Source organism: Hyaena hyaena, unplaced genomic scaffold, assembly GCF_003009895.1.
Source record: "Hyaena hyaena isolate Hyena2069 unplaced genomic scaffold, ASM300989v1 scaffold_173, whole genome shotgun sequence".
NCBI classification, from domain to species: Eukaryota; Metazoa; Chordata; class Mammalia; order Carnivora; family Hyaenidae; genus Hyaena; species Hyaena hyaena.
In genome coordinates, this window is record NW_024080805.1 from 1599018 (window position 1) to 1671106 (window position 72089).

Sequence of the window (72089 nt, forward strand, 5' to 3'; positions counted from 1 at the left end):
ATTAAAGAGTTTGTACACGGAGACTTTGGGAGAACCAAGCCGAACATTGGCTCTCTAATGAATATGACCGCAGACATTCTTGAGCTGGATGTTGAGGTAAACCCTTTTATTGTGGAAATGCCTGTTTGTACATTGAATTCAATCAAGGTTATCCTTTTTGGGGGGGGGCATTAAGCCACACAGGTATCTATCACTACTCACCTTAATAGGTATTTGAAAATGGTCAAAATCTCACAGTGGCATTGTATTGCAGGGAGGAACTCTTTGGAATTTTTATCTTTTTAAAAATACAAAGTCTCATTTATGATCCTTGCAATTATATAGCTAATTTACTAACTAAGTTGCTTTACATGCGGCATGAGATCTTAAATGCTTAAAGCAAGGAAATGAAGCTTAAGAGCCCTTCATATGTCCTTTGGACTCGAGAGAGTTCATTTCCATACCTGTTTTGTTTCAAAGAAAATTTAAGGCAGACAGCTCAGAAGCATACATTCAGGACAGGGATAGAAAATGGGATGAGCCCACATTTATTAACAAAAGCAGTTCTGTCAGGGACCCCTATGTTGTGGTACAAAATCTTTGCCCTTATCGTCTGAATTGGAACAAGGTTAAATTCTTAAGTATTTAGAAGAGTGGCATGAATAGGTCTTTCACACAATTCTCCATAAATATTTTTTCTCATTTGAGCATCAGTAGGCAGTCACAAGTTGTGTCCTTGACAAATACCTGATGAGGAAGGGGGTCCCTCTCCCAACACCACTCCCAACAAAAGTAATTTTAGGAGGCTAGCATTTAGCACTTGGGATTAATGTTATCAAAAGAAGTGGCTATAATTGCCTAGGGTGAAAACAGCTATGGTAATCACATGATCACTGGAGCATTATTACCTTACGAGCAGTTTTCTTCAGTGCTTTCAGATTAGATTTTCTACAGCCCTTTCAGTATAGCCAGTGACAGCACCTTCAAGGCTGCAGGGAGCCTTCTTGTGAGACTTATTTTGAGGAAGACAACATTTTGTTAAAGAAAATCTCAACTGCATTCACCTTCTTTGATCTTAATTCTTAGAGCAGTTTAGGAATATCAGGGTCACAGGCCAGTGTCCCTCATCCCTGTTTGTCCATTGAAATCACCTAGAGAGCTTTTTAAACGAACCCTGCTTTTAACACATACAAGATTGTGTCCTGAAATGTTTAGTTTTCAGGAATGAAAAACAACCCATGAAGAACCTATATTTGGGGGTTACGTACATGGCTGTGTTCTGAAAAAGAATCAAAATATCTTGGAATTTCTAAAAAATACACACACATAATTTTCCTAATTCTGGTAGTATCTCATAGATTAATTTTAAAAAATCACTTTTGGTAAATCATATTGGGTTTTAAAATTTAAGTCTCAAAAAAAAAAAACAAGACATGGGTACAGTGGATTTTTTTTTAATTTTCCTCTCAAATTAGGCCCTCTAGGGTAGTTAAGACAAGGTGCAATTTCATACTTGCAAAGCTTAGAATGTGATTGTGTATGTGGAGAAAAAAATAGTGTGCTACTGTAATTTCATTATGATATAAAGATTTTGTTCTAGAAGAACCAAACCAGGTGAGTAGAGATAGATAAATTTGATTTTACAAGAAGCAAAAATTCTGAAATGATACCCAATGATCATTTATTCTTTTCTAGTTCCAGGTGCTCTTTCATGTTCATTTATTTTTCATTTGGTTGCTAGGTTACAAATAACACTATATGTGTATAAACTGCTTGAGAATTTGTTAAATGCAAGATGGGAAGTTGAAAATGATCTGAAGAGTAAAAGTTGCTGAGACTTCTGAGGGAGAGTTGGTCTTGCTCCCTGAATTTGTTTGCTATTTTACCCATAAATAACATTTACAAAATTCAGAGGTACTCTAGTCCCTTATCGTTCAAAGGTACAGTTGATAACTGGCTGAGAACCAAATACTCTATGAATTCAGAAACAGACCTTGGGCCCAAGAATCTCAAGGCCTCATATGGATTTTAGAGTGTGTTGAATTGTGGCATTTAAGGACTGTTCTTCAAATGCAGTTTCTTCTGTTGCGTTATATTAAAACTATTAAGTTTATAAGCATTATCAGCAAATGCTTACTGGAGCAGTAATATGTTTTAATGTCTTGTTTCTTCCTTCTAGTCTGTAGATGTTGACTGGCCCCCTGCTCTGGATGACTAGCTTTCAAACTTGGAAACACAGAGTAGGGTTTTCATGGCACGATGTGGACATCCATTCAGCACTGTATAATGGCTCTTTAATCACCATAACAGTGTCTTGGAAACCATTTGGATCATGTTGATCTATGTATTTTAAAATTTGTTGTAACATCTCAGGATCTATATATGTGTACATTTTGTGTTAAATGTTCTAAGGATGTCTTATGATTTTTCTTGTTCCTTTTCCAACCCCCACAAGCCAAACTATGAATAATGAAATGATTCTCTTAATTACTCCATTTAGAGAAGTACACAAATAGGATACATTCTGATAATCTGAGAAGCCGTAATTTCTTTCAGCACAATTTCCCTGCACAAGACATACCACCTTCAAAATCATGTTCTAAATTTGTTTGAATGAACTTTATAAAAGATGTAGATTTACATAAAGTGCAGTATCCTATAATATCCCAAGATATCAAACATAAATCTGACATCATTAATATTTTTCCCAGTAAACTTCAAGCAAGCTATTACCAACAGAAGTACTCTTTGGTACAATCTGTGACAAATCTTAATGACTTCAAGTTACTATTTTGACAACCTAAAAATATCAATACGTTTCCTGGGGAGGGAAAGTGAAACCTTAGGAACTGAGGTATACCCTGGTAAGAGACTTGCATAAATCTTTTAAATAAGGAGACACAAGTGCCTTCAGTAATTTCAAACCCAGGGATAAGATTTTGAAAAATTAAGATTGGTAAACAATCTGCTATTATTCCAGAGTGCTTCAATCTATTATACAATTTCAAACATGTGCATCGTGTGGATAGGATTTCATCATTTCCATTTTATAAATATGAAGACCAAAGAATGAAAGTTAAAAATGATTTGTCTAAAATTATTTGTTTCTTCCTTATCAGGGGCTAAAACTGAAGTTTACTGGTCTTTAAGGTCCTTTCTTAATACACCTTGTTATTGAACACCCAATGTGTGAAGGAGGCACCTGAGAATGTCATTTAAATGCACTAACCATGAGAAATGACTTTTGGAATTTAGATACCAAATCAAAGAGCTTACCAAAAATATAGCCCAAGCATATTTCATATGATCTCATATGGTGACCATTTGTTAGTAAGTTGGTACTATGAAGAGAGAACAGGAAATAATCCAAACCTAAAGAAAATGGATGGGTCATTAAGGGAACAATTCAGCAATCTCATTAAAATTTGAGATTTAAGTATAATTTATCACCCTGATTCAACTATCTGAGCTTATTTAAAACATATGTGACTTGGATGGTATTGGATTATTGTTTTCCATCTCTTCATTAAACATACTTCATAGATACCAAGATGTATTATTACTCATTTTAGAAATCAGGAAAATTATTTAATTGACATGAAGATTCATATATGAATGAATACTAGCAAAAACTTTTTTCACTATTATTTTCAATGCCAGAAAATGAGAAAGGGATAATGCAAATAAACTTCTGATAAATAGGCAAGAAATTTTGTGTGAGTGTTTCTCCATTTCTGGGGAGGTTTTGCTACAAAAGATTTAAATAATTTGGGATCTTAACAGAATCTCTTAACAGAAGATCTCTATTTCTTAAATATCTATTCCTGACATGCAGAGTTTTAAGCAAAAACATTAGCTGTCTGTACTTTATTTATTCCATATGTTCATATATTGTGAGACACAGGTTGTTAAAAATTAATGTTAGGTATTTGTTTTATGTAGAACCGGGAACATTAAGTAATGAGAGTGCTATAGTTTCACTTTTGCCTCTATAAAATCATTTCTAAATTAGTTTTGTGATCTCCTCTCGTAGCTTTATTTTTTATTTATTTTTTTGTAGCTTTGTTTAAATTAAGTCTTTAATAACGCTTAGAGAAAGGGCCTATTGTACTTCTTAGTATTTCTTTGTTCCAAATATAGTCTGTGATTTAGTTTAGGAAACACAACTCTGAATACCTGGAAAAGTAAAAGAAAAAATTTCCCAAGTAAGATAACTGGTGACATTAACAAGTTACATGAAATAAACTTAGAAGTTAAATTTCCATTTCCAAAGGGAAAAACATTTTACTTAGGCTGATCTTTTCTTTTGGAGCTTTATCCTTGATTATTAAGCCTATGTAAAGAGAATGAGCTTTGATGCCAGCTTTTTTGGATTTTTTGAAATGGTACCCTTTTTTTTTTTTAAGGTTTTTATTTTGAGAGAGAGAAAGTGCACACAGGAGGGGCAGAGAAAGAGGGAGAGAGAATCCCAAGCAGGCTCTGCACTGTTAGCACAGAGCCTGACATGGGGCTCAAAACTCACAAACTGTGATCATGACCTGAACAGAAATCAAGGGTCAAACACGTAACTGACTGAGGCCCCTAGGCACCGCTTTATTATGGAAAAAAATACTGCTTTTATGATATTCATTTAATTTTTTTTCATTTTGAAATAATTTCAAACCTACAGGAAAGTTGCAAGAAAAGTACAAAGAACCTTTACCCCTGAACCATTGAACCAGTGATTCCCCACCACCCTGAATACTTTAGTGTGTAATTTCTACAAACGAAGACATTCTTCTTCGCCACAACAGAACTTTCAACTCAGGATTTAACATGGATATTATGACTACGTAATCCACAGATCCCACTTAAGTCTCACCAGTTGTCCCAACGGTGACTTTCACAGGCAAGGAATCAAGCTTTGCACATAACTGTTGTTTCTTTAGTCTCCACTAATCTGAAATAGTTTGTCTTACCTTGGCTTTCGTTAGTTTAATATTTTTGAACATTTCAGGTCAGTTATTTTGTAGATTGCTCCTCAATTTGGGTTTGCCTGATGTTTCCTTATTATTAGACTCAGGTTGCACCTATCTAGCAGGAACACCATATGAGATAGTATCTTCTTGCATATTATCAGGTATCATACAGTTTTGATTTGTACAGGTACTGATGACTGGATTTTAATCACTTAGTGAAGGTAGCGTCTGCCAGGCTTCCACTTTTATAGTTACTCTTTTTTTCCCCTTTAATTAATGAGTACCTTATACGGAGACTATCAAACTTTCATCTATTAATTTTAGCATTTACTGAAGATTTGTCAAATACTGATTTTCTAATCCCACTATTCCTTTTACATTTATTGGTTAGCATTCCACTGAAAGGTAGAACTTTCCCTTCTTGAGGATTTGTGGCTTCCTGTTTTATTTGATGGGTTATAATTTGTTACTTGCAAATGCAAATGCATATATACACATATACACACACATACACATATTGAAAATTGGGAGTTGTATACCAGTACTTCCCATTCCAACCTTATTCTAGTTTTCTCCCTTATCATATTTGTAATACCTTTAACAGAAATCTGGCTTCCATTAGCCTTATTTATTTACTTGTTAGATCAGTACCCCTCCTAAATAACCAATCTCCTATACCTTATTCCAGACACTGGAGAGTCCCCTCTCTACCACCCTCATCTGTTCTCCTTAGGCTCCACCCAGCAGTCCCAGGCTGGTGCATCACCTCTGCCTGTGGCAAAGTACCTACCAGTACCTTGCTCAGAATAAGCAAATGACTTTTGTCCTGAAATATACAGGAAGGGGGAGAGGCAGGAAATGTCAGGAAGGCAGAAAATGAAAATCTTTTAAAAATGCATTTTAGCACTCTACAAAAATGATCATTTCAAAGAACAGTTACATATGCAGGTATATTCATTATAGCTTTCTATAAAAATGTCTAATGTTTCTAAGCAACCAAACTACCTTTCCCAAGGAGGATGCTATAAATAACAAAATCTCATCAATAGTTTTAGTCAAATCACAACAAAATTTTAAGTCTTTGAGTTTTTTCCATTTATTACCACGAAAAAAAATCACTGTATACAAAGATATTACAAAGGTAATAAAATATTCTGTACAACAAAAACCATTTTGACATTGTACAAATGATTACATCTTGATGTCACATTTAACATAAATAATTGAATACCTGAGAACTTAAGAAAAACCACTTTTACAGTGCCTTCAAATTTATTATCGTCCCTAAGAAGGGTAATTCATTAGTTAACAGCAATTTTAAGTACATTCTTTTAAAGTCATTTTATTATTTTTTTTATTTGAGACAGAAAGAGCACAAGCAGGGGAGGGGCAGAGGGAGAGAGAATCTTAAGCAGGCTCCATGCTCAACATGGAACTTGACGCAGGGCTTGATCCCCTGACCCTGGGATCATTATCAGAACCAGAATGAAGAGTCAGATGCTCAATTGACTGAGCCACTCAGGCACCCCTTTACATAAGACATTCTCAAGGGTTCATCGAGTCTGCACCATGTTCCCGGTGAAGTCTCTGAGACTAAATTCCACAAATAGATCCCCAAATACTCCATCTTCTCTATTACTACAATTTATGCAAAGCCATACTACTTTGATTAGATAATAAAGAAGAAAAACAGGCAAGATGTTTACTTTTGTCAAAAACATACTTTGTTTACTCTGCTGATATCCCTGAAAACTTGATTTATTGAAGCACCATTATTTAGTAATTATTGTATATTACTGTTCACACATAGCTGTTTAAAGAAAATTTTTAAATAATTTGAATTCTTTAAAAATTTAAGATTCTTTAAATTTTTGGAAGTCCAATAGGACACTGAAGTGGAAATGAGTGGTAAGTGACAAATGATAAATTCTGCCCCCTTTAAATAGATAATTACTAGCAAGTGGTATTTTTTCCTAAAGCTATGGATATTTTGAATTGAAAAAATATTTAGAAAATCTTTAGGAGAAATGAATGTTTAAAATTTTTATCTGTGTTTTATTTATTAGTGACAGTAGTGGGGACATAATGTTTTTTTCTTAACTTATACTTCTGTATCATGAAAAAAAATTACAATTACTTTTGAGATTCAATCTTATCCACTGATTTTAAGTCTGTGCTTTAAATTCTGCTAAGATGTATTAGTTAAAATAGTAATTTGACTTAAGTCTTAGAGAAAACCATAAAATCGGACATAGACCATACATTTATCTCTTATTACCTGCCCACTCCTGGGCTTAAAAAGGTTAAATGGCATGAAATTTTTTATTCTATGTGTTACGAAAAGCATCCTAATTTTGCCCTTTTTATACTCAACCCCAGGAAAAAAAAAACCAAACAGATCAGAAATCTTTCATTGGCTATGATGAAGCTCCCTTTTAAGAAGAGAGGGCCACAACTCCCAACTCATAATCAACTTTAGCAAAGAAATTAAGGGGCCTAGGATTTGAGAACTGGAAATGACCTTATGTTTGCTATATAACAGAATATAATAGAAAATGGTTCTGTAAAAAGTAAGGCCAAATGAAGAGCCTCCAGATCTGGGCAAAACAGATAGCCACTCTAAAGAGAACCGCATCTCAGGGTTCCTACTAAGGAATCTCCTCCACAGAGATTTTTCTCACTCTGCCATATATTAGACAGAAGGAGTGTTTGGATTTAGATTACTTAGGTACACAGGGTACACCCAAATGTTGGTTTATTAATATTTCATTAGCACTACTTACATTGTACATTATTTTATTTAAAACAACACATCTTGTGAGGTAGGTAAGCAGGGTATTATCTGCATTTTATATCTGAAGAGAGGCCCACAGAAGGTGTGATTTGTTAAATATTACAGAACATGTAAGTTGCAGAGCTGAAGATTCAAACTTAGATGTTCTGACAAAAAAATCCCTACTCTTTCCATTTCCCCCATGCTATTTAATATCACATGGCAATTTCTTTAATTTCCCAATATATCAACTTATTATATAACAAAGTATTTGGCGCTACTGGGCAGCCTAGATCACCAATTCCAAGTCTCTCTCAACATGGACAGTCAAATTTTTTTCTGAAACATTAGGTTAAAAACTGACAATCCAGCTTTTAGAGAAACCCAGTTACCAATTTAAAAGGCCATTATGATACATAGTAGGTTCTGATGACAGAATAAAGAAAAGTGGTTTTGCACTGTATATTGGCAAGAGCATGGAGGAAACTTCTGAGGTGCTGGAAATGATTATTTACATATTTAAAAATTCATCAAGCTGTACACTTAAAACTAGTCCACTTTTTGCACTTTGCGGAGTATTTTAACTCTTAAAAAGACTGACAACTGTGAGAGCAAGAGTTTTATCTCTGTCACCTCTGTTTCATTTCTAGCACCCAACATTGTGCTTTGCACATCAGACATACAAAAATGTGCTATGTGGGAAAAAAAGTATAGGGGTGCCTGGGTGGCTCAGTTGGCTAAGCATCTGACTTCTAATTTTGGCTCAGGTCATGATCTCACAGTTCATGAGTTCGAGCGCGGAGCCTGCTTGGGATTCTCTCTCAATCTCTCCTTGCCCCTCCCCCCCCAAATAAATAAATAAACTTTTAAAAATGTGCTGTGTGATTTGTTACATTAATACTGGAGTGTCTGTGCAACGGTACGATGTTGAAGAAATGCATAGAAGGAGAAGATTAAAACTGCCATATATAGCAGAGAAAAGGAGCAAGGTCAGAGATGTGAAACAATCCTCATAACTATTATAATTTCTACCTAATACAGTTGACAATATAGGAGGCAGAGAGGAAAGTATTTCACAAGCTGGGTAATCTTGGCATCACTGCTTTTTCTGCCAGCTTAAGTGCCTTTCCCTTTAAAAATCATACCTTGTCTACAGTTTTATAATCCTCTATAAGTTTTACCCTTCCCTCTTTAATGAATAGCTACCATTTATTCATCACCAATGATGCCATGGATGTTGCTAAGTGATGGAGTCCAAAAGACGAATGAGACAAACCTTAAAGGACTATACCTGAGTGAGAGGAGCTCGGCAGCAGGCGCACGCACAGAGCTGCGCCTCAAGTGGGGAAGGACGAAGTTTCACGGAGGAGAAGCCCAGTCTTAAAGGGTACGTGCTGCTTAGTTTCTGGTGAGGAAGTTTATTAGTGTAAATGCCTTTTCAGATTCCAAAACAAGCTCGATTCTGAAATTTACTGTATAGTAAATATCTAGACCAACTGACATAATGAACAGGTTGTAGGCTCCAGTGGAAAGACTAGGTCTAAAAAAGGATATCATTAAAATTTTTCTAAATTTTAAATTAGCAAAGCCACACCACTTGTTTTCTAATGAGGATGAACATCTGCATGGTAAAACAAACACTTAATGATTTAATGTACCCAGTATAAACATGAGAGGCATCATACTCATTAACAGATATCATCTCTCATTTTCCACTCTAAGACATATAAAAACATGCTTAACTAGATAGAGCTATATAATATGACATTTTTATTTTTATTAAAATTAAGATTAGGACATCAATCATATCCTTTACCCATTACTATTTCAAAAAATAAAAAACCCTACCTATATGCTTTTTTTAAAAAAGTTTATTTATTTATTTTGAGAGAGTCCGCATGGTGGAGGGGTGGAGAGAAAGAACCCCAAGCAGGCTCTGCATTGTTAGCATGGAGACTGACACAGAGTTCGAACTCACCAACCCATGACATCATGACCTAAGCCGGATGCCACCAGGTCTGCTGAGCCACCCAGATGCCACTCGGGTGACTGAGCCATCCGGGTGCCCCATATGCGTTTTTATTTCAAAGTGTCCTCTTTATCTTTGTGAGCTAGCTAATTACTACTACAAGGTATTAGTAATTCCTTTCTTCCAAATCCCTGTAACTTGCTGTTTTCCTTTGTCCTCTTTGCTGTGAACCAAGGTACTTGTTCTTTAGCAGGGGGTTTCTGCTGCAAATCCAGTTGCTACTGCATTATGCAATGAAGTCAGAAGCCTAAGCTTGTGACATCAATATAGGTTGCTATGGTAATGCTTTCCATAAGTATTACAGATTCTTTGTTGTAGGCTCAAAAGAGGGCTTCAGTACAGTAGTAGTACGGCATTATTCAGCCTAAATTACAATTGATACAAAAAATGTTTTATGCTAGTTACAATAAATAGATTTTTATATTAAGAGGGGGGAGGATACGTGTTGTTGATAAGGAGCAGAGGCGAGGCCGAGTGAATAACATGTTAAAGGCATAGAGGCCTAGCAGCCCGAGATTTTTCAAGGGATGCCAGCTACATAATAGGACTTAAGGAGAATGTGGCATTATTTTTAACCAGAGCATATAGAAGGTTCCCATTGAGGAAAAGGAATAAAGGCCTGTACTAAAAAAGCGCTAGGAAGGAAGGAGGGACAAATGCAAGGCATTTTTATGAGGCAGAATTAAAAAGACTTGATAACTAAGTATGAGTGTGAGGGAGAAAAGGAATAAAATGTGACTTTGAAGTTCCTAATAACTATTCTGGGTGGCAGGGTAAATGGCAATCCCATTAATGAAAGTAGAGAATCCAAAGGGGAGCCAGTTTATAAAGGTAAGTGTGGGTAGCATGAGAGAAAGCTGAAACTACAGGTGTTGATAAGGCCACCCAGGGGGAAAAATAGCACCAAATGAGGGCTGGGGATGAGACTCTGGAAAAAATGTTACCCTCAGAGAGGAATCCTATCTACCATAGAAACCTGGGAGGAGCATCCAAGGAGGGACTGGTCAACAGGGAAGAAAGTTAATGGATAGGTCAGGCAGAGTGAGAACTGATAACAAGACACTAGATTTGACCAGGAGAGTGCAAGATTTGACAAGGGCCTCTGGCCCTTTCCCCAGAATATTGTAAGAAAACAGTAGGAGGTAAAAGATTAATAAGCCAAAAAAATGACTGGGAGCTAAGGAAATGGAGGCTGAAAGCATTTCCCAAGTCCCGATGTGAAGGAAAGAGCATGAAGTTGGTAGGAAAGATTCTTGTTTGCTTTCTTTTTAGACTAGAGAAGACATTTACCACATTTATACAAAGAAAACCGGCACTAAATGGTGATGTGAGGACATAAAAACAAGATGGGGGAGAGAGAGTGGTCTAGGGTACAAGTAGAGTTATTTAGAAAGGCAGAAGGGCACTTTTTCCTTGGAAACTAAGTGTGAGAGCATAAATACATTTAGAGATAGAGAAGCAGGCTCCCAAATTCAAAAATTACAAATTCTGCGATCAGTAAGTAGCACCTGAAAAATGAGAAATCCTTGGAAACACTCTAAACACAGATGTAGTAGTACCTTAATATGGCTTACACAGAAAAAACAAACAAACCTGCAAAACAAGTCAATGGCTTATTTAATGAAAAACAATCCACTTAGATATTCTAATAGTCTATGTTTAAGCTTGCTAGTGCTAATATAAAATTATAGGATTCTATATTTTTAAAAACCCTCACCACCTATGAACCACTATCTAGAGATATCCTGGGTTCATATTTTGAACAGAAAAGAAATTACGCCTTCCAAGTTTTTCCTTCTTACTAGTAAGTACTTCTAAAGTAAGTTATATGCTTATGGTTTTTTAAATTACATAACAAATGCCTTGACTTGAAATCAAATTTCTGAGAAATATTAATCATACTTGTGTTTAATTTTTTTCTTCTGCTTCCGAAACTGTCCTGACCTCCAGTCTTATCTTGCTCTCCTTCCCATTTCCCAGTATCATTCAACTCAGAATTTTAATTTACATGACATCCACACATTTCCCATTTTGATTGTTCCAATAAACTTATTGGTTTGCTTGGATGCTATGTAAGTGAAATGACACACCATTTCTAGCTCAGAACATGCTCCGTATTTATGGGAGGTTCTGGTTGTAAAATAGACTAAATCTTTGACAAGCTATTTACTTAGCATCATGACAATTCCATCACAACTATTGTTGCTGCCTAAATTCTACCATGGTTTTGCCACTGAGATTGCTTTGCTTTCAAACAATTTGGATTACCAGTATTAATCTGTGACCTGAAGGTACATGATTCTGACATAAACCCAATGTCACACTAAACAGAATTGTAAAAATCATAAGCATCTAATAATTAGAGCTGGTCTTTCAAAAAACAACGTTCTATTAGTAGTACTTTGAAATATTTACTGGGTGCTTACTAGAAAGCAGACACTGTTCGACAAACTGGGGATTCAATAAACAAATGCTGAGTAAAGTCAGATACTGATAAGTGCTATAGACCAATATAAGGGAGCGGGGGCATGGGGTGTTGATGTGTAGATAGTTGAGTAAGGCCTTGATCAGTAAGCTGAAAGAATCTCAACAGTTGAGTGAAGGATGTTAAGAAGTGAGTTATGCACGTATCTGAGAGAAAAACAGGCAAGGCAGGTAGGATACCAAATATAAAGAGTCTGAGGCACGAGTATACTTGGTGTTTTTTTTTAAGAGAGGCTCCAAGTGTCTGGAGCTGAATGAGGAAAAGAAGACGGTAAGAGATGAGGCAGGAGAGGGAGTGTGGGCCTGCTACTTTTAAGGACTTTGGTCTTTACGGTGTGTGGGAGTAGGGAGCCACTGGATTGAGCAGATGAATGCTACCATTTGACTTGTTTTAAAAATAATTATTCTGGCTACTTTTGGGAGAATAGACAGTAGGGACACAAGGATGTAACAGCATTCTGGAAGGCTATAGCTTCTAGGCAAGAGATGATATGATAGTGGCTTAGAACAAGAAGTTGATAGTAGAGGTCATAGGTGGTGAGCTCTGGATATATTTGAAGGCAGGGCCTACCAGATTTGCTGGTGGACTGGATTTGGAGATAAAGAATGGAGGATAACTCCATCGTTTTGGACCTGACCAACTTTAGGAGCATGACATTGCCATTAGTAAGTTCGGGAAGACTGAAGGAGAAGCAAGTTTGGGAGGGAAGATCAAGAACTCAGTTTTGATTATGTTGAGTCTGAGCTTTAATTAGGTTCTGAGTAGAGATGTCAAATAAACAGTTTTACATACATATGTAAGCTCCAAGTCTGGAGGTCAGGGGATAGGTCTAAGGGTAAAATTTAGGAAGCGAGCATAAAATTGGATGAGATCATAATGAGTCAGGAAGCATTAAGAAGAGAAGTCTAAGGAAACTTCTTCACCTTAAAGACATGGATGTAAAGCTAAAATCACAAGCAATTCTAAAGGTAGAGATTTAAGTCCAAAATGTAGAGAACTTCCCCTACCTTGAAAGCTTACTTTAACTCTCTTCTGTCCAAGTTAAATTTTTAAAGATCTTTAATTTGCATTTAAATCTAAGAAACTCAGGGGCACCTGGGTGGCTTAGTCAGTTTAAGCATCCCAATATGATTCCTAGCCAGGGTCATGGGATCGACCCCTGCATCAAACTCCGCAAGGAGTGTGGAGCCTGTTCAAGATTCTCTTTCCTTCTGCCCCTTTTCCCCAGTTCACACTCACTCTCTCTCTCTCTTTAAAAAAAAAAAAAAAAAAAAAAATCTAAGAAACTCCAGAAAACCCCTTAGGGGTCACCTTGGCCCATGGGTCTCAAAAATAATAAGTAATTCATTTTCCCAATGACATAGTCATTACAGGTTTTACCTTAAATTTGCTTAAAAGCAAATATCAGTTAATTCATTTACCTAAGAATACATTAATACAATATAAAAGAAGTATAAAAAAGTATATTTGGAAAAACCAGAGCCTTGCTCTCACCTTCTCCTCATTCTGTCCTGGGGAAATGGGGTAGGACTCTAAAGACAATTCCCACCGCACACAGTATCAGGTCACATGTTTCAAAAGAAGAAACAGTAAGGCCCTTTTAAATTTCTACTTCAGAATTTTCCTTTTATGGTACTTTCTAGCTTTATATTCAATATACCCAAAGTTGTGTGTGTGAGAGGGGGGGGTGGTTAATGGGAAAATTGGTTTTATTCAATATTTAACACGGCACCAATTCATTATACACTTCTTATGGTCAAATAATGATTTAACCTATGCTGAAGTATGTGCTAGTTTAATAAACCTTCAGTGGATGTCAGATTCTAAAAGTCGTCCTAGCCTAGAAGTACAGTCTATGTAGATTTATCTACTCTTTGAAGCAGAGGTCTTCTGTAAATGCTGGATGACTTCTTTCCTCTTCCTGAAGTTAGGAAATGAGTTCATCCCTCTCTTCCAAGCTGTAGCTTCAGCACTGAAGATTCATCTTTCATTATGTCCTGACAAATTCTCTGCCAGCTAAACAAGGAGCTCCAGAGCCAAGACTGCCTGTTAGAGGAATGCCCTACATACCCAAAGTTTTATACTTCTCTCTGATAAAGAAGTTTTGAACTGTCATCTCTTAAATGAAAAACAAAACAAAACAAAACCCTATGTTATAGTCTCAGTCAGAGAAATATAAAATACTGTATCTATATAGGTAACATCAAAATGGTTACAAACATTTCAAAGGATTTAAATCTTGAGTAACCATTTAAATCACACAAGTTACCTTAAAAATATTCAAATGCAAATGAGTCGCTCAATTGCTCATTCTGCATAGTGCCAATACCCGAATACTGACTATGAACAAAGCCATGACTGTTCGGATTAGTACCGTTTGATGGCCCTGACTCATTTATCATACTGTTATCTGTACAATTGAAGTCAGATCCCTCAAACGCCTCAGACTGTGAAACAAAAGTAGCAGAACTGGAACTGGCGCCTGCTGACATACTGGAAGAGGACATCTGATGGAGCTGTCTCAAGTCTCTCGGGTCTAACACTGAATTACATGAGGGGTTTTCAAGATTCATGCTCACAAGTCTTGGATTATCAGACTCCCTCATGCTGTCATTCATATTCACAGGGCAATTCGATAGCATGTTGGCATCAGAAATACCATATAAATCAGCGGATGACATGGATGATGTTTCCATTCTGCCTATGTCATTAGTATTGTTATAAATGCAAGCATTAGAGGCATTCAAATCACTCACAAGAGGTATTTCCAGATATGATGAGATACCTTGTGAATTAGAGGAAAGTGTCCCTGTTGAAAAACTACTCAGTGGATTTGTATTGACGGAGCGTGAGGTGGGGTGGGCCCCTGAAGACCAGCTTGAAGGCTGAGATCCCATTGCAGGTATGGTTGAAGTATGATGTGACAATGCAATCGAGATGGACACAGATGAAGAATAGTAGGAATCTGTTTGACTTGAAATGCCTGTGCTCCTGGGCATATCTGTTAAAACTGCACCATGAGAAAAGTTTGATTCTGTGGGAAGGAAAATATATTTTTACAAAACTGAAATAAAAGTATAAAAATATTATCTCTAAATTAAAATTGCATAAACACACTAATAAAAAACATTTTCAAGGAAACTAACAGCTTAGATAAAAATATTAAATTGCACTAAAATTATTATGAGTCTAAAGCTGCACTCTAACACTTACTATTTTACAAATACCTTTAATTTTGTAAGTTATTTTGGCATAGTTAACTTTACTCCAGTTAAATATGAAAATCTAGTTTCTAAGGCCCTAGAAGGTATTTTTGAAAAGCGAAAAATAAATCCCAGAATTTCAGGGGTCCTTGGCTGGCTCAGTCAGTAGAAGGTACGACTCTTGATCTAAGGGTTTTGAGTTCAAGCCCCAACACTGGGCATAGCGATTACTTTAAAAAAGAAAGTATTTAAAAAAAAAATCAGAATTTCAGGCAATGGGAATCTAAATAGCCAAAACCATTTCATATTCACTATTTTTAGGAGAAAATGGAGGGATGGAGGAAATGTTCATGACAGATAACTAAAAAAATCCACATAATTTGCTAAGATATATCAAGCTAGAACACTAAGGTACCACAAAATTCCCAGTCAAAAATTAAGGAGTCTGTATTTATTTATATAGTATGTGACTGCTGTACATACTAAACTAGGAAAAAGCACTGATTTAAGAATGTTAAGGGGAAGGAAAGCCTTCTATTTAAATAACCTTGGCTGAATGATCTAAACCGGAGATACACCAAATATTTTAGCCTCTGTGGGCCATATAGCTTCTGTTGGAACTACTCAATTCTGCCACTATAGTGCAAAAAGAGCAGTCACAGATAGTATGTCAACAAATGAGCATGGCTGTGTTCCAGTAAAACTTTATTTTTTAAGATAAGCGACTGGCCAGATCCAAACCACTTCTTCTATGATACACAAATAATTAAGTAAAATTACCACCATACGAACAAATGTAATTTCTCAAACAATGAATCCCAAAAACATAACCATAGTTTCCAACAGGACCTTAAACTAAGATCAATCTATTTAATATTCAAAGCATGAAAAAATGTGTGGGAATGGAAAATAGCAAAGAAGCAGTTTTCATTCTTAAGAATGGAATTCCAATATACTGTGCAAAGCACTGGTCTTTTGACCATAAGGAGTAGTCTACAGCGGATAAAATACCTTTTTTGATGAATCTTCCTTCTCCGGTTGGTCCCAGACCAGGTCTAGGTCTTTCAGGAAAATTAACTGTTGTGATAGAGTTTTTCCATTATTAAATGCAATTTTAAAAATAACATCAGTTAAAATTTGGAAAATGGAATAAAGTAAAAATCCCCAAATCTATTTAAATACAAATCAATCCAAAATACTCTTACCACAATCTTGCCACAGTTTCTGGAAAAGTAGAGTTGTTTTTTGTTTCTTTGCTTTATTGCCATAAGTATCTGGTTAAAAAGAAAGCAGCAAAGTATGTGAATCATCATAGGATTATGCTGTTTCTCCTTCAACAACTAAATAAGTTGCTGAAGAAAATGCTTTAAACAAGTATATATAATATGGATTTAGTAAGTGTTGCAGAATGTGTCCCAAGTCAGCAGTAAAAGGTATAATCATCTTGTTTTCTTATAACACTTATAAGTCAAGAATGTCAACTAACTCAATAAGGGCAGATTAAGGAGCAAACCAAAATGGAGACCAGTCTCTGAGTGGCAAGTTTTCCATCTATAAAAAGAGCACGATAAGGACAAAAACAGAGCCTCAAATATAAAATAAATTTTGATGAACAGTTCAGATACTTTGAAACTATTCCAGATTCCTTTCTAAAGAAAGAGATGCAAAGAGCATAAAGATAAAAAAAAAAAAAAAAAAAAAAAATCAGCTGAAAACTTTCAGGAAATAAAATGTAAACCATGAATAAACATAACTGTATTCAAATATATCTAATAAGAAAATGTTGTTAGGAGAACTTTAAGAAATATATATTGGGGTGACTAGGTGGCTCAGTTGGTTAAGCGTCTGTCTTCAGCTCAGGTCATGATCTCACAGTTCTTGAGTCTGAGCCCTACTTTGGGCTCTGTGCTGTCAGTGTGGAGCCCGCTTTGGATCTTCTGCGCCCCTCACTCTGCCCCTCCCCCACCTGCATCCACATGCTCACACTCTCTTACTTTAATTAAAAATAAGTAAACATTAAAAAAAAAAGAAATCTATAAAACATTACCACCAAGAAGTCATACCTTTTTCATCTGGCAGATATCTGAAATCCATAGATTCACTAACTTCCTGGTCAGAAGGTCTCCGCAACTGCATTTTTACTGTTACTGGTTCTGTTATAGCTCTGCAATATGGTGGAGTCTTAAAAACAATGGCTACTTGACGGTGTACATCAGCTTGTGAAAAGATACCTTTTGCTTCCCAATCGTTCAACACAAACCGAACTTCTATGTCATCTAGTGAATACAAAAGCAAAGAAATAGCAATGGGAAAACAAAATCCACCTATTAATCTAAAATACAGATTGGGGGCACCTGGGTGGCTCAGTCAGTTGAGCTTAGGTCATGATCTCACAGTTTGCGAGTTCAAGCCTCACGCTAGGCTCTGTGCTGATAGCACAGGACCTGCTTGGGATTCTCTCTCTACCCCTCCCCTGCTTGCCCACATGCACTCTTTCTCTCTCTAAATAAATAAACATTAAATAAATAAATAAAATAGTCCCAGACTTACAATGGTTAAACTTAACAGTTTTTTGACTTCATGATGGTGTGAACGCAATATGCATTCAGTAGAAGGTGTACTTCAGATTTTAATCTTTTCTTGGGCTAGCAATATGCAGTACAATACTCTGATGATGCTGGGCAGCGTCAGCAAGCCACATCAGCCACCTGATCAGGTGGGTAAACAACTGACACAACTGTTCTGTTCTTTAGTACAGTTGTCGATAAATTACAGGACATAGTCAATACTTTATCATAAATAGGCTTTGTATTAGATCATTTTGCCCATCTGCAAGCAAACGTAAGTGTCCTGGGCATGTTTAAGGTAGGCTAGCCTAAGCTATGATGTTTGGCAGGTGAGGTGCATTTTCAATTTAAGATTATTTTCAATTTATAGTGAGTTTATCATGGTGTAACCTCACTGTATATTCTAAATTCAGTGAAACAATGAAATAAATACCTTTCTGAACTTTGTCACACAGTAGAAATATTTCATCTCCTCCTCTGACACTTCCACAGTTCTTGTTTACACGACAAATCCTTAATTCTGCAGTATTTGGAGCACCTAAACATGAAGGATTTTTTTTTAATTAGTAATATTTTTTAGTCCTTTTTTAGGGTGAGAATTCTAGGAAAACAACTTACAGAGATAAAAGCATTAGTGTATAAATAAATTAAGGACACTAAAAACAACAATAACCCACATCTGTCCTTTTCCTTTTTAACTACATTGCCCAATCTGGTTTAGAGCCTTGTGACTTCATTTCTTGGCAACAACGGGTCCTCTAGTTAAATCTCCCTGTTTCTAAATTTGGATTCTTTCAATCTATCCTACACATTGTCACCAGATTAATCTCTTCAATCATGATTATAACCCTATAGCAATGCAATTTCGTGCTTCCTATTATTAGGAATACAATTTCAATAACTCTCCTTAGCAATTCAGAGTTCTCCATGATGAGGATACTCTGATCCACCTTTATAGGCCTATGTCCCACTATGCCTCTACATGCAATACAGGCAGTCATATACCATGAGTGGATGCATATAAAAGCAAATACACACAAACTTTGGGGGCAATTTCATAATCTTCTAAAACTACAAATATTCATATCCTGTGATCTAGCATTTGCCAACATTTCTACTTCTGTAAAATCATGATGGAGACACATTTGCACTAAGTATGCACATACAGGATATTTACTGAAGTACAATTTGTTAGAGGAAAAAGTGAAGAAGGAAGCAAACCAAATGTCTTGTAATAAGATGATGATTTAACAAAATTGTTATACAGCCATATAAAGAAATATGCAGTTACTAGAAAGAATAAGGTACATGAAGGGGAAAAAGGCTAAAGATATATTGCTAAGAGAAAAAAAACTTTTTTAAGGAATTGTGATGATTTTTTTAAAGTTGCTAAAACAATATTGTATGAAAATGATTTGTTTTCATATATGAAGAAATTGGTTAATATGTACCTGAGGAAAGTGATTATCTTTGAAGAAGGAGACCAGAGAAGATTACTCTTGTTATTTTAGTAATGCTTGAACTTTTCTTATAATGATCATACTTTTTCTAACTGCCAAAATACTGTAAAAAATTTAAACTAAAAAAAGCTAAAACACCACAAGCTAATGCTACAAATATAAGAAAATAAAGTACTTACGGTTGTCATATATTGGGTTAGAGACAACAGGAGGTAGAGCAGTTGTCAAATTACCATGTTCATCAGGGAGGAAAACTTGAAAACATAACCTCACCACATTGAGGTCACAATCTTCAATATCAAGCAGCTGTTGTTCAGGAACTGAATATAAATAGTACATTTTTTTAAGAATGTAAAATAGTCATATAGAACTAAAATCCTGCTAAGTCCTCCTCCCTGTCCAACATATCCAATAACCCTAAGCAGTATCCAATCTGTGCTAACAAAATAGAATGGCACACAATCCAAGAATGCCTTTTATCATTACCATCATGTAGTCAGTCACTAACAGTATTCATTAAGTTATAGCCAAGGTCAGGAAGTAACTATCCTAAGTTATCTGAAATTTAGAGTAGAACCCCAAATTGACATTAATAATTGAGACATTTTTACAAAATGGTTGAAGGTTACACACAACAGAGAATAGGAAGAATGTAAAAGAGAATATAAATCTGTGTAAGAATTACTATCATCCTGTTTTACAGATAAAGAATTTCATTTTTTAACATTTATTCATTTTTGAGAGACAGACAGTGCAGGGGGAGGAGGGGCAGAGAGAGAGGAAGACATAGAATCCGAAACAGGTTCCACCTTGCTGAGCTGTCAGCACAGAGCCTGATGCGGGGCTCGAATTCACGAACCGCAAGATCATGACCTGAGCCAAAGTCAGACAATTAACTGACTGAGCCACCCAGGTGCCCCAAGAAGTGATGTTAACGAGATGAAATTACTTCTCCAAAGTTTCACAGATAGGCAGTGGTAGAGAAGGAATTCAAACTAAGAAGTTGTTGAATCCTAAACGTATGCTCTTAAAAACTGAACTCAATTAGAACACTTTACATGTTTTGCATAGAAGTGACATACATAAAAATAACTACTAAAATCTGGAACAATATGTTAGGGATTAAACATGAAGAAGAAAATAGATGATATAAGGTAACTAACTAGTTTCCATAAGGAATTTTATGTACAAATTAGGTTTACTTTAAAAGAAACAAAAACACAGCAGGAAAATTTTGCAGTTCTGAAAAAAATACAAAAACCTATTCTTTATGACAGAATATATGTAGCAATAGTTTGGTAACTTGATATTTGAAGAGAAATCCCATTCAACAAGAAAATACTGACTGCATTTTCAAATAACATAAGCTGTAGCAAAAAATAACAGCCATAGTTTTTTTTTTTTTAATGTTTTATTTATTTCTAGGAGAGAGAGAGAGAGACAGCGTGAGCAGGGGAGGGTCAGAGAGAGAGGGAGTCACAGACTGAAAAAGGCTCCAGGCTCTGAGCTGGCAGTCAGCACAGAGCCCGACGCGGGGCACGAACCCACGAACCGCGAGATCATGACCTAAGCGAAAGTCGGACGCTTAACCGACTAAGCCACCCAGGCGCCCCCATAACAGCCATAGTTTTTAAAAGCATGAAATACATAGTGAATTTTTTTATGAAATTTTATTTTTCAGAAAGTATGAAAATTTGAAATACTAAATTTCAAAACACAGTTAAATACCAAATTCTTTGGTCCTTACAGGAAATAACTAATAAAATGACAATGCAATTTTGACTGTTTTTATTTAAACTATGCTCACAATCTTAGTAGCTATCAGAACACTTAAAATATTCCATTAGTGCTCATTGCTATCAGCGTGGAGCCTGCTTGGGATCCTCTGTCCCCCCTCACTCTGCCCCACCCCTACTCATTCTTTCTCTATCAAAATTAACATTAAAAATTTTTTTTTATTTTATTTTTTGACGTTTATTTATTATTATTATTTTTTTTTACAAATAGTTTATTGACAAATTAGTTTCTACATAACACTCAGTGAACATTAAAAATTTTTAAATATTCCCATTAGTATTCTTTTTTTTAAAGCTAGCTTTATTAATTCATTTATTTATTTAGAGAGACTGTGAGCAGGAGAGGGGATGAGAGAGAGGGAAAGAGATGAAAGAATCCCAAACAGGCTTCATGCTGCCAGCGCAGAACCCCATGCAGGGCTCAAACTCAGCAACTCTGAGTTCATGACCTAAACAGAAATCAAGAGTTGGACACAACCGACTGAGCCACCTACGCGCCCTCTCGTTTGTATTCTTAAGCCATGCATTTGAAGGAGTCTACAAGAACATATCTATCTGTATAACTAAAAAGTCAAAATATTATTACATAACACCTGTGATGCAGGTGTTCATATCATAACATAATATGGTATAACAGGAGTGGCTGAAAGGAGTTTATTACAAATAACAAAAGACACTCCCTTTCACTTTTTTTGCTGTTTTCCCTTAAGAAAGGTTTTAGGAGCTCTATGCCAGGAATGGAGGTGAAGACCAAATATATATTTATTATAAATCACAATATCACAGAAACCTAGAGAGGTAAGTTCAGAATGAGAGGCCTCTTTTTTTTTTTCCCCAGCCTGCCAATTTTCTAAAGAGGTGGCTAAAAAAATAAGAAATTACAATAAATTATTAGTAGCCTGTAGGGGAAAAATAAAGGAGTTCAGGGTATACTGAGGATGGAGGATCTGAAAAATGCCCAATACTTTGGTTGGGGCCCTGGAGGAGATATATTTGAGGAGTTAAGAATGGACTGGAAGAGGGGCGCCTGGGTGGCTTAGTCGGCTAAGCGTCCGACTTTCGCTTAGGTCATGATCTCGCGGTTCATGGGTTCGAGCCCCGCGTTGGGCTCTGTGCTGACTGCCAGCTCAGAGCCTGGAGCCTGTTTCGGTCTGTGACTCTCTCTCTCTCTGACCCTCCCCTGCTCACGCTGTCTCTCTCTCTCTCTCCTAGAAATAAAAAAAATTAAAAAAAAAAAAATTAAAAAAAAAAAAAAAAGAATGGACTGGAAGAGGGCACATGGGTGGCTCAGTCAGTTAAGCGTCCGACTTTGGCTCAGGTCATGATCTCACGGTTCGTGGATTGGAGCCCCGCATGAGGCTCTGTGCTGACAGCTAGCTCAGAGCCCAAAGCGTGTCTTCAGATTCTGTGTCTCCCTCTCTCTCTGACCTTCCCCTGCTCATGCTCTCTCTCTCTCAAAAATAAATAAAAACATTTTTTTTTAAAAAAAGAATGAACTGGAAAGATACCGGATCCAGAGACAAAGTCCACCTTCAAATAACCTGTATCATTCACGGATTTGAGGTGATCTGAGATTGCCAGGGACTAGCCACCTACCATAAGAAAATCTTCTGAAGGCTAATAACAACATCCTAGACATAAAACCTTTAGAATTTTTCATATACAATGACTGGTATTCTATTTTAAATAATCAGGCATATGAGAAGACAAAATAAAATGATTAAAATGAAGAAAAGAAAAACAACAGTCTATAGAAACAGACCACAAAAGATTCAAATAGTGAAGTCTTCAGACACGTGATTTAAAATAACTATATTTAAGGATGCCTGGGTGGTTTAGTCAGTTAAGCATCCGACTCTTAACTTCAGCTCAGGTCATGATCCCACAGTTTGTGAGTTTGAGTCCTGTGTTGGGCTCTGTGCTGACAGCATGGGGCCTGCTTGAGATTCTCTCTCTCCCTCTCCCTCTCTGCCCCTCCCCTGCTCATGGTCTCTATCTCAAAATAAATAAATAAATAAAATTATTAAATAAAAAATATTTAAAATAACTATATGTAATGTATTCAAGGAGTTACAAGACAAAATTGAACTTAGTACAGAACTTGAAACAATTAGGAAAGAAACCAAACAAATTCTAGAACTGAAAAATACAATAAACTGAAATTAAGAATACAATCACATGTATCAACAGTTTTATGAAACTTTGTTTTTGTGTCTTCTCTTTCTATATGCCAAGGACTAAAATGTTTACCAAGAGTTTTTAAAAATGTTGATTTACACTAAAATTTGTAATCCATTTTCAGCTGACTTTTGTATATAGCAAGAGATAGAAGAATCCAACTTAAGTCTCATATTTTCTTAAGTCTGTTTCTGGGGTCACAATTCTACTCCACTGGTCAGTCTGTCTATTGCCACCCCAATACTACATTGTCTTAATTAATACTTCTCTTTTTAATAAATTCTAATATTTGATAAAGCCAGTTTCTCATCACTATTTCTCTTCTATAAAGTATCCTCCTTTTCCTGTTCAGAATAATTTTATCATATTTAATGAAAAAAATTTGAAGAGTTTGGAACTGCATTAAATCTGTGTATCAATTTGCAGAAAAATGCCATCTTTATAATATTGATATTAGTGAACATGACCTATCTCTCCTTCACTGTAGGTGTTCTCTACCCTCTCATAATGAAATTTTATAATTTTCCCTTAAGAAATCTTCACTGTCATGGGGCGCCTGGGTGGCTTAGTCGGTTAAGCGTCCGACTTTCGCTTGGGTCATGATCTCGCGGTTCGTGGGTTCGAGCCCCGCGTCGGGCTCTGTGCTGACTGCCAGCTCAGAGCCTGGAGCCTGTTTCAGTCTGTGACTCCCTCTCTCTCTGACCCTCCCCTGCTCACGCTGTCTCTCTCTCTCTCCTAGAAATAAATAAAACATTAAAAAAGAAAAAATTTTAAAAGAAATCTTCACTGTCATTTCTTAGATTTGTTGCCACATACTTTATATTTTCTGACATAATTTCCTTTAATTATTTACTGATGATATATAGAATGCTACTGACATCTGTATATTGATTTTATATTATTCACCTTTAAGTTAGTATTTTAATAACCTACTTGTATGTTCTTTTAAGTTTTCACCATAAAGAATAGCTTCTGATAATTACAGTTTTATTTCTGCGTTTTCAATCAGGTGTCATTGCCCTAGCTATATTCTTCACTACAGTGTTGAACAGAAGTAGCCAAGAATACACATTCTTTTCTCATTCCTAACTTCAAAGCCAATGCTTCTGATGTCTTCTTCATTTAGGATAATGCTTGCTATAGGTTTTTAAATATATACGTATCATTCTATAATACAAAATGCAGTATTTTATTCTGCAATATGAAGAATGCTTCTCAGCTTTTAAAAATATGCAAAATCTAAAGCAGGAGAACAATCAAATTCTCTTAAATTTCTCTTAAACTATTTTAAAATTTCCCTTTACACTTGACCAAAAGGCAACAAGGTAACAAATGTTCTTAATCTGTCTTTAGAAATAAGTATTACTCCTTAGTCCTAAAAGCAATATGTACAAGAATTTTATCAGAAAGATATTACCATGATGTATTTATCTTGGAAGTAAGGATTCAAAATTTTAAAGTCAGTTAGTGTATCTATTAGTTCTAGAGATGTGACATTTCCAAAATTCCAATACAGTTAAATATTACTGAAATACAAGTAAACATCAGGACAAAAATACATAGTATATAGACTAATAATTTTAAAACCTCATTTCATTTAAAAGTCATTTCATTTAAAAGTCTCATTTTCAGAAAAAAAATGAAGTTTAGTTATAATTCATTTAGTGTGCTATTTAAAATGTATAGAGGGGCGCCTGGGTGGCTCAGTTGGTTAAGTGTATGGCTCTTTTTTTAAAAAAATTTTTTTTAATGTTTATTTATTTTTGAGAGAGAGAGAGCACGCATATGAGCAGGTGAGAGGCAGAGAGAGAAGGAGACAGAGACTCTGAAGCAGGCTCCAGGCTGTTAGCACAGAGACCAATGCAGGGCTGGAACTCACACACCACTAGATCATGACCTGAGCCAAAGCTGGACACTTAACCAACTAAGCCACCCAGGCGCTTGGAAGCATCTGACTCTTGATTTCAGCTCAGGTCATGATCGCATGGCCATGGGCCCAAGTTACCTAAATTAGTTTTTGGTGTTTTGAGTTTTTTTCAAGGGGATTAGATTTTGTTTTGCTTAGTATTAGAAATGTACATTTGAGGGGGCACCTGAGCGGCTCAGTCGGGTAAGTGTCCAACTCTTGATTTCCGCTCAGGTCCGTATCTCACAGTTTATGGGTTCGAGCCTTGCATCGGGCTCTGCACTCTCTCTCTGTCTGCCCCTCCCTTGCTTGTGCTCACTCTCACTCTCTCCCTCTCTAAAATAAATAAATAAACTTAAAAAAAGAGAAATGTACATTTTAGGTCTTATTTCAGTATTTTAGGAAAACAATAATATATAGTAACTATAATTTCTATTATGAAAACTACATCAGAAAAGAGAATGAAGCCTACTCTAACCATCCCTATTTAAATTCATAACCTTTTCCCCTTAACTACAGATTCCTGACTCTTTATACTGATTTTCCCCCTTTGAACTTTTCATTGCCGAATAAATTACATACTACATTTATTTAGTATATTTGTTAATTGTTGGTCTTTCTCCACAGAAATAGAAGCTCTTCAAAGGCAGGAATTTCTGTTTGTTTTGTTCACTAACTTATCCCAAGCACCTACAACAACCTATGACTGTAAAGATTTAACGAGGTAGAAACCTATTGAAGGAATGAATGTATTAGTAGTTAAGATGCGTAACCTACTGTATATAAATAGGAAACTTTTACCTGAAGGCATTTAGTTGTGAAGATATTTGTTTTAACAGCAATATAAATATATGGTTTAGGTATCAAAATAAAATATAAGCAAGTTCCATCATAGATCCTATCTACAATGAGCATAAAATCCATCTAATAAGACAAATGCTAAAGAATTAAATAATCCACCAGATGTCACAAAGCTTTTCATGACCATCTGCTGAGTGACTGGTATATTAGGGGGTATTACCTTGGGCTCATGAGCTTTTCGAAAAGGCTTTCAGGGCATTTCAGGTAAGGAAACAACTTGAGTATTTGGGGTAGACAAGTACAAACAAGGTGTGTTAACTCACTCATTTGTTCATTTTCTCTTTCAGCAAATTTTAATTAAGCCCTACCATGTTCCAGACACTAGGCTGTGTTAGAGATACATAGAAGACAGTCCTTCAGAGCCTCAGGAATCAGTGAAGGAGAAACATGCAAACACAATATACATATAGCAAATCATATTGGAAAGATGCACAACATTTCAGAAAACAATACTTTGCTCTGTGGCAAGGTCACAGAAAGCTTCAAAGACATAACTCTTAAACTTGAAGGCTGAACAGGAAGAATTCACCAGGTAAATCAGGGCATTCTGTGTAAGGGCATTGAGTATATAAAGGCAGAGTAGCAAGAAGGAATGTGGCTCTTCTAACATGGGAAAATAGTTCAGATAGCAAAAACAAAGCACATATGCATGCACTCATTGTTAGAGGAAGGAGAGACAAGAAGGCAAGGTAGAGGATGCAAGCTAGAGGCAAAGTTGAAATGGAAAACAAGGATCAGATTATCAAAGGCTTTGAATGCTATGATTGAGAAGCTGAATCTAGCAAATATATCAGACTTTTTCAAAGAGTGATTCATGGATGACTTGCATCAGAATCCTCTATGAACCTATTCCTTAAATTAACTTTCATATCCCTTAAATTTTATTTTTATACATCCAGGAAAAACACAAACCAATAATATAAGGACATCGTTTTTTTTTAAGTTCATTTATTTATTTTGAGAGAAAGAGAGATCATGAGCCCCGGAGGGGGAGAGAGAGGAAAGAGGGAATTCCAAGTAGGCTCTGATATCAGAGCCCAACACAGGGTTCAATCTGAGCTGGAACCAAGAGTCGGACGCTTAACCAACTGAGCTACCCAGGCACCCCAACAATATTAAGGATGTCTTAAATATGACAGAGACATCTATTTTTGAAAATTTTATAGTCGTTCAATTCCCAAATTATGCTTATTTAAGTAGCTGCAGAAGACTACAATGGAGACTAACCGTAGTGTAGGATGCCAGCATTTAGCTTGGTATAGTCATTTATCTATCCAAATACACAGTGCTCACAATTGCCAGGCACTACACCAGATCACTCCATCCCTGACAAAACCCCCTAACCAGTAAATATCTGGCCCTATACATACATAAATACGCTATGAGAATATTTTGTATAGCTTCTACTATTTCTGTATGTCTTCTTCCACACTGGAATTCATTTAAATTTCGCTGTTGAATATGCCCTTGGTTTAAATGCACTTCAGTACCATATAACCACAGTGCTTATTCAACATTCAGGAAAGGTAATGTATACCATCTGCTGAGGTGGCAAAAGGAAGGCCACATTCAAAAAGAATCAGAACACTTTTGCGGTTTTCTTATAGAAAACAGTGATACTCTCCACTGATACCAAAAAGCCGTATCTGCCAAAGAATATTTTTTCCAGTACTATGAAAGATTTTAAATATTCTTCATTCCTCAGATGGAGGTATATGTCAACAAGTAGAAAAGTGAACAGGGAACTTAAGATAGCTCTTAAAGCATAGGTTCAAGATACAAACAATTCACTAACACAAACATGTCAATACCCAAATAACATAAATGATTATATCAAACATACTTACCATTGAAAGGGTTGATTCCTGCCTTTATTCTTGATATAATAGCTTCTTTTACTTCTTTTTTCTTTACACATCGAATACCCAAATTTTGAAAACTAGAAGGAAAACAAAAATTTCAAACTGCTTTACAATAAATACAAGGGCATATAAATGAGGTTTTACCAAAGAAAACTGCAAAAATCAAGCTTATATCCTATATGTATGTCAAACACACCAACATAGATGAAGATTAACAGGAAAGTGATACCACCAAGCTAAAATTGATCCCCCCCAACAAAAAAGTTGTAAAAAGATGCCCATAGGCTGAAGCCCATGGGTTTTTGAAGAGCCCACAGAAGTGTTGCCTACCTTAAAAAAAAAAAAAAATGTACACACGGTATGAACATTTAACAATCAAGTTAACTGCATAAAAATGTCTGGATTTCAGGCTTCTCTTGAACATTCTAAAGGTCTGGCAATAGTAGACTGGCACAGAAATACCTGGCTGGAGCTGAACGGCTGCAGTCTCATTTATGCAGGGCTTTCCAATTTACTACTGTGCCTGCTAGTCCTCTTGCCCTGATCCATTCCATAGACATTTGATTTCTGAGCCCTGACTTCACTGCTAGTAGCAATGGAGTATGCTATATTTTTTTTTTTTTTTTTTGGAGTATGCTATATTATATGAAGTTATAATAATCATAAGAAAACACAGAAATGTTATAAATTAGAAAGACATTTAATATGAACAATAATATTTAACAAAAGTTTCAAAATGTCATTTATGGAAAACTTCTCAATAGCTACAAATATTACTAATTTGCATAATGTAGCATAGATGATGGAGGGGGGAACTCCCCTACCACCACGAGTCATACTTGTTCCCACATGGAAAAACCATGACATCATTAAAGCTGGGTGGGTGTGAATAAGGAAGCAAAACTTGGTTATAATAACATTACTATTTGTTCAAACTTCATAACAGCACTTTGCAACAGGAGGCTACCTGCCTTGTTTGCTCTTCTCCAGGCTCGTGCTGTCTTATGTTCATGCTCTTTACCTTTACCATACTTGTGATTTTGTTAGCACGTAAGATATCTTTGACATGTCTTTCCTCTGCTTCCAATAATTAAAAAATAAATCTTGAATCCATAATCCTTTCTCAAAACCCTGAAACCATAATCCTCTTCCTCAAAAGTATTCTACTTCTTTGAAAGATTCATAGCTTGGTTCTCATTTTTTTTCTTTAACAAAAAATTTTAATGAATGAAATTTGAGATTCCTACCCTGTACCAAAAACTGGAAAGTAATGGGGACATACATACAATCCCCCCCTCATGCAGCTTACAGTCTAGTGCAGGGGCTGACAAACTATTGCCCCCAGACCATATCTAGCCTGCCACCTGTTTTTGCAAATACAGATTTTTTGGAACACAAGACAAACCAATTTGTTTACATATTGTCTAGGCGTGCTTTCATGCTACAACAGAACTGAGCAGTTTCAGCAGAGACCATATGGCCTGCAAAGCCGAAACTATTTATTATCTGGCTCTTTACAGAGAAAGTCTAGTGAAGCAGATATAGCAGTATTAAATAATCACATGCAAAAGACAAATGCTGGGGCACCTGGGTGGCTTAGTTGTTTTACACGTTCAACTTTGACTCAGGTCATGACCTCACAGTTCATGAGTTTGAGCTGTGCATCAGGCTCTGTGCTGACAGCTCTGAGCCTGGAGCCTGCTTAAGATTCTGTGTCTCCCTCTCTCTCTGCCCCTCCCCTACTCACACTGTCTCTCTCTTTCTCTCTCTCAAAAATAAAAACATTAAAAATAATAACAATGATAAAAAAAAAAAAACCCAAAAGGCTAATGCTAAACTGAAATCCTAACAAATTTTATAAAGGAGACATATACTATGTCATAGGAGTCTTTTATGGGAGAGACTTGTCAATTCTGGAAGGACAGACAGGTTTACTATACAAAGTAATAATATAAACAAGTGAAGTAGGGGAAGAAAAGAGTAAAGTGACTCCAAGCAGAAGGAACAGAACAAGCAAAGGTCCCTATAGAAGAGCATTGTGAGCACAGCAAACTGAAGGAAGGCCTCTGTGACTGGAGTATAAAGTTCAAGGAAAGCACAGTATAATGGCAAGCCAGAAATAGAAGCAGAGCATGTGGACCTCAGAGACCAATAAGGAATGGTGTCCTTATTCTAAGAGCCATATAAAGCCATTAAAATGTTTTAAATGGGGGGCGCCTGGGTGGCTCAGTTGGTTAAGCGTCGACTTCAGCTCAGATCATGATCTCACGGTCCATGGGTTCGAGCCCCACGTTGGGCTCTATGCTGACAGCCAGCTCACAGCCTGGAGCCTGCTTCAGGTTCTGTGTCTCCCTCTCTCTCTGACCCTCCCCTGCTCATGCTGTCTCTATCTCTCTCTCAATAAATAAAATTTTAAAAAAATGTTTTAAATGGTTAAATGGTGGGGGTGGGGTGGGGAGCGCCTGGGTGACTCAGTTGGGTTAAGTGTCCAACTTCGGCTCAGGTCATGATCTCGTGGTTCGTGGGTTCGAGCCCTGTGTCGGGCTCTCTGCTGACAGCCAGCTCAGAGCCTGGAGACTGTCTTCGGATTCTGTGTCTCCCTCTCTCTCTGACCCTCCCTTGCTCATGCTGTCTCTCTCTGACTCTCAAAAATAAATAAAAAACATAAAAAAAAAATTAAAAAAAATGTTTTAAATGGGGATTTGACATTCAGATTTGTATTTGAAAAGCCACTCTGAATAAATTAATTTTTACAAAAGATCACTTTGGCTAAAGTGGAGGACAGATTTGGGGGGCAGGGGGGCGGGAATACAAAAATATGCAAGAAGACCAGTCAGGAGGCTGTTCTGGCAGCCTACATTTAGACTGCAGGTAGTGTGGTGGTGATGGAGGTCACGGAGGAAAGTGCACAGATTCAAGAGCTATTTAAGAAGTGCTTGTTAATGAAATCAATGTGTGCATCTGTGGGAGGGGTGTCATGGATGATACCCAAACTTGGGACTTTTATAGCAACCACTGAGATAAGGCACATTGGAAGATGCACTGAGAAAAAAGAAGTATGATCATGGTAAAATCAGGGTTTGGGGAATACTCTATTTGAGGTGCTTTTAATATTTAAGAGAATATGTCAAAAAGACAATACGACTAAATATCATTCTCCACTGAAAGGAACCAGGGCTCCTTAGGAAAAAAAACTGATTTCAGAGCTGAGGCAAGAAAAGTACAAGTCTTGAAACTTTGCTGTGTCAGAAAGTAAGGAAGTGCTCAAAGAAAGATGGGCACATATTAAAAGGACAAAGGAAGCAGGCTGAAGGGGCTTGCATTGGTCCAATATGGGTCAATGTCAACATCATAATAATGCCAGTAATGGACACTGAATATAAAAATCCAGGGGTCTACAGTGGTATCATTTTTTTTCCTTTTTTTAATGGGGAAGGGGAAAAGGGGAAAGTTTTTCTTTACAAAAGAATGCCAATTAATATCACGAATGGAAAACACTAATATCCCATGTCCCCTGAAGGGATATTTTGAGAACAACATAGCACCACATCTGTAGATTTCTCATCCAAACTGTTCTATGTTAACATGAATATATTATTCATGTTACTAACGTTAATATAAACAAGCAACCATTCATACTAATCCACACTGAACAACAATCTTCAAAACAAATGGCCCAGACTCTTCAAAAATGTTATGTCATGAAAGACCAAAAAAGACTGGGAGAGTGTTCTAAATTAAGGGAGATGTTAATAATCCTGACAGCTTAAATAAGCATGACAAGTAAATACAATGTGTGATCCTTAACAGAAACCTGGACTGTGAGGATAAACAGGAAAGCCATAAAGGGCACTGTTAGACATAACCAAGATAGTCCAAAAATTTAACTGCCTGTAACTAAGATCAAGAAAAGTAGGAAGTAAAACAGGAGAGTTTCTTCTCACAGAATTCAAGAAATAAGAAGGTTCCAAGAAAGGAGGGGTCCACCATGTAAAATGGTGTTGGCAGGTCAAATAATATCAATAGGAAATATTTCTTGCCACATGTGTATTGCTAGATATTTTTGTTTCATCTTTTATCCTAAGAGCAATATTTTTAAAGTATGTTTTCTAAATAGTCATTAGTAATATAGAAGGAGGCTACTGACATTTTCCCTGTTGTAATTAGGTTCAGCTTTTTCCAAAGGCAATGTATGTTCATTGCAAAAATGAATTATAGAATAAACACAAGTTAAAAGAAAAATATAAAACCGCACAATCTTACCCACCAAGAGACAACTACTATTAATACCAAGTATATGTATACATATATTTCTTTTTAATCACATATTGTTTTAAAACCTATTTATCTGACACAGTGTGAATATCTTTCTATACAAAGAGATATTTGCAATGTTACGTTTAATGTCTGGATGTACCAGTTTATTAAACTAGTCCCTTCTTGTTTATTACTTCAATTGCTTCAAACTTTTTGTGATTACTAACAAAGCTGCAATGGACATCACTATAGTTAAATGTCTGAACATGCTTAATTGTTTCCTGAGGATAAATTCCTAGAAATGGAATTGCTGGTTCAGGAGACATTCATATTTTTCAACATTTTCCTATGTTGTTGTTAAAGTGACTAACAGAAGGATTTTATTAACTTGTGTATTATCACCAACATGATAAATGGACCCATCTTGTGGCAGCCTCACCAACACCAAAGTGTTACGTAATTTGTTTTAATCTTAGAACTACTATTGCATGTTACTTTTACAACCTGTCCTTTTCTAAATAATAATTCCAGTTTTCCAGTTAGTTTTCTCATATTTGGCAATTTTTAACTATTAATGAAAGGACAAAGTAAAATATATGAAAGAAAACCTTTCCTAAAGTGTTCAAACTAAGAAAGAAAATCATAGCATAAAATAAGTGTACGTATACCTTTAGTAACAATAAGTATTCCTGCTACCATCATGGGCTGTGTCCACTAATAAAAAATGAAAGGGTTGTTCTAAGCAAATGGTAAGAAAATTTAAATGTAGACTATAGAAAATTAAAGTAGAATGAGAAGTTACTTTATTCTGCTAAAACATAACAGAGGTACATGGATAGTAAACAGAGCATCCTATGCTGTCCTATTCCTAAAGACATCTGTGTACTTACAACAAGGGTCTGCGTTCTTGTCCAAACTCTGCTTCATAGTAGCCATCTCTGCAGTCTTTTCCTACTAAATCATGAGGATGAGGTTTATATGGGTCGTTCTTTGTTACTAATGTAATTCTCACTTTTCCCTTTCCATAATAGTTCATAATCTGAAAAAGGGGGAAATTAAATACATGATCCATAAATTTATCTCATTAAGAATTGATCTCCTAAATGAGCATTCAATTTATATAATGTAGCTAGCACCAGATAAATAAAGTCCATTTGACTGGCAAATGCAGTTTGGATGAAACTTTCCAGAGAATACCAGAAGGGAAGAATTTACCTCTCAGTTCTTTTCTGCATTAATTTCAATTGGTCATATAATCTGATTCTGCCTAATCTCCTTTTAAAACACGTTATACCATCATATTATCATGGAGCATGAGAAAATACCTGAATGTTGGGCCACTGAATGCCAGGCTCTTATATTCACTGACGTACCATAAATACCCCCTTGAAAGCATATATTTAAGCCACAGTGGAAATGACAGCACATTGTGAAGCAACTGGATCTTCAATGTGATTGCTACAGCTAAAATATGAAGCAATTAATTAAGAGTTAGGTACACACAGGAAAATGGTCTATTACCTGGATAGATGGGTATGTTCGGTTGTTGTCTGTGCTGTGCTCCCCTGGAATGCTGCCTGCTGATCGCCCTTCACATTTGTATCTAAAACGCATTCCCCTTTGCCTGGGCTGTTCAATTATCTCTATACATGGGTTATACCCACCTGGAAATTTAAAAAAGAGGAGAGTGAGATTAGGATAGCAGTAATAATAGATTTAACCATTTTGTTTCTTTCAAAACAGCAGACTAAAAATGTTTCCCTCCCAATATTAAATAATAAGGTTGAAATGCAATTACCCAAGATTGAATGGTAAAGGCACCTTATTCTTCTATCCATAATGAACTCCTATATAGTGTTAACACAAATAATTCAAATCATATTTACTGGGTAGCACTTTATCATTTAATATCTACAGCTAATCCCAGTGTGAAGTTCTGAGGTACCCACTCCAGAGATATCCACTTCTTATATAAGAACAAGAAGAAGGGATTCCCTCAAGATTCCCACAGAAGGGTCAAGAAGATAGTCTTCAGAAGTATAATATCATATTCTAAAAGTGAGTTTAACTGCTTAATTTTACATTAGACTCTTAACAGTGGACTAAACGACTGCTAATTGAAAATGAAAATACAGGGGCGCCTGGGTGGCTCTGTCGGTTAAACGTCCGACTTTGGCTCAGGTTATGATCTCACGGTTTTGAGTTTCAGCCCCGCATTGGGCTCTGTGCTGACAGCTCAGAGCCTGGAGCCTGCTTTGAATTCTGTCTTCTCTCTCTGCCCCTCACCCCCACACACTCTGTCTCTCTCTCTCTCTTTCTCTTGAGGTTTTGAGTTCCAGCTCTGCACTGGGCTCTGTGCTTACAGCTCAGAGCCTGAGCCTGCTTTGAGTTCTGTGTCTCCTTCTCTTTCTGCCCCTCACTCTCTCTCTCAAAAATAAACATTAAAAAGAAAGAAAAAAAGAAACTGAAAATGGATTAAATCCTTGCAGAAGGATATATTTTTTTAAATATCTCCCCTGGAATCTTAAAGGATTGATACATAGTATTTCCAAACAAGTTCCAGAAGTGATCTTAAGCTCACCAGAATACTCAGTCAGTTCCACCTAAACCTTTACCAAAGTATGAGACACAACGGAGGAAAAGAAAATAATTACTTACTTTCTATAATAAATGTAATTTAAAACATGCAACTTTCAGCTGATTGAAAGAAACCAGACCAAAAGAACACATACTGTAGGATTCCATTTATATAAAACTCTCGAAGGGAAACACAATGGGTCTTACCAGTTCAGTATGAGGAAGAGGTCTTGTGAGTCCTACTTCGTCGTATCTTAATAGCAAAGACCCTGGAAATGTTGTCTAAGTCTCCTACTCTATAAAATGTGAATAATAATAATAACACCCATCTCAAAGGGTTGTTATGAGGATTAGAGGTAATGTGTGTTCGGTTCTTACCAAGTATCACACCTATACGAAATACTCAATACATGTCGTCTATTATTTATTTCAAATGCTTTCTTGAAAACAATGATTTATGGTGATACCATGATATTATAATAACTGGTACTTCAAGACTTTACCAAACAATGAGGCAAACAACACAAATTATTAGACTACAGTAGAGTCCAACAAAACAAAATTTTTTTTTGCTAACAAAATTGTGCAAAAAGTGATAGGAAGAGCAAAAGAGTCAGACATGCCTGTGTGAAAGGAAAGAGTTAATGAAGCAAAAATGTGGAGAGAGCAGAGGGGGAAGGGAGAAAGGTAGGCATCCCTACCTCATTCCTAGCAGTGAGTCCAAAGTCATGGCAGCACAGAAAAAAAAATTTAGGAATCACCAATATAACCATAATGAAAGTGAAATACACTTCCACCCTTCGAACCAAAAGCCAGAGTACACCGGGGATTTGGATTGTGCAGGGGAACCATATGATCAGATTGACATTTTAGAGTAAGAATTCTGATGTCAGTGGACAGAATGGAAAGAAAGGAGAATGCATGATGACCAGTTTAGAAGCTGTTACGATACTGAGCCCAATGATGAAGGCATATGTGACATATGGTAGTGATAACAAGAATGAAGGATTGTTTAAAATATAAATAATAATGTTCAGTCTTGGTGACTGAACATTAGGGTTAAGAGCAAGTAAAGAATCATTGAAGCTCCATAGTTTCGTCTTTGGGTTACTGAATGAAGTATTAATGTTACCTTTAATTTAATTCTGTTTGGTTCAGACTCCTCCTGTTTGAATTTACTACATATTTGTTTAGGCAAAAGACAGCCAGGGAAAACTGACTTTAACTTAATCTTGTTTATAATACTCATTTCAATTTTACTGAAAAAATGTAAGGCATGCAGATGAGTATTTCAACTTCACATACATATAATATATCCTTATATATTTCAAACAACTCAAATTCACATTTTAGTTTCAAATATTTCATATCCCTCTATATCATTGAAGGAGTATTTAAAGTACATTTTCCTCTCAATACTCAGCAATATTTTAAAGTGGTATCTTAAATAATTCAAGTGGTTGAACTAAAGGTCAAATAAATCCCTGCCCACTACTTATTTAAAGGTGTCTTGGTGGGAAGTTGATATAGAATTACATCATTAATGGTAAGTGGCTAACTTTTGCAGGATGAGTAAGTAAAAGTGCTAGGCTCATAGGGATTTTTCAAATATTTCATTGGTTACACAACATTACCTGAAGCTAGAAAGTGTTTTTGAAAAAAGTCTATATGCAAGAGAAGAACAGTTGTTAAAAGATTAAAATAATTTTTAAAATTGTGAAATTATAAAAATGAAAAATATTAGTTATCATATAACATCAAGTACTTAAAAACCTTTAAAATCTATTCTTCCTATTGCAGAAGCTCTTTATTGGCAAAAAAAATTGTCTCATAAGCAACCAATATTATAATATTCTACATTCCCCTAGCTGGAAATAATCTACCCTTCCTCTAATTTACCATAGTATTTTGTTTATGACTATTCCAAATTACTATACTTAGGGGAAGACTCCCTGTTTTATTTCTTCTTGAAAAAAGCAATTTGTTTTATTTCATCAAGTTATTGGTCTTATTTCTTTTTAAGCTACTTGAAAGCAGGAATTGTGATGTATTCATCAGTGCCTTGCACACTGATATTCGGTAAACATCTGAAGAATGAACAACTGAAAATCTAAAAATCTTTTTGTTTGTGTAAGTTATACAAACACTGAAGGCTCATACTGATGATGAATCAGATTTTCCTTAGTAGGTTTTCCTACTAAGGAAAAAAAACAAAACAGTACTTTTGTAGGTACCAGAATTGCTACACTTTTCTAATCCTCATACTTATTTACAGTCTAATTTATCTGTATTTATGATTTAAAAATACTTCCCAACTATAAATCACTTGTATCATGCATCAGTACAGTGTACCAGTTACTTCCTTCCTCAGTACTGTCTTAAAATGCCACTCTTCCTGAAAATGGTGCTGAAATGTAGTCATCTACAGAGTGGAAGAAGGCAAAATGTCAATGAGGGAATTGTAGGGAAAACAAATACTCTCAACTAAGATTATCTCAAATCACTACAATTTTGAAAAGTTGAAATTTCTTAAGTAGTTCTAAACAAGTTGATTACTGTACTCTTCTTTAACCAGTACTATGCAAAGTTAGGGTTGATCCTGCATTTTTAACAATATTGTAAAACATCTGAAATATAGCCAAAATATTTGCAAGATATATTTATGTTTTTATTTGCACTGAGGCAAAAAAAAAAAAAAAAAAAGTGCTATTTGAGTTTTTAAGACAAAAAAATTACATTGGTAGGGGGTGCCTGAGTGAGTTAGTCAGTTAAGCAGCGGACTCCTGATTTCACCTCAGGTCATGTTCTCATGGTTCGTGGGTTCAAGTCCCTCATGGGGCCCTGCATCGGCAGCGAGGAGCCTGCTTGAGATTCTCTCTCCCTCTCTCCCACTTACACACACACTCTCTCTAAAAAGTAAATTAATTCACTTATGTGGATTTAATAAAAACTTCACCAGTTAAAAAGTAAAAAAATAAAAAATAAAAATAAAAAGTTAATTAACTTAAAAATTTGTTTTAAATTACATTGAAATAAAAGTTAAAAATGGAGCTTTGTCAGAAATAGACACATTAACTAAAACCTTATAGCCAGCATTGGGAACCTGCATTAATTGTTCAGTAAAAAGTTTACTACAGTAATTATAACACTGTTTTAAAGTACTTTTATGTATATTCTCATTTGATCCTCTCAACTTTAATCTTCATAAAAACAGAACAGGAATTATCATCCCACTGTATAGATGATAAAGCTCAACATTATGAAGTTATAAGAAAAAGAAATTATGAATGACATTAGCTAGCTGGGATCCAATGAATCAAATTAAAAAACAAACACCCCATGCATAAAAACCAATAGGGGTAAAGTCACAATAACTGATTACAGCAAATAACCTAAAATAAATGCAATTTAATTATACCAAGATGCAGAGGGAAGTCAGTATTTAGATCCAATGAAATTCCTGGAAAAGAGTTCACAGTGAGGGTATGTATCAGAATTACCTAGGGAGCTTTTTCAAAAAACATACATGCCCTGATCCCACCTGTGATCTGCTGAATAGAAATAGAAATCTTTAAAGCTCCAACATATTTCTGAAAAAGCCTTCAAACCATTCTAACACACTTCTGATTAAGAACCACTGTCCTGAGACATAAAAAAGCAGAAACAATGCACACATCTAGAGAGGCAGTCCAAAAACTCATGTACAAGTATGAGCTGGGTGATAGACAAACTAGGCAGAGGAATTCTGACAACTTTTAAGCCTTCTTTGTCTCCCAGTTTACAAAGCTTAGCCAAATATAAGCAAGGGAAAAAGGCATTATGATAGGACAGTCTCCAATCACAGTGATCTGTTTAAAAGGTAAAACTGTTTGCAAAATTAGTATGTTAACTATCATCAAGAACATTTGTTACAATACTCAAGCAAATGACAACACACTAAAGTGTCAACACCACAGTTGAGAATAACTGACTACAGACGGCATCTCCCTCACAGAAGTACTGGATAACAGACTGCCTGAGAATCAGAGGAGGAAATGGAGCTCACAAATAAACACTTTTCTAAATATCACCTTCACTCTCTGGAGGTAAAGAAAAGACTTGTCATTCCTCAAACTTTGGAACTCAACTGAATCGTGGTGATAATCTTCTTTACCTTAAGACACAGGTGATCTCTTCCATTTCTTCCTAATTACTATCAAATTTTAGAGTTACCATTTCTCACATAGATAGAATGGCACTCAATTAACAAAGGGGCAAAGAAAACTTAAGCCTATTCCCACAGGATAGAAAAAGAATAACACAGAAGATGCAAAAGAAATAAAATGAAGGATAAGTTATATCAGTCATTAGTAAAAGGACACACTCTTTATCCACTAAGAAATTTTTTTATTTACTTTCTTTTCAAAATGTTCAGTATCATTTAAGTGGACAACAAAGAAAAGATACACTGCCTCTAAACATCACTGTTAAATTCTTCTCCCCTAGTTTAAAAATACAGAAAACTATTTCAAATTGTTTAAAAGTAAATGGGCATTCTTAAGTATTCTTGAGAGACTATTTTCTATCTAGCATCTGTCCTCGTCTATTATTATAAAGTTTTAAGGTTTCACAGAATTCTAGAATGTCAGGATACTCAAACTATCTCTAGAAGGTACTGGTTCCTAGAGGTCTGAGTCCCCAAACAGCTCCACTACATAAGAAAACTAACATTTATGGGTGTTTATGGGTTCCTCAAAACAAGCCTTTGTAGTAGTTATTCTCATTTTTATCTCAAAGATTAGCAGAACTGGAATAAAACCAGATTCATTATGGGCTAAAATGTCCAGATTTATTCCAGTATCTGAGGCTGACTCTCAAATGGGCCTTAAGAACCCAAGTAAGGAAATTTTCACGGTGTAGTTGACTGATGTATGCACCATAAAGTAAATAAAAGATGTAAGGGTTGGCAACGGGGATTCTTAGTGCTAGAGATTCTACTGTGGGGGAGAATCTTGAAAAATAATGTTAACTTCTGGGATGAAAAAGTAGAGAAATATTTAAAATCTGTCCCAGATTACTCAGGTATTTAACTAAATTAAAAATAAATGGCAATACCAAATCACCTGTCTTGATTAAGACTGCCAGATTTAGGGGCACCTAGGTGACTCAGTCAGTTAAGCGACCGACTCTTGGTTTCCACTCAGGTCATGATCTCACAGTTTGTGGGATCAAACCCCATGACAGGCTCTGTGCTGACAGCACTGAGTCTGCTTGGGATTCTCTGTATCCTCATGCCCTGCCTCTTACCCAGCTCATGCGCACATATTCTTTCTCAAAATAAATAAATAAATTTTTTTTTAAAAAGCCTGTCAAATTTAAAACTAAAAATTACAGGGTGCCTAGTTTTAAAAAGTTTTAAACAAATATAGATTGGTTTTTAGTATAAGTATGTCCAATGCAAGTATGCGTGTCTCGTGCCTACAAACATAATCATTTGCAGAGAACGCAGATGAGAGAAGGACAGAACAAAAGGAAATTCTGAGCCTCTTAAGTTGTATTTGGGAGAGACTACACACACCCCAGATGTTACCAATTATGATTCATCATGATTCCTCCCTAACCATTTCACTTACTCAGTGCCTTCACTCTGTCATGTCACCTTCATTCTTTCATACCACTATTGTCTACATTTTCATGAGTGGCATTTCTGAAACAGCCTTGGTGTTTACAGTGTGTAGTCTTCTACTTAAAAAAGTTATTTGCTGTAGTTGCCAACTCGAGCTTCCAGCCCTATCATTAAAAATTAAGTTGCATCATACCTACACTGATTTTTTCCCCTTACTCAAGAGAAATGCTTATGGTTCTCTTGAAACTCAAACCACAGAGTTGGAAGTAATGTGGCTTACAAAACAATTTCTTCATGTACTTCCTATTGTATGACACAACAGAACTATACTTAAGAAAACTGTGAATAAAAACGAATTATCTAAATTTTAAAACATATTTTACCAAAGACAGTACCACTTATTAGGAAACAGAGCTATGTGTGCATGTGTGTGCATAAGAGCATTGCATATTTCCTACTGGAACAATGAGAAGCTTTAAATTCAGACATAAAACAGCTAATTTTACTTAGGTTAAGCAAAATAGAATCATAAATATACAAGAGTAATGACTGTATGCATACCCTAAGTGGACAGGAACAATTTTCTTAACAATGCCTCTTTTTTTTTTTTTTAATTTTTTTTTTTTTTTTATTTCTAAGAGACAGAGAGAGAGAGACAGCGTGAGCAGGGGAGGATTAGAGAGAGAGGGAGTCACAGAATGAAACAGGCTCCAGGCTCTGAGCTGGCAGTCAGCACAGAGCCCGACACGGGGCTCGAACCCACGAACCGCGAGATCAAGACCCAAGCGAAAGTCGGATGCTTAACCGACTAAGCCACCCAGGCGCCCCTTAACAATGCGTCTTCTAATTAATTGTGCCAAAAGACAGAAAAATCAGGTGTGAAAAAAAAAAAGCAATAAAGACAACTTACTAGAACCCGATCTGAGAAATCCTCAACAATTAATTTGGTAATTTACCTGAACAAATTTAGAATCATAAACATATCAAAGTCCCAGGTACTCATGGTACTTTATAATTTTGCCTATGAGATTATGATCTGCTACTTTTACATTATACAGATAACATATGCACCTACACATACCTATTTACATATGACATCCGGTGAGAAATGGAGAAATGGTCTTAAGTGCTTGGTAATCAATAAAAATACTTTTTGAGGTTTCAATACTACCTTACTACAAATAATCTAAATAAACAAAGATAAACTAAGCAAAATTTTTTTCCTATTACTCTTTCGGTTCAATTACTGTTTCAAAACAGGAAGAGAATTTGTAATTGCTGCATGTTTTTCTCTAAGGCCTTTCCAAGTGATTAAGGAAAATATACCCAGACTCCTTTAAAAAAATTTCCTTGGCAGTTTTCAAACAACTGAATTACAATTTAAATAACTTGTTATATTTTTATTTATTTATTTATTTATTTATTTATTTATTTATTTATTTTTGAGAGAAAGAGAGTACTAGCAGGGGAGGGGCAGTGGGCGAGGGAGACACAGAATTTGAAGCAGCCTTCAAGCTCTGAGCTGTCAGCACAGAGCCCAACTAGGGGCTGGAACCCACCAACTGTCAGATCATGACCTGAACCGGAGCTGGACACTTAACCAACTTGAGTCATCCAGGTGCCCCAAATAACTTGTTATATTTTAAATAGTCCCATTTCAATGCAACTCCAGAAAAGTTAAAAAAAAAAAAAGGGGGGGGGTAAATAATTGTCCTACAACGTTCCATTCCTTTAAATTTTTTTCCCTTCAGTTTAGGGAATCAGTTCTCACAAAAGCACAAAATACAGTGCCATTAAACAAATTTAAATCATATCATCTTTCTGAATGATGTGGGTCTGACGCTACCCTCTGTGTAAATGGTTCTTTTTCTCACTTGTAAAAGAATTAGAAGTATTATATTCGTGCCATGTATTAATTAGGTTTGGTTAAAGCAGTCTGACCTTTTTTATTTATAATGCTCACCTTTCTTTACTACTTTCATACAAAATCTCTTTCTGGTAACCAATAATAAATTAGCCAAATATTTAAGATCATCTTTGCACTTTTATTCTAAATGTGCTTTGAAATTATAAATTTACAAAATTATCTTAAAGTTTGGGGTCAGTGAAGTGGGTAAAGAGAAAGTTGAAATATTTTAAACTACACTTGTTTCTCACATGAAACCACAGACAAAGTGAAATCAAATGTCATGTGAACCACGCCAATTTCCTTTTCGGCCTACAGCAGTAGCTATGGCACTGTTCTGCTCAACCCTTAAAAAAAATCCTTTAATGCTTTCTACTTCCTCTTCGCTGCTAGATATCAGCCTTCTGAGGGTCACTGAACCAGGGACTTGGGAGGACGCAGGTCAAGCAAAATACAGCTTCTGCCACTTAATACAGCGCTATCTTATACTATAAGGCTTCCCTGCCTCGCTCAGTTTGCTCCCTCTGCCGGGAAACAGCCCCACGAACCATGCCAGAATCCTGTAAAGGTCCAACTGGAACACAGTATACTCGATTTACTTCCCTTTAGTTACAGGCAGATCTAAACCACGGCTATATACATATGAGACTCCTTCCCCTACTGTCTAACCTGTTTTTTGGTAAGCTCATTTCCCTCCAAAGCAAGAAATCGACGCATCTATTAACTGAAAATCAATTTTTACATTAGTGATGTACAGTTTTCATTCCTACTCCTATTTTAAAGCACGGGTGTTCTCATACTCCTTTCCAACAACGAAAAAAAAATGACTTCTCCGTAAAATAGAAAGTACGAGCTTTATAGTAGAAACTATCCACTTTGTTGAAGCAACGTTTCCACTTAAAAGCTGTTAAGATACCAGTGGTTACTTTTAAAGCCGCATCACATTTTGTACAACTGTCAACACATCTGCGATCACCTCTTGGCACTTGATTAAATTACACTTTAAAAAAATAGTAGTGCGCTCCTGAGGTCTGAAGCTTCTTCATTCATGTTCTAAACATTAAACCACCATTTCAAAATAAAACAACTTCTAAATACGAGCACTATCTGTCCTTTATTTAGGTAATTGTTACTTCCCTAACCCTAAAAATCAAGTCGTTGGGAATTTCTAAGGTTCTGGCGATGATAATGGCATCAAATTACAGACCGTGACTTTGATTTCGCACGCAAACCCCGAACTAGATAACTTGTTAAAGGCTGACAATTTGCCAGATGAGATTTTAAACACAGAACGCGTACAACCAAAACTGAGACCCCCAAAACTCCAATCCCCGGAGGAGCTCCTTCCCCCGGTCCGGACCCGCGCCGGGAACACTCACCGGAGGCCATGGCTCCGCTCACAGCGCCGCCCGCTCCAAGCGTCCAGACCCGAGACCTCCGCGATCAGCCCGCGCCGGTCCGGCGGCCGAGGGACTCTGCCGACAGGACCCCCTGTTCCCCTGACCACCCCCGGGGCCTCCTCCTCCTTCCCGCCCTCCTCGGGGTTTGCGGCTCACACCTTCCCACCCCCTTAATTCTCGCGTTGCGATCACCCAAGAGTCGCCCTTCCTAGGTGCAGGAGCCAGGGGCAGGGGGCGGAGCGCCGCCGGAGCTACAGGCCGGCCTAGGGCGGGCAGCCTGGAGGTGAGGGGATTTCCCGCGGCTGACGCAGACTCCGCACCGCCGCCTTACCCGGGGGCGGGGAGGCGGGGCGTCCCGGAGGCCGGCTCCCCGCCCCGTCCCTGCCCCGCGCCCCGCCCCCTGCAGTTTAGGGCTTGGAGACTGGGTCGGGGCAGCGGGAGGCGGGATCTTCGGGAGCGCGGGGACCGCTGGGAGCCGCGCAATGACTCTTCCGAGCGTGCGAAAGCCGCCGGCTCCGAAGAAATCCCCCTCCTCCAGGTTGTTCTGAGGCGCGTGGTTTAAAGTTCAGAAGAGGGTGGGAGGGTGCGGTGACGTCCAGGGGGCCGGCCGCACCGGAGCACTTGAGGGCGGGCCGGGCGGTGAAGTGGGGCTGGCTCTCCCGAGCCCTGGGGGACGGCGGCCGGGGTTTTCGATGGGTGGTTCCCCCCCTCTTCCCAACTTCGCATATGCAAATCTTCGCCCCCGCGTCGGCGGGCGGTGTCCCGAAGAGCCTAGGAGAGGAAGTGCGGAAGCGCTGTCGCCTGTATTCATTTGTAATTCACGTATTTGCATTTGGGGACCCCCGCAATCTGATTCCGCCCCCCCCCATTCTCTTAGAACTGCGAGGGCTCTGTCAACTTTACCTACTGGAACTTTTTGAACTCTTAGGATCCTCCCTACGAGTTCGTTACTTCTTAACGCAGTGTGCTCAAGATGAGTGAAGTAAACCCTATCCTGGGATTTGACAGAAACCCACAGGAAAGGGGGAGTGGAACACGCGTTCAGGGTGTGCAGGGAATGTGGTGTAACTTTCTTTCGAGTGCTAAGAACCTGCTCTGTGTCAGTTTATCTCACTTGAAAACATATTGTCCTAATTTTATAAGTGAGATTAATAGGGGTTCAGAGAAGTAATACTTCAGAGAAAAAAAGAAGAACTTGAGAGAAGTTACGTTCAGGTAAAAAGAAAAGCATAGTTTAGGGCCGTCTGGGTGGCTCAGTCGGTTAAGCGTTGGACTCGACTCAGGTCATGATCTCACGGTTCGTGGGTTCGAGCCTCGTGTCGGGCTCTGCTGACAGCCAGCTCAGAGCGTGGAGCCTGTTTCCTATTCTGTGTCTCCATCTTTCTCTGACCCTCCCCTGCTCACGTTGTCTCTCTCTCTCTCTCTCTCTCTCTCTCTCTCTCTTTCAGAAATAAATTTAAAAAAGAAAGAAAATACAGTTTAAACCCAGGGTTGTCTGACCCCATGGTCTTTCCACTGTGTCTTACTGCCTAAGATGAGTGTGGAGTGGGAATGCGATTATCAGCCAGCTATACAAGTACTGAAACGAGGACTCAGTTGGAGAAATAATTAAAAATAAAATCTCCTGCTACACCCGAGTGGCTCAGTCCCTTCAGCGTCTGACTCTTGTTTTGGCGCAGGTCAAGATCCCAGGGTTGTGTGATTGGGCCCCTTGTTGGGCTCTCTGCTGTGAGTATGGAGCCTGCTCAAGATTCTCTCTCCCCCTCCGCCCCTCTCCCACCCTTGGGTGCTCGCTCGCTCTCTCTCTCTCTCTCTCACACACACACACACAAATAAAAATAATAAATAATAAAAATCAAATCTCCTACCAACTCCAAAATATCCTCTCCGCTCAAAGCAGGAAAGAATGAAACAATTTTATTATTGAATTAAGCATTAAAACATGTTGTGATGCACTAAAGGGATTATAAAGACAATAAAAAACTCATGTGTTTGTGTAGCCAGGCAGATGTAATCCACAGCCGACCTTCTGTCTTTATCCAAAGGAAAAAATAATACGAAGTTACATCTGGAAGCCAAAACCTGAGGTTTAAAATTTCACGAAGACAAGGAGGTGGGACACTGTCCTCCTTGAAGCTTGCATTTCAAGGAGGTAATTTCGAGGCCCCGAAGAAAGAATTTAGGGGGATTCAAAACTGGCAAGAGGCATATGTAGCTTTTTAAAAAGTATACATACATCTCAAACAGACAGACATCATTTACAATTTCCATTTAAAAACATGTTTTATTTATTTCTGAGAGTGAGACAGCGTGAGCAAGGAAGGGTCAGAGAGGGAGTTATAGAATATGAAACAGGCTCCCAGGCTAGCCTTCAGCACAGAGCCCAACGCGGGGCTGGATGGAAACCACGAACCGTGAGATCATGACCTGAGCTGAAGTCGGTCGCTTAACCAACTGGGCCACCCAGGTGCCCCTACAATTTCCATTTTTCTAAAGGAATTGCTGAGTAAAAAAGGAGGTGAGACTTTTTTTGTCCATTTTGGTACCAGGGAAATTTTTTAATTTAAATTTTAGACTTCTATTATTTTGAAAAAATTTTTAACATTTATTTATTGTTGAGAGACAGAGCATGAGCAGGGGAGGGGCAGAGAGGAAGGGAGACACAGAATCCGAAGCAAGCTCCAGGCTCCAAGCTGTCAGCATAGAACCTGACACTGGGCTCAAACTCACAAGCTGTGAGATCATGCCCTGAGCTAAAATGCGACACAACAGACTAAGCCACCCAGGTGCCCCTAGACTTGTATTTAACCATTCAACCCCGCAATATCAAAACTGTAAGGGAGAACTGAGCACAGATGTTTAAGAATCCATGAGTAAAGTGAGGTGCCTGGGTGGCTCAGTTGGTTAAGAATCCATTAGAAAAGTGGGTGACAAATAGGAATGGAAACTATTTTGGATGTATTTGTTTATATTCCACCTTCAGAAATTGATTGGTTTTAGGTGCCTCTTGAACTTAATAGGGGATAATAATGTTTGTTTACTGAAGAGGCCTGGACCGCACAGAATCTGTCCCGGTTCCAGTATTTCAGACCAGTTCTCAAACCACTCCAGTCTATAAATCACAAGTTGTATCTAAGGAGATTTAGTAACAACTATAGAATTTTGAACTAATCAATTGTTGTCTTTTATTTTTCAAAGACTGACTTATTTAAATCTCTCACTAACAGGAGAGCATGTCTGTATTTCCAGGACTTTTTTTATTTGTCACATGACTAAGCTATTTGTTTTATTATCTTACCTTCCTAAAGATTTTTTTTAACCCTTTCACATGTTTTCGAAGTAGCTGAACCCTCTTTGAAAGATTCAGTCTACATCCGAAAAGGGAAAATATTTTAGTTGTACAGGATACATTTATCTTTTTATTTAAAAAAATTTTTTGATGTTTATTTGTTTTTGAGAGAGAGAGGGAGACACAGAATCTGAAGCAGGCTCCAGGCTCTGAGGTGTCAGCACAGAGCCTGATGTGGGGCTCGAACAAACTATGATATCATGACCTGACCTCAAGTGAGATGCTCAACTGACTGAGCCACCCAGGGGCCCTCACTTAATTTTTTAAATAGAAAGATTACAAGACAAGGTGATGGATGGACTAAAAACAACAAAGGTAAGTAGTAATTTTGATTTTGAGGAGACTTATGCTAGGGAAAAAAGAGTTTATTACTGTAAATTTGATAGGCAGCTAGATATTGGGGCTTATAGAAAAGAATAGCACATGCTATTTTTTCTCAAAGGCCCCCATTGTTGATACTGTTCATTCATTTCAACAAACATCTACTTTGTTCCAGATGCTCTTTAGGTGGTGACAGACACCACCTAATAAATACACTGATAAATAAGACAGAGCATCTGCCTTCATTCACCTATGGCCCACATGAAAAACATCAAGCATAGTAGCAAAAAAGATCCTTTAAAATACTATTATTAAAATATTTTGGGGGTGCCTAGGTGGCTCAGTCAGTTAAGCATCCGACTTCAGCTCAGATCTTGATCCCACTGCTTGTGGGTTCAAGCCCCACATTGGGCTCTGTGCTGACTGATCAGAGCCTGGAGCCTTCTTCGGATTCTGTGTGTGTGTGTGTGTGTCTCTCTGCCCCTCCCCCAGTCACAGTCTCTCTCTCTCTCTCTCTCTCTCTCTCAAAAATGAATAAATATTAAAATATTTTTTAAAGATATTTTGTTTCTTTGGTTGCCGTAAGGAAAATAAAGCAATGGGATAGTATATGACTGAGAGTGAGGATACTCTGAAGAGGTGACATTTGAGCTGAGTCCTAAGTGGTAAAAAAAAGATATCTACAGGAAGATTCAGGGAAAGAACATTCCAGTCAGAGGAACAGCAAGTACCAAGTCCTGGAGATAGGAAAGAGCTTACTTGTGGGATGGAAGGAAGGCCAGGAGGACTAAAGCAAACAAAAGGAGGTCGAAGAGGTCAGCAGGGGCCAGATCCTCTAGGACTTTGTAGGCCATGATAAGGAAGATGAGTTTTGATGACAGTAGCACATAGAAAGCTACTGGACAGTGTTAAATGTGTGATTGATTTATGATTACATTTCGAGATGTTTACTCAGGCTGATGTGTTAAACTTAGTAAATACTAACTAGGGGCTGGCTGTTGGAGTAGTCTAAATGAGAGAAGTGCTTTGGACTAGTGTCTCAGTAGAGGAACTGGTGAAAAGAGGTCAAATTTAGTAAGATATTTTGCTGACAGCCAGAAGGACTTGGTGGTGGATTGGATGTGGGGAGGAGTAGGGAGAAAAGTAACAGGGGTAATTCCCACATTTTTAAAAAATTGTTTTTAATGTTTATTTTTACTTTTTATTTTGAGAGACAGCGTGAGCAGGGGAGGGGCAGAGAGAGAAGGAGACATAGAACTAGAAGCAAGCTCCAGGCTCTGAGCTTTCAGCACAGAGCCCGGTGCAGGGCTCAAACCCACAGACTGCAATATCGTGACCTGACTGAAGTCGGATGCTTAACCAACTGAGCCACCCAGGCACCCTTCCCCCCCCCCCCCATTTTTGGTTTAAGCAACCAGGTAAAAAGGAAGGCTAGTAAAGAAAGAGGTTTGAGAGGGGAAAATCAGGAGTTGTGTTTTTGACATGTTAAGTTACAGATGCCTAATAGATATCCCTGTAGACCGTGGAATATACAGAACAAAAGCTAAGGGGAAAGGTCAGGGCTAGAAATAAAGATTTGGGAGTCAGCAGCATTTCATTTAGGGTAATACTACCTAGACACAGAGCATAGATAGAGGGGAAAAGATATGAAAAAGAGCCCTAGGATCCTCGAAGTCTTAGTGAGCTAGTAGAGAAGAAGGACCTGCCAGTGAAACAGAAAGAAAACCAAGAGACTATGGTGTCCAGAGGGTGTTTCAGAAAGAATGGAAATGGTCAGCTTATTAAATGATACTGAGAGATTGAAAAACAGGAGAATAAAGAAAGGACCTTGGATTTGGCAAGATGAAGGTCATTAATGGCCTTAATAAGAGCCATGTGAATGGAATGGTGGGGATGAAAGCTGAATTAGAGAAGGTTGAGGCGAATGATGAAAACAATGAGTATAGACAACCATTTGAAGAGTGTTAAAGGAAACAGAAATGAGGCAATAACGAAGGGGGAATGCGGAATTATATGAGACTAAGGGCTATTATCCACAACCACAATTTCAACATGTTAACACAATTGATATTTATTATTCAAGTCACAGTCCAGTATGAGTTGAGTGGCTTTCTTTCAGGAGTAATCTAGAGACCCAAGTGCTGTCTGTCTTGCAGCATCAACATGTGGCCTTTCAGCTCAGGTCATGATCTCACATTTTGCTATCAAATAGCACTGTACATTACAGGGAAATCATTCATGAAAAGAAGAGTCCATCGGTGTGGCAAACTTCGTTGCTTTATTTTAAGAAATGACCACAGCCACCCTAACCTTCAGCAACCACCACTCTGATCAGTCAGCAGCCATTAACATCAAAGCAAGACCCTCCACCAGAAAGATTTCAACTCGCTAAAAGCTCTGATGAAGGTTAGTATTTTTAGCAATAAAGTATTTTTAAGTTCAGGTATATACATTAGTTTTTTAGATATAATGGTATTGCACATTTAATAAACTATAACATAGTATAAACATAACTTTTATGTGCACTGGGAAACTGATAAATTCATTTGACTCACTTTATTGCAACATTTGCTTCATTGTGGTTGTTGGGAACCAAATCCATAATATCTCTGAGGTACGACTATAAATGGAGTCATATAGTATGTACTTTTTTGTGTATGACTTTTCATTTAAGACTTATCTATATTTTTGTATGACAATAGTACATTCTTTTTCATAATCAGAGAGAAATCCATGTTTATGAATATATCATAGTTTTTTTATTCTTTTTTTTTAAAGTAGGCTTCATGCCCAGGATGCACCCCAATGTGGGGCCCAAATTCACAACCCCAGACCAAGACCTGAGCTGAGATCAAGAGTCAGATGCTTAACCAACTGAGCCACTCAATTGCCTCACAGTTTATGTATTCTGCTGTTGATGAACATTTTTTGAAAATCTTTATTTATTTTAAGGGAGACTGAGTGTGAGCAGGGGAGGGGCAGAGAGAGAGTGAGAAAGAGAATCTCAAGCAGGCTCCGCAGTGTCTGTAAAGCCTCCCTTGGGGCTCAGTCTCACGAACCGTTAAGATCATGACCTGAGCCAAAATCAAGAGTAGAACATTTAACTGACTGAGCCACCCAAGTGCCTCAGTTATCACAGTATTTCTGACTATATTTCCTGTGCTGTAATTTCAATCCCCATGACATATTTATTTTATAACTAGAAACTTATAACTCTTAATCCCCTTTATGTATTTTACCCATCTTCCCACTCTCCTCCCCTCTGGTATTTATGAGTCTGTTTCAGCTTTTGTTTGTTCATTTGACTTGCTTTTTAGATTCCACGTATAAGTGAAAACATATGGTATTGGTCTTTTTCTGACTTAGTTTGCCTAGCATAATACCCTCTAGGTCCATCCATGTTGTTGCAAATGTCAAGATTTCATTCTTTTTTATGGTTTAGTAATACTCCCTTGTCTATACCACATCTTCTGTGTCCATTTCTCTATTGTTGCTTTCATATCGTGGCTATTGTAAATAATACTGCAAGAAACATCCAAGTGCATATATCTTTTCAAATTAGTGTTTTTGTTATCTTCAGATAAAACTCAGAAGAGAAATTACTAGATCAGAGGATATTTCTACCGTTAAGTTTTTTTGGAAACTCCACACTGTTTTCCATAGTGGATGTACCTATTTACATTTCTACCAATAGTTCCCAAGGATTCCTTTTCTTCCACATCCTCACCAAAACTTTTTTCTTGTCTTTTCAATACTAGCCATTCTGACAGGTGTGAGGTAATATCTCACTGTGGTTTTGATATGCATTTCCCTGATGATTAGTGATGTTGAGCATCTTTTCATGTGTCTGTTGGCTATCTATATGTCTGCTTTGGGAAAATGCATTTTCAGATCCTCTGCCCATTTTTAAAAATTATTTTAGAGAGAGAGAGAGCACAAGTGGGGAAGAGGGGCGGGGATGGGGGAGAGAATCTCAAGCCCCCTCCACGCTCAGTGTGGAGCCCAATACAAGGTTCAATCCCACAACCTTGGGATCATGACCTGAGTTGAAATCAAGAGTTAGACGCTAAACTGATTGAGCCACCCAGGTGCCCCATCTGCCTATTTTTTAATCAGATTTTTTTGAGTTATATGAGTTCCTTATATATTTTGGATATTAGCCCCTTATCAGATCTATCATTTGCAAATATCTTCTATTCTGTAGGTTGACTTTTCATTTTGTTAATAGTTCCCTTGGCTGTGCAAATGCTTTTTAGTTTGATGTAGCCCCACTTATTTCTTTTTCCTGAGGAGATATCCAGAAAAATACTGCTGAGGCCAATATCCAAGAGATATGTTCTTTTAGGAAATTTATGGTTTCAGGTCTTACAGTTAGATCTTTAACCCATTTCAAGTTTATTTTTGTGTATGGTATAAGAAAGTGGTTCAGGTTCATTTTTTTTGCAGGTAGCTGTCCATTTCTACCAAAACCATTTATTAAAGAAACTGTCTTTTCTCCATTGTATATTCTTGTCTCATTTGTCATAATTTAATTGACCCTATAAATGTAGAGGTTTTCTCTGGGCTCTCTAATCTGTTCCGTTGATCTCTTTTTGTGCCATTATCATCTATTTTGATTACTGTGGCTTTGTAGTATAGTTTGAAAAATCTGAGATAGTGATATTTCCAGATTTCTTCTTATTTCTCAATATTGCTCTGTCTATTTGAGGTTTTCTGCAATTCCATATACATTTTAGAATTATTTGTTCTAGTTCTGTGAAAAATACTACTGGTGTTTTGATGGAGATTACACTGAATCTGTAGCTTGCTTTGAGTAGAACAGACATTCTAACAATATTAATTCTTCTAATCCATAAATATGGCTTATGTTTCCATTTATTTATGTATATTTAATTTTTTTAACAGTGTCATCATTTTCAGAGTACAGAACTTTCACTTCCTTGGTTAAATATATTCCTAGGTATTTTATTCTTTTTGATGCAATTGTAAGTGGGATTATTTTCTTAATTTCTTTTCCTGCTAGTTCTAGTATATACAAAGACAACAGATTTCTGTATATTAATTTTGTATCCTTCAACTTAACTGAACTAAAATGTATTTCTTTTGTTTCACATTTATAATATATTATTTTTTTGACCAAAGTACAAGATTTTTAAATCTCTTTAGACAACTGAAAAACAGTATCCAAGAAAATAAAACACAAATGAGAAATTTAACCATTAGATTTTTGCTTCATACCAACCCTACATTTAGTCTATAAAACAAACAAAAAAACTTCAAATGAAATGTTACTAAAACACTAACCAAATCACAAAATGTATTTCTTAAATAGTAAGACTTGAAAGTCAAAATGACTCCTTGATCTATTGGCTGCAGAATGGGTATCGTGTTAGCAGGCATGAAAACAATGTGCATCTCACTGTACATCTCCATCAGCACACTTGGGTGACCATGTGCAGTGTCAATGAGCAGTAATATTTTGAAAGGGACATTTTTTTCTGAGCAGTAAGTCTCAATAGCAGGCTTAAAATATTCAGTAAACTGTGTTTGAAACAGATGTGCTGTCATCTAGGCCTTGTGGTTCCATTCATAGAGCACAGAAAGAATAAATTTAGCATAATTCTTACGGCCCTAGGAGTTTTGGAATGGTAAATGAGCATTGGCTTCAACTTAAAGTACAGCTGCCTTAGCCCCTAATAATGAGTCAGCCTGTCCTTTGAAGACAGACATTGACTTCTTTCTAGCTATTCAAGTCCTATCTTTTTCCAATAGAAGACTGTTTGACCACATCGACAATTTGTTGTTTAGTGTAGCCACCTTCATTAATAATCTTAGCTAGCTCTTCTGGATAACTTGTTACAGCTTCTACATCAACACTTGCTGCTTTACTTTGCACTTTTATGTTGTAGAGATGGCTCTTTTGCTTAAACTTCATGAACCAACCTTTGCTAGCTTCAAACTTTTCTTCTGTAGCTTCCTCACCCCTCTCAGCCTTCACAGAATTGAAGGAAGTTAGGGGCTTGCTCTGGATTAGGTTTTGGCTTAAAGGAATGCTGTGGCTGATTTTATCTCTCAAGACCAGTAAAACTTTCTTCATATCAGCAATAAGGCTGTTTCACTTTCTTATCATTTATGTATTCAGTGCAGTAGAACTTTTTGTTTCCATCAAGAACTTTTCCTTTGCATTTACAACTTGGCTAATTGGTACAAGAGGCCTAGCTTTTGGCTTATTATAACTTTTAACATGCCTTTTTCTAGCTTTTGATTGATTGATTTGAGAGAGAGAGAGAGAGACAACATGAGTTGGGGAGAGGGGCAGAGAAAAAGAGAGAATCTTAAACAGGCTCCATGCACAATGCAGAGCCCAATTTGGGGCTCAATCCCACAACCTCAGGATCAGGACCTGAACTGAAATCAAGAGTTAGGTGCTCAGCTGACTGAGCCACTCAGGCACCCCTCTAGCTTTTGATTTAAAGTAAGAGAAATGTGAGCTGTGCCTGGCTGGCTCAGTTGGTAAAACATGAGACTCATGATCTCCAATCATGAGTTCAAGCCCCACATTGGTCATAGAGCTTACTTAAAAAAAAAAGTGACACACATGTGATTCTTCTGTCACTTGAACACTGAGAAGCCGTTTTAGGGTTATTCTTAATTGGCCTAATTTCAATATTGCTATGTCTCAGAATAGGGGTCCCTGAGGAAGGGGAGAGAGATGGGTAACAACTGGTCGGTGCATCAGTCAGAACATACATAACATTTACGTTTGCCATCTTTTATGGGTGCTGTTTGCAGTCTCCCAAAACAACTAACATCAAAAATCACAGATCACCATAATAAATGTAATAGTAATGAAAAATTTTGAAATATTGTGAAAATTACCAAATTGTGACACATAGACATGAAGTGAGCAAATGCTGTTAAAAAAAATAATGCCAACAGTCTTGCTTGATGCAGGGTTGCCACAAACTTTCAGTTTGTAAAGAACGCAGTATCTACAAAGTACAATAAAGTGAACAGCAATAAAACAAGGTATGTCCGTATATCAAGTTAAAAAAATAGATAAAACTAATTTTTGTGAGGGAGGGCAGAATGTTGGGTACTTTTGGGGTGGGTATTGATGAGAAGTGGCCCAAAGGAGCCTTCTGAGTTGCTAGTAATGTTCTATATCTTGATCTGAGTGATGGGTGATGAAGACTCTCTCCTTGACCAAACTCTAGTCAGGCTCTTCTGAACCCTCTTTTCAACAAGTCCTCAGTCTTGACGAATAACTTTTTTTTCCTAAGTTTTTTTTTTTTGTGGATTTTGGGGGGCAGTGAGAGAGAATCCTAAGCAGGCTCCACGTTGTCAGCACAGAGTTCAGTTTACACTTGGCTCTTTTCCTTATTTCAATACCACTTTAGAGTCTGGCTTTGTATATCTTTGACATGGATTACATATATTTAAAAAATTGAGCAACAGTGATGTGTAAAGACTTACACACTACATAAATTATACCTCAATATTTGAAAATATCTGAATAGACTTCTGAATAAGTTTCCCCATGAGGGCCATACAACCTGCATAGCCTTTCCTTGACACCCTGCTTAGCACCTATCTCCCTTCTCCCCACCTCCTAACACAGACTTCTTCACTTGTTTCATTATACTCATCCTTTAGGACTCAGCTTACAGGAAGGCTTTACAGATTCCCTTAGCCGGATAGACCATTCCTGTTTGTCCTTGGTTAGCATCTTCAGGAGTTCCTCAGGTGAAATTCAAACTGGCCCCCATATACAGAGGACAAGGAGAGACAGAAGAAAGAAGGGGGCTGCTCCAGATTGGTAAATTGCAGGTTTAATAAGCAAGGGAACTTCCATACAATATTTGTTTTGGTCAGCTGCAAGACAAGTAGATCTCCACACCCACCTGCCAGATTCTTAAAAGTTTATATTGATGCCTTAATGGGGCCCAGTCACATACAAAGTCCATATGGCCTCAGTAACACATTACTTTCTTAAGACTGCATCCTTGAAATGTCTCCTAGTGTGGGAATGGTGAACAGAACATATATTCCAAGGATGGCAGCGGGTGGGATGAGGGCGTCAAGAGCCTCTGATTACTCAGCTTCAGGGTCATCTTGTGGTCATATCCTCTCAACCTCTTCCAAGATCTGTGCAACATAAAAACCGGCATATTATCTATCATCCTGCTTATCACACTGAAGTACGGTTATCTGGTCATGTGCCTGGTTCCCTTGCTAAAATATGAAATCGATCCTTGAAAGCAGGTGACTCTCTTATTCCTGGCGGCTGGCATATTACAGATGTTCAATATTTGCTGAATGAATTACCTTGATTAGAAATCAATACCTTTGTTCCTTGAGCCTGGTTGGGTTATTAAACGCACAACCATGTCTGGTCTTTAGTGTGTTGTGTATCATACACCTTGCATTTGGATAGCTCTTCTGAGCGTAAGGAGGACCGCAGTGGTTGATTTTATTATGAAACATTGCTATAAACACATCTGTTCAGTTTGTTAACAGGCATCTTTTTTATTTTCCACAACAACACAAAATCTCTTATAAAGCAATTTTATTTTGTTAGCTCTCACTCTCTTTCATATTCTTCTGGGATCATAGACACATAACACATCCATTTACTAATCAGATTTCTTTGTTTCTTAAAAGATGTAACTTCATGATTGGAGTTTCATTAAAAAAATATTTTATGTGTTCAAGACACATTCTTTAGTATTAAGGGCCATGATTCTTCACATTATTGGATCAGTGTCCACTGTTTTATAACTTATATTTGTAACATCCTCTTTACTATCCTGAAGTAAAATTCATAGATATAATCTACCTCACATGTATATTTTCAAGCAAGTAAAAATAACGCTCTAATAGCAGTGTCAAGGAGAAATAAAAACAAAGCCATTTATAAAAAAAATAATACTTCAATATATAAACGTTTAGTATGAATAATGGGAAATATGTGTATATAGATCTCTGCCCCCAGTTCCTGGCACAGAGCACATATATCCCTTGGAATTTCCTGGGTGATAGCAATGTCTTTTGTTCTAATGAATCAACTCTGTGTGAGCTCTTGGTTGGCTCCTGGATGGGGGTAGTCACCCGAAAGACCAAGTGGCAGTTAGAAACTTGTAATATTCAGCCCCACCCCCATTCTCCAAAAAGGAAAGAGGGGCTGGAAATGGAGTTGATCATTGATCATGCCTATGTGATGAAGTCTCCATCAAAATCCCAATATTATGGGGTTCAGAGAGCTTCAAGTTTGTTGAAGACATCTAGGTTCTAGGAGAGTAGCTTGCCTAGAGAGGGGCATGGAAACTCCATATCCCACATACCTTGCTCTGTGTATCTGTTCATCTGGCTGTTCATCTGTATCCTTTGTCATATCCTTTATAACATAATAAACTGGTTAACATAAGTAAATGTTTCCTTAAGTTCTGTGAGCTGTTCTAGCAAGTAATTGAATCCAAGGGGAGGAGGTCATGGGAACTTCTGACTTGTAGCCAAGTCAGACAAAGGTTTTGGGTAACTGGGGGACTACTGATTGCAGTTGGCATCTGAAGTGGGGGCAGTCTTGTGGGACTAAGCCCTTAAATCTGTGGAATCTCATGTTGTCTCTAGTTAGCTAATGCCAGAATTGAGTTAAATTTAATAAGATACCTCGCTGGTGTCACAGAATTGTTTGGTGTGGGCAAGAAATTCCACACATCTAGTATCAGAAGTCGTGAGTTTGGTAGTAGTATGAGAGTAAGGGAGGAAAACTGAGTTTTTCCTTACACACTTGGGTATGAGTACATTAAAAGGCTTAGAGTTTTCAAATGCTTGTGCCTAGACATAGAGGTGCCGCTAGAGGTGCTGCGCATGCAGTCTGATTCTGATGTTCTGTATTGGTGAGCTGTCAGAGCTGTGATTTTACAACTTTCAAAATGTTTTCTGATAAACCAATCTTTGATTAACACAGTAGTTGCATTCCTGGGAAATTCAGTGTATATTAAAACCACACAAAGAATACTTTGTACTTATACGTAAAATGGAGTTGTGTTCTAGGCTTATGTTATTATCATAGATTTTTCACCTATGTAAATGTGAGTGTCTGGTGAGACTCTGGGAAATCATGAGGATGGGGAGGCAACTCTTGGCTATGCTGGACTCTCCCTAGAAGGTATCTAGCATCTCTAACCACCCCCACATTGAATGCCAATGGTGCCCCCAAATCATTTCGACAACCAACAGTTTGGTCACAGATATCCAAAATATCCCAAGTCATTTGGAATAGTGGTTCTTAAATTTTGTGGTCATAAGGAATGACCGGGTGGCTCAGTTGGTTAAGTTTCCAACTTTGGCTCAGGTCATCTCATGGTTCATGGGTTCAAGCCCTGTGTCAAGGCCTGTGCTGACAGCTCCGTGCCTGGAGCCTACTTTGGATTCTGTCTGTCTGTCTGTCTGTCTCTCTCTCTCTGCCCCTCCTCCTCACACACTCTGTCTGTCTGTTTCCCTCTCCCTCTCTCTCAAAAATAAACGTTAAAAATTTTTTAAACAAATTTGGTGGTCATAAGATTCACTTGGGGAGCTTGTTTGGAATGCACATTCCTTGGGCCCATTCTCAGAAATTCTGATTCAGTAGGTAGGGGAAGGGTCCTGGGATCCATGTTTTTTTATTGACTATCCTAATAGTTCTGTCCCTCAAAACTCACTTTGACAGCTTTGCATTTCTCTAAAGCCCTGAAACTCAACTCCCTGTGTTCCACTAAAGAATCCAAGACACAGCAGGGAACTCATTCACCCAATAAGAACCTTTGTATTGAGATATTCATTTGGTACATTTATTTTTTTAAGGCCATACAAATTGTAGTAGTATTGTTGGCAATAAATTTTATTTCCATCACTCTATGACACCAACAAAAGCATAAGTTCCATTGGTAGTTGAAAATTGTAATAATACTGTTGGGTATATTCTTGCTACTGTAATAACTAACAGAAATAAATTTTAAAATTTATTTATTTAGATTTGAGAAAGAGAGAGAGAACAAGTCAGGGAGGGGCAGAGAAAGGAGAGATTGAGTGTGCCAAGCAGGCTCCGCACTGTCAGTACATGATGTGGGGCTCCAACTCATGAACCTTGTGATCATGACCAATCAAGAATTGGACGCTTAACCATCTGAGCCACCCAGGTGCCCCTATACAGAAGTAGATTTTAAAACCCAAGTGATAATAGCTAAGGGCTAGAAAAGCAATGGATAGTGTTCGGTGAGTTTAAGGAAAGTACTTGTAGGTTAATGATAGCCTACCAAAGAGTTCAAATGGACAACAGAGCCAAAAGGACATGGCATCCTACCCTTCCAGGTGAACATCACAACTGAGAGGGACTTGATTTCATGATGAATATGAAAGCCCAACATCCCACATAAATGACATTTGTCTTCCACTAACAGTTGAGAACCAACACAGCTCTGGAGTTTGTTGTCAAGCAGAAGCTTTTCTCATGACCAGAGATTTAGTTCACCACTAGGCGTAGGACACTCCTTTCCCAAGTGCAAGTTGTTTGGGAAGTAGGAAGACTGCCTCATGGATAAGGAATCAGGCAAAATGAGTGAGAGAATCTTGAATAATATTTTATGGGTGCTGTGAAAGAAGTCTGTTGACTTATCCCTGTCTCATAACCAAGAGGTCTGGCTTTGCAAACAACACACATCTGAATTTAAATCTTAGCTCAGCCGTGTCTTAAATGTAGGATATCTGGCAAGTCATTTCTTGGGCAGTGCCTGTCTTACAGGCTTGTCCTGAGGATAAACCGGGATCTTTAATGTACAGGGTCTGACACAGGGAAAGTATTTAAAAAATGTTAGCAGGTTTCTATCCTATTTTGTTATAAAAATTTTCGACATGCAGCAAAGTTGAAAGAATTTTGCAAGGACCATCTATATACTCACCAACTAGATTCTACCCTTAATATAAATTTCTACCACCTGTCTAGCCATTTTTCCATCTCTCTATCCATCCACTCATCTACTTTATTTTTTTAAAACATATTTCAAGATCAGTTACCGACACTGGTAGACTTCTTCCTAAATAGAAGCAATTGGGGCACCCAGGTAGCTCAGTTGGTTAAGTGTCTGATTTCAGCTCAGGTCAAGATCTCACGACTAGTGGGTTCAAGGCTCATATCAAGTTCTGTGCTGACACCTTAGAGCCTGGAGCCTGCTTCAGATTCTGTGTCTCCTTCTCTCTGCCCCTCCACCACTTGTGCTCGCTCTCTCTCTCTCTCTCTCTGTCTCAAAAATAAGTAAAACTTTAAAAATATATATTTAAAAATATATAAATATTATATTGTATTAAAATGTTATATATATTAAATATTATATATATATATAAAGAAGCAATTATTTTTATACTTCTCTGATAACCAGAATGATCCTGTTCATCAGATTCATGTCTCTCTCTTAGATAATACTGGATGAACATTTCCAAACTACTTCTCTTTGATTGCAACCCTTCCCTTGGTTGCACAGTTTATGTAGATATTTACATCAATTTAGGCAACAAGGTTATTTTACAAGAAATTAAGCCTTATCAAGACTACACTTTAGTCTCAATTAGAGTACTCTCAAGTCAGGACAAATAAGTTGTGGTAACTGGATTCAGCCATTAGAAGTGGATTCTATTTGTGTTACTGGCAAGCCCCTTCCCACTCCCACCATTCCCCTTTTTACTCATTACTCTGTGAGCATTATTTAAGAAATCTGAAATCCACTTCCATGGATTCAAGAAGTTGTAAAAAACAAAAGTAAGGAGGGAAACACCTCTTAAAGAGCAAGGAAGAGGCTCTACAAATCAGTTTTAAAGAGCCCTGGAATCATTTCTACTTTTTTCAGCTAGCTGAGACATTCTTTAATATGGCTGCCATACTCGTAGGAGGAGGTAATAGTTTAATAGGGTGCATGTTATTTGGATACGTGGAGAGCAGAGAAGGAGAGAAGGAAAGAAAAGCTGAGTGTTGGAGAGGCCAGGACAATGGAAGCAGAGAGTTTGTGGCACACAGAGCTAGCGGACTTGTGTTTTTCTTCTTTTCTTTTTTCCAGGTTTATAATTTATTGTACAAATTGAATATCACATGATGAGTTGACATTAGCTTCTCTGGGCCTGGGAACTTAATAGATGAGTTACAGTTTAAAATCTGTTTATGTTGCTTTCACAGATGGTGGTTTTTTTAGACCTTAACTTGTAGTATAAGACCATTAAGCAATGCCTCCAGTACACAATTCATTCTACCTGTGAGAGTGTAAGAGTTGAAATATTTTTTGATACCAGTCAGATGTAATTGGGCATCAGTTTCTGGCTCTGCTATGATGTCAATCTTGCAAAAGGCACCAATTCCACCGGTTAGGTCCTTCAACATATGCAGCTACCTCGCCCAACTTCTCTTCGTTTTCTCTATTAATTGTAGCTTGATACATGATTGCTCAATAGTGCTGTATCTCCAGCTTCCCTTGAGTAGAGATAATATGCGCCCACCCATTCCTAGGCAGAGACTTTCAGATGGTGAACCTGCTTTTTTGCCTTTTCAAGAGCTAAAAAGATGTCCGGTGATCCATATTCAACCCCATTATTGCGGACAATGTTTTAGAGGTTAGGATTGAGAAACAAGATGGAAGGAAGCTGTATGTCTGCATAGAGCAGCCTGGAACTCAGACACTGAATTAAGAAATGAATTTCTGGGGATGCCTGGGTGGCTCTGTCGGTTAAACATCAGACTCTTCGTTTTGGTTCAGGTTATGGTCTCATGGTTCCTGGGTTTGAGCCCTGCTTTGGGCTCCACAACCGGCAGTGCAGAGCCTGCTCGAGATTCTCTCTCTACTTCTCTCTGCCCCTCCCTTGCTCCTGCTGTCTCTGCCTCTCTCAGAATAAATAAACTTAAAAACAAAAAGAAAAGAAAGAAAGAAATCTCTGTCTTTTATGAGCCACTTGTGTCTCTGTTATAGCAGCTATCATAACATTAACTAATATGAACGTATACTAAAAAACAGAGAAATAAGGTTAAAATCTGGTAATGGGGGAATTAGAATGCTGGGAGAAATAGTTTAGTTTTATCTTGAAGACAATGGAGAAAATTGCGAGATCTTTTTTTTTTTTTTTTTTTTTTAAGTAGACTCTACGCCTAACACAGGGCTCAAACTCACAACCCCAAGGGGCGCCTGGGTGGCTCAGTCAGTTTAGTGTCCAACTTCAGCTCAGGTTATAATCTCATGGTTTATGAGTTTGAGCCCTACGTCAGGCTCTGAGCTGACAGCTCAGAGCCTGAAACCTGCTTCTGATTCTGTCTCCATCTCTCTCCACTCCTCCCTGCTTCTGATTCTGTCTCCATCTCTCTCCACTCCTCCCCCACTTGTGCTCTCTCTCTCTCTCAAAAATAAAGAAACATTAAAAAAAAATCAAGCTTACAACCTCAAGATCAAGAGTCATATGTTCCATTAACTGAGCCAGCCAGGTGCCCTGAAAATTGCAAGTTCTTAAACCAGATAGTGCTATGATGAAGTCAAGTGTTTCAGGAAATTAGGCTGATAGCATGAAAGCTTCCATGAAGAGGTTATTGCTGTGAAACAAGCATGGGCCTGAAACAGACCAGGATTATGAATGTGGAAATGAAGTAAAGATGAAGAGAAAGAAAAACAATCAAGAGACATTACAAAAAGTTATAGGCCTTGGTGACCAGCCGGTTATAGGGAATTAAAGAGAACCAAGGGGCAAAGAAAGACCCCAACAGTTTTTTAAAGTTTTTTTTTGTTTTTGTTTTTTTTGAGAGAGAGAGATAAAGAATGAGTGAGCCGGGCAGGGGCAGAGAGAGAGGGGAACAGAGGATCTGAAGCAGGTTCTGTGCTGACAGCAGAGAGCAGATGTGGGGCCCAAACTGACAAACCCCAAGATCATGACCTGAGCCACCCAGATACCCCAGAAAGTCCCAAATTTTTAGTCTGGAGAAGTGCTGATGCAGCAGAAATTGCTGGCAAAAAAATGGAAATATATGCATTAACTTCAAAAACTCAGGGGTGCCTGTCTGGGTCAGTTGGAAGAGTGTGTGACTCTTGATCTTGGGGTCGTGAGTTCAAGTCCTATATTGGGTGTAGAGAATACTAAAATTTAAAAAAATTTTTTTAATTATAAGAGGCACCTGGTGGCGCTGGATCCTTTGTTCCCCCACCCCTCAAAAATAAATAAACATTTTAAAAAAGTAAATAGAGGCACCTTGGTAACTCAGTTGTTTAAGTGTCTGACTCTTGATCTTGGCTCAGGTCATGGTCTCACAGTTTGTGGGTTTGAGCCCCACATTGGGCTCTCTGCTGTCAGTGCGGAGCCTGCTTGGGATACTCTGTTCCCCTCTCTTTCTGCCCCTCCCCTGCTCTCTCATTCTCTAAAAACTAAATAAATTTAAAATTATAAATAGCTTGGAGTATGTCAGCAGACCCAGATCCTGCCATCATCAATTTTGCCTATTGTCCCTCCTACCCATCATGAGTCCATGTACCACCATTTCTAAAGTAAACCTTAGGGGAAAGGGACAGTCCCTAAAGTAAAGACTGTAGCTCTGAGAAACCTGCCCACTCACCTATTTTCATTTAAGGAACTGAAACATAATGTTTGTGAACACCCAGAGAAATGAAATCTTTGTTCATGAACACTAAAACACACACACACACACACACACACACAAAACAAAAACCAGTCATACAACACTCATTTTTAAAATGCCCCTCTCTCTTCAATCTCTATGTTTATATTGTTTAGGCCCTATTGTATTAGATATGCTAGTTTTGTGTATATAGCACTGCTTGGAAGTATGACAAAGTGTTCTCACTTGGTTTCTGTAACAGTAGTAATATCTGATGTTTCACAAACATGAGATCCAATAATTACGTGCACAGATTTGGGATTAGCATTTTTCAGAACTGGTAATAAAGCTATCATCACCTTCAAGTCATATCATGTTTCTGATATGTCTCAACAGAGGATAGTTAAATTTTAGACTCTTAAAATATTTTTTTAAGTTTTCAGAGAGAGAGAGTGCATGAGTAGCGGAAAGGGGCAGAGGGGGAGTGTCTCAAGTAGCCGCCACACAGCATGGAGCCCAATCCCATCACTCTGGTATCATGACTTAAGCTGAAATCAAGAGTCAGACTCTCAACCGACTGAGCCACCCAGGTGCCCCAAGGATAGTTACATTTAAAAAAATTTTTTTAATGTTTTATTAATTTCTGAGAGAAAGAGAGAGAGGGAACAAGGGAGGGTCAGAGAAGGAAGACAAAGAATCTGAAGCAGGCTTCAGGCTCTGAGCTAGCTGTCAGCACAGAGCCCAACGTGGGACTCAAAGCCATGAACCCTGAGATCATGACCTGAGCCAAAGTTGAATGCTTAACCAACTGAGCCACCCAGGCACCCCAAGGATAGTTAAATTTTAAGGTTGGAAGGAATTTTATGGATCATTTAATTCTGACCCTCATTTTACACATGAAGAAATTGAGGCACAGAAAATATAAGTATTTTGCCCATCTTCATGCGGCTAATAAGTTGCTGAGTTGAGACTTGAAACTAGACCTCCAAACTTTGAGTTTGGGTCATTTCCCCCTTGCCACATCACATTTCCAATTGTGATCTAAAACATAAAGCAATATGGAGTTCCTGGGTGGCTCAGTCAGTTAAGCTTCTGACTTCGGTTCAGGTCGTGATCTCACAGTTTGTGAGTTCAAGCCCTTCATTGGGCTCTGTGCTGATAGCTCAGAGCATGGAGCCTGCTTTAGATTCTGTGTCTCCCTTTCTCTCTGCCTCTCCTCTGCTCATAATCTGTCTCTCTCTCTCTCTCTTTCTCTCAAAAATAAACATTAAAAAAATTTTTTTTAAACATAAAGCAATATAAAAATATTTGCTAGCTAACTAGCCGCCATAAATCTCACTAATAAAAATGCTAACATATGGAGTGCTTAGCATTCACAAGGCTTTTTGCATCTTTTAAGACTCTTATGTTTTTTCCCCAAGAGTTCTCAATTCACCATTTCTGTGAGAAAAGTAAAAATAAGTCTTTTAACATGTTTTATTAATAGCATTGACTGTGCCTTATTCATTGTTCCCTCTAATGTTTAGGACATTACCCAGAGTATTATATATGCTCAATAAATATCTAATGAAATATAAATTCATATACATTGAATCACTTCAGTATTGATATGACTGACAATATATCACCACTGGACATCAAATACTATTAATCAAAAAAAGAGAAACAGGATTCAACTCTCTGATCCCAAAGAGGTAGGTAAGTAACTATGCCTGCAGAGAGCCATAGTGGTGATTATAGTAAGACAAACACAAAATCATGGATTCATATATTAAAATCAAGCAGAGTCAACCAGTTAACAAGTTTTAAAATAATATTCAGTCTTTAATTTTTGTTACAGTTTTATTTTAAATTTACAGCATTAAAAATATACATATACATTCTAAAGAACTATTGGAGAAAAGAAAAATGACCTGTAATTCTACCTCACTAATACAGATGTCACCAATGTACATATATGAGTATATGTTTATGTGTTCCCTTCCTTTCCAGAGCATCTTAATATTTATTTATTTTTGAGAGAGAGACAGACAGAGTGTGAGCTAGAGAGGGGCTGAGAGAGGGAGACACAGAAAACCAAGCAGACTCCAGGCTCTGAGCTGTCAGCACAGAGCTCGACATGGGGTTCGAACTCACAAGCCATGATCTGAGCTGAAGTTGGATGCTTAACCAACTGAGCCACCCAGGCATCCCCAGGGCATTTTATATGCAAGCTTTGATGTATTTCTTCTGCCATTACTTGATTATAGTAAAAAATTAAAGCAGAGAAAATGTTACTCAATTAAAATAACCTTACTCCCACCTCTGTGCAAAAATATCCAAGAGTAATGGTTTGGAGTATATCCTTACATAACTTTGTTTTTAAAATGACTTCTTCTTTTTTTTTTAAGTTTATTTTGACAGAGAGAGAGAGAATGTAAGCATGTGCACACAAGCAGGGGAGGGGCAGAGAGAGAGAGGGAGAGAATCCCAAGCAGACTCTTCTCTGTCAGCTCAGAGCCCAATGTGGGGCTCGATCCCCTGAACCATGAGATCATGACCTGAGCTGAAATAAAGAGTCAGACACTCAAAAGACTGAGCCACCCAGGTACCCCATCCTTACATAACTTTTTTGTCTATTTATATAGCTACAATCATGAATACTATATATAATATAAAATATGGTAGCCTGTGTTTTAAATTTAATATTATACTATTTATATTTTCCTGTGTTGCTACATAGTTTTTATACTACGTTCTATAAGAAAGGAAGTTGATTAGAGAAGGAATTTCCTAGGAAACTAGAAATACTTCCAAGGTTTGTAGGTCTTAATGAGGTTAAAAAACAGATTTTGTGTGACCATGGAGTGGGAAAGTTGGAAAAATAGGAAATTATGATCTGGAAGTTGGACTTTCCAGGTTATAGCATAAGAAAGGCTTGCTCTATTTGTTATCTAGCAACTGAGATTGAAGACAAGCATAACTTTTATCTAATAATCTAATTATTCTAAGTATTTCATTTAATATTTATGACAAATTATCAAAAACTCTAATGAAGTTCAAAATGTATTTAACCTAATTTTGGATATTCCAAGTGGAACTTTTTCATTTTGATAGAAAACATATACACATTTATCTATGTTTAGTTATTATTGGGGGACCTAGGTGGCTCAGTCAGTTGAGTGTCTGACTTTAGCTCAGGTCCATGATCTCAGGGTTGATGAGTTTGAGCCCTACATTGGACTCTCTGCTGTCAGCGCAGCCTACTTCAGATCCTCTGTCCCCCTCTCTTTCTGCTCCTCCTCTGCTCACGCTCACTCTCTCAAAAGTAAATAAACATTTTTTAAACAGTGATAGATCAGTATCATACATTATAAAATTATACTTTAATATTACTGAGTATTTTTTTTAAATTTTTAAATGTTTTATTTATTTTTGAGAGAGATAGAGACAGTGTGAGCAGGGGAGGGTCAGAGAGAGAGGCAGACACAGAAGCAGAAACAGGCTCCAGGCTCTGAGCTATCAGCACAGAGCCTGACGCTGGGCTCGAACCCATGAGCTGTGAGATCATGACCTGAGCCTAAGTTGGACACTTAACTGAGTAAGCCACCCAGGCACCCCTACTACTGAGTATGTTTTGAATACCTTTTTTGCCTTGAACTTTATATGATTTTGGTTGCATCATTTCTCTAAGTGGTTCTTTTTGGGACCTGTGTATATGAATGAAAATTAAACTTAATAAATGTTGAATTAATCAATGGTTGAGTACTAACAAATACTCTACTAGGCCCTTGGAATACAGAGGAGAAGTTCTGTCTCAGCATCAAGGACCTTACAGCTAGTGGGGACACAGGTCTGCTGTTCCAATATAAGATCATTAGAGCTGAAATAGGAATAGAATACAATAGAGCATGGAGTCTTGTCTCCTGCTTTGCTGAACCCAGAAGACCTCCCCTTCTGTCCAACACTATCTCATACTTTGTCACCTAGGCCTCAATGGACTATTTGTGCCCAAAGTGTCACAGAACCTACCATGAATACAGTTCCTTTATCTTTCAGCTCTAACCCCCTCCTCCACTGTGACTCCAAATTATCATCAGGCTGATTATAGTGACAGATGTCATCATGTCTCCTCTATTGTCCTGGCTTTCCCATCTGTCTCTTCAACCTCCTTGTACCAGAACACTTTCCGGTTTCTGCAGCCCCAAAACAAATTTCACCATATAAATGAACTCATGTTGGAGGAAGTGGAGAGTGAAAATGGCATCTAACTTCATTTTTAGCAATTGAGCTCTAATGAGAACAGCCTGATAATCCATGAGAGAAAGCTCACTCTCTCTCAACAATGTGGAAGATGGATTGGTAGAAGTGCAAGACCAGAAGCAGGTGACTATTAGGGACAATAGTGGAAATCATGATGGGGTGAGAAGATAAGTGGTTGATTTGAGGCAGTGGCATGGGGGAACAAATTTGGGAGATGTAAGTAAAGAGAATTGCCAGTTTTCTGTTTTGAGCAACTCTTCATTTTGGAACCATTCAATGATCTAGGAACTCCAGGGGAGGGGAATCTCTCCCTTTACTACAGTAAAGCCCAACATTAAAAGCCCCTCCATCAATCATTTTTCTCTTCTTTCCCCTTTTTAACAGAGGCTTGATTTTGTTTGGGTAATCGACCCTGCTATAAATGCCAACTTTGTCTTTAACTAAATCTTGATAATCCCATTCTTGAGCCAGAGAGTGGGTTAGGAATTGGCAAATGATTCAATTCTGACTGATACAGGAGGGGGAATTTGCTGGGGAGATTCTGGAATACATTTTTTTCATTAATGAAAAGAGGCACCCAGGAATTCACTGGACTTTGCTATGTCTGCATGTGACAACTATAGGAGACATTTTTAAGATCATGAATTAAAAATAAAAGCAGCATGCTAAAGATGTTAGAGCAAAAAGATTTAGAAGGAATCTGAGTTTTTGATGACATGGTTAGATACTGAATTGAAATCATCTCACCTCAGACTCCTTGTTTTTGTTGGGGTTTTTTGTTTTTGTTTCTGTTTTTTGAAAGAGAGAGAGAGAGAGAGAGAAAGCTCAAGCAGGAGAGAGGCATAGGGTGAGAGAAAGAGAGAATCCTAAGCAGGCTCCACACCCAGCATGGAGCCCAATTCAGGACTTGATCTCAAAACCATAAGATCATGACCTGAGCTGAAATCAAGAGTCTGACACTTAACCTAATGGGCCACCCAGGTGCCCTTCAGACTCCTTGTATTATAAGAAATGAGATAACAAATATTCCCTTATAGTTTAAGTCAGTTGAGTTGAGGTTCCTATTTGTAGCCCAGGATGATTTAAAAGATACAGCACTGTCCCTAAAAGAGAATTCTAGCTAGTCTTGTAATCACTTGGGAATAAAATATTTGGGGCTAGATCCTCAATGATCCAACCAATGGCCGAGAGCAGTTCACTACTGAGAAGGTGAACCAATTCTTTGAGGCCTGAGATCTTGGAAATGGTCTGCATTCAAATATGTATCTCTTTAAAGTGGGCATTTAATTCTATCAATATTAAGTTAAGACACAGTATTTTAATTTTCACTTCCTGTATTATACTTACAGTTACTGTATGCATACTATTGCTTAAGACCACTGGCAGATTCAGAAATAGAACACAGTGCTGGGGCCAAAATGAAGTTTACAACTAAACCCTCTGACAAAGAGTACAGGAAATAAAAATCAACCAAACAGGAAGTAAGCAGAGTAGAACAGAACAGCCGGAAATATTTGAGCCTGGCACAAAAATTAATCTATGTGCAGAACACGTAAGTACCAAGCAAAAATTTAAAGCTGAAATCTTTAATTTGTTGACAGTTTGAGTAGATCACAAAAGAGGGAAGGAAACATAAGGAAGTAAAAGGAAGAGAGAAATAATGCTCCCACTGGAGTAATTATTACATAAACCAAATGTCTCCTGCATAAAGAATGGCAGTTTAAAACATTTCTGCACATTCCTTGACCCTTTTCCCATGAAGATGTTGGTTCTGTGGTCCCTCTCTTTGCATCTGGGTCACCAATCTTAATGACTGGTTGACCACTAATTTATGGCAGAAGTAACATTACGTGACTTTCCAGGTTAGGTCACAAAAGGTGGAGCAAATTCTACCAGGCTTGTTGGACAGCCATGAGCCACTGTGTAAGAAGCATTATCACTGTGAGGTCACCATTCTGTGAGGAAGTACAAGCTAACCCGTGCAGACAGACCAGGTGGAGAGCCCTCCTGACATGGTGAAAGAGAGAGATGCCACGCATCCCACACTCTCCCAGTGCCAACTCTACCAGCTCCTGCACCTACACAAAACATCCTAAAGCAGAACCACCCAGTGGAGTGCTTCCTGAATTCCTGACCCTCAGAAACCTTGAAAGCTAATAAAATGATTCCTGGTTTAAGCCGGTGAGTTTTGGGGTGGCTTGTTACGCAGCCATAGATAACCAGAACAATAGATGAGTTGATTTAAATGCTATGGCTCTTTACTAAGTTAGGAGAAAACCCAAGGGCCCATTAGAAGTCATTAGAGCTAATTACCATGACAAGCCAAGTGAAGTGGTGATTTCCTGTCAAAAGGACCTGTTACCAATAATAAAAGCAAATAATTAGTGAGACTAAGTTATATTTTAAAAAACTCTTGACTCTGAAAGAACTTCATTTTAATTAATATGAAATGTTTAAAGATTATGCCATATCTCTCAAAGGTAATTTGTGTAAGTAATTTTCTTTTCACCACTTTTTATTCCTATTTCAGAGATTCAAATTACAAGAGTTCCCCTGTATCTGCAGTTATCTGTGGAGGATATGGCCTAAGACACCCCCCTTTCCACCCCCCACCTCCCGCCCCGGGAGGCCTGAAACCATGGGTAGTCCTGAATCATATACACTATGTTCTTTCCTATACATGCATACCGATGATAAAAGTTTAATTTATATAACGGGCACGGTAAGAGTCTAACAAAAATAACAAATAATGTAATGAAACAAGTGCAACTATATGCTGTAATAAAAGTTACGTGAATGTGGTCTCTCTCAAAATAGCTTAAGTGCTGTACTCACCTTTCTTGTGATGACATAAGATGATAAAATGCCTGTGTGATGAGATGAAGTGAAAATTGTGAGGCGTGTGACTTAGCATTAGGCTACTATTTTTCCTTCTGACCATAGGTCAGAGGGAGGGTTAACTCTTTACAGACTGAGGCTGAGCATGGGTAACTGAAACCATGGCAGACAAAACTGCGGATGGGGTGGGGGGGAGGGGGGGCGGGTGGTATGGGAAGCTACTGTACCAGCAAACTAGGAGATAGTTGGGCTGATTCCTAACCTGTCAACTCAGCAGCCGAAAAAGCTACAAGCTAGGAAGGTTAGTATCCCTATCCACTGTGTTCCTTTTCTGATCTCAGGACATTTAGTCACAGAACATTTCTGTAAAGGAAAGTCCGGGACATTTTTAGTCTACATAGGACATGTAGCCACTGGGGCCATATCCGTGGGCTAAATTTCAGGATAGGAAAGATTTATGTCAGAGAAGTCAAAGCCTCCTACAGCTCACACTTCTGGTATTAGTTCTTCTTTTAAAGTGCTGAAAGAAAATGAAATAAAAATTAAGATCAACCAAAGCAAATATAGAAAATTAATATGGAACATAGGTATAAAATGTCCAGAATAGACAGATCCATGGTGATTGAAAGTTGACTAGGTGTTCCCCAGGGTTGGAGGTGGAAGGGGTGGGGGGACCTGGGGACTGACTGTAGTGATTATTACAAACTCTGAATATAGTAAAAGCACTGTTTAGTTCTATTTTTATTTTATTTATTTTATATTTTTATTTTAGAGAGAGAGAGAGAGCACACAAGGGAGAAGGGCAGAGGGAGAGAGAGAGAGGAAATCTCAAGTAGGCTCCATACTCAGTGCAGAGCCTGATGCAGGGCTTAATCCCATGACCCTGAAATCATGACCTGGCCCAAGCCAAGTGCTAGACACTCAACTGACAGAGCCACCCAGGCGTTTCTGCATTGTATATTTTAAAATTTTTTCAATGTTTTTATTTATTTCTGAGAGAGAGAAACAGTGTGAGCAGGGAGGGGCAGAGAGAGAGGGAGATACAGAATCTAAAACAGGCTCCAGGCTTTGAGCTAGCTGTCAGCACAGAGCCTGACATGGGACTCAAGCCGCGAACCATGTGATCATGACCTGAGCCGAAGTCAGACACTTAACCGACTGAGCCACCCAGGCACCCCCTGCATTGTATACTTTAAATGGGTGAATTATATCCCAATGGAGCTATTATATTTATATATTATATAAAAGTAACATGGAAAAAAGTTTATATAAAATAAAAGCATAAAAATCAAGCCTCTTTATCATAACTAAAATGCTTTTGCTGATGCTTAGAAATTCTCTTGGTGAAATGAGGAGAGGATGCTGAGATTCTTCTAGGGCAGAGTTTAGCAAACTTTTATTCTTTTTCAAACTTTAGGAAACTTTTATTCTTTTACAAACTTTTTCTGTAAAATGCCAGACAGAAATTATTTCAGACTTTGCAGGCCAAGAGGCAAAATGGTGGATAGTATGTAGCTACTCATATAATGAAAGAGATAAAAAATTTCTGCACATTTTAAAATGATGAAATTAAAAATATAATAATAATTGACCATAATTTTTGTGTGATATAGGCCTATTAATGAAAAGAATTCTTCTATGGAGATAACATTTCACTTAACTGAGGTTCAAAGTTAATATTCTCTGTCATCAAATTAATTGCAAATGTTCTGAGGAAAAAAAGTTCTTAGCTCATGAGCCATATAAAAACAGACAGTGAGCTGGATTTGGCCCATGGGCCACATTTTTGACAATTCCTGCTCTAGAGGACTATATTTCTAAAGACTGGTTTATTAGGTTCCTAGGGCTTCTGTAACAAAGGACCACAAACTGGGAAGCTTAAAACAACACAAATTTATTATCTCATAGGTCTGGAGTCCAGAAA

The 72089-nt window shown here is 37.6% G+C and overlaps 2 protein-coding genes across 5 annotated transcripts in view; one reads left to right on the top strand and one right to left on the bottom strand.

Annotated features, from left to right (window-relative positions):
• The window catches only part of PUS10 (pseudouridine synthase 10), a 73846-nt gene extending 69975 nt beyond the window's left edge, over window positions 1-3871 (top strand). For 3 of the 4 annotated variants that reach the window (XM_039240334.1, XM_039240333.1, XM_039240335.1), the window contains exons 17-18: window positions 1-96; window positions 2159-3871. The exon at window positions 1-96 is cut by the window's left edge and continues 4 nt beyond it. In XM_039240334.1, coding sequence (XP_039096265.1) covers window positions 1-96; window positions 2159-2197 — 135 coding nt within the window. In that variant the 3' untranslated portion in view covers window positions 2198-3871. Of the gene's footprint in view, window positions 97-1720 lie in introns of all 4 variants that reach the window. The other variant, XM_039240336.1, reaches the window with a different exon arrangement.
• A 9640-nt stretch (window positions 3872-13511) lies between these two features.
• REL (REL proto-oncogene, NF-kB subunit) lies at window positions 13512-43919 on the bottom strand. The gene is made up of 10 exons (XM_039240328.1): window positions 43782-43919; window positions 33836-33978; window positions 33205-33353; window positions 28043-28134; window positions 19634-19774; window positions 18428-18532; window positions 17491-17703; window positions 16633-16701; window positions 16439-16504; window positions 13512-15258 (listed from the first exon to the last, which is right to left on the bottom strand). Exons 1-10 carry the CDS (start codon window positions 43789-43791, stop codon window positions 14495-14497), a joined length of 1752 nt encoding a protein of 583 aa, XP_039096259.1. The 5' UTR covers window positions 43792-43919; the 3' UTR covers window positions 13512-14494.
• Between the last annotated feature and the right edge of the window lie 28170 nt (window positions 43920-72089).

Coding starts and splice junctions, on each gene's coding strand:
- REL (XM_039240328.1), bottom strand. Junction 19,775..28,042: donor AGGAATCAACCCTTTCAATG/GTAAGTATGTTT, acceptor ATTTATATTCAG/TTCCTGAACAACAGCTGCTT. Junction 17,704..18,427: donor GTGTGACAAAGTTCAGAAAG/GTATTTATTTCA, acceptor TGTATTCACTAG/ATGACATAGAAGTTCGGTTT.